This window comes from Rhinatrema bivittatum, chromosome 13, assembly GCF_901001135.1.
Source record: "Rhinatrema bivittatum chromosome 13, aRhiBiv1.1, whole genome shotgun sequence".
Classification (NCBI taxonomy): Eukaryota; Metazoa; Chordata; class Amphibia; order Gymnophiona; family Rhinatrematidae; genus Rhinatrema; species Rhinatrema bivittatum.
Genome location: NC_042627.1, coordinates 33085619 through 33157707, shown reverse-complemented (window position 1 = coordinate 33157707; position 72089 = coordinate 33085619). Strand labels below are relative to the sequence as shown.

Below are 72089 nucleotides of genomic sequence, written 5' to 3'. Positions count from 1 at the left end.
GAAGCAGAGTCAGGAACGAGCAGAGGTCGGTGGCTGGTGGCAGGCAGAAGCAGAGTCAGGAACGAGCAGAGGTCGATGGCTGGAGGCAGGCAGAAGCAGAGTCAGGAACAAGCAGAGGTCGGTAGCTGAAGCAGAACAACGGAAGTGCAACTAAGAACTACACACTGTAGCGACCCTCATTGCAAGGCAATGAGAGGACTGAGAAACGCCGGTTATATCGGGCTTGGGGAGTGGCGTGGCCAGCTCAGGCGGGGTCAGGCTTCCGGTGAGCGTACGTCCATAACGCGCGTCCCCGCGTGCGCGCGGGGCGGCAGTGAGACGGCCCAGCAATGGCGGACGCCCTGAATACTCAGCAGAGCCGCGGAGGCGGCGTTCCCGGCCTCGGAGGTGAGCCCTGATTACAGCTAGTAAGGGGGAAGCAGTGGAGACCGCAACATGCATATAGGAAAAAATAACCCATGCTATAGTTACACAATGTTAGGTTCCATATTAGGTGCTACCACCCAAGAAAGAGATCTAGGCATCATAGTGGATAACACATGGAAATCGTCGGTTGGTGTGCTGCAGCAGTCAAAAAAGCAAACAGAATGTTGGGAATTATTAGAAAGGAATGGTAAATAAAACAGAAAATGTCATAATGCCTCTGTGTCGCTCTATGGTGAGACCGCACCTTGAATACTGAGTACATTTCTGGTCACCGCATCTCAAAAAGACATAATTGCGACGGAGAAGGTACAGAGAAGAGCGACCAAAATGATAGTTAATGGAACAGCTCCCCTATGAGGAAAGATTAAAGAAGTTAGGACTTTTTAGCTTGGAGAAGAGACGGCTGAGGGGGGATATGATAGAGGTGTTTAAAATCATGAGAGGTCTAGAACAGGTAGATGTGAATCGGTTATTTACTCTTTCGGATAATAGAAAGACTAGGGGGCACTCCATGAAGTTAGCATGTGGCACATTTAAAACTAATTGGAGAAAGTTCTTTTTCACTCAACGCACAAACTCTGGAATTTGTTGACAGAAGATGTGGTTAGTGTAGTTAGTATAGCTGTGTTTAAAAAAGGATTGGATAAGTTCTTGGAAGAGAAGTCCATTACCTACTATTAATTAAGTTGACTTAGAAAATAGCCACTGCTATTACTAGCAACAGTAACATGGAATATACTTAGTTTTTGGGTACTTGCCAGGTTCTTAAAGCCTGGATTGGCCACTGTTGGAAACAGGATGCTGGGCTTGATGGACCCTTGGTCTGACCCTGTATGGCATGTTCTTATGTTCTTATGGCCTTCCACAACAGCTACTCTCCAACCTGCCTCTTTTCTCAATAGTTACTGCTACTCCTTTGTATAATGCTGATTGAATAAGTTGTTTTTCCATTTGTCTGAAAATTACTGTAATTACGTTTCCAGGCAATTAACAGAATTCTGATAAATGATGCAGACATGCCCATCAGCTAGAGTATAGTACAGGCAGACTGTGGATGACCCTATGCTAAAGTAAAAGAAGAAACAGGAGAAGGTCAACAGTTTGCTGTCCACAATTCTGTGCTGTTCACAAGTAGTGTTTAATAAAGGGTAAGCAAATAAACCCAGGCTTACAGGAGCAAAAAATTAGCAGACCCTCAACATGGACCGTGTCTCAAGAACTGCATCAGGAGGGACCAAGTAATATCTAAAATTAGAAATGGGACGTAATAAAGACCAATGACGTCTTATGATGTTACTGATAGTACAGCAGGCAGGGGAGAAAGGAAGTACACAGATAAAGGTATCAGAATCATCAGAGTAAGATCTGAGAAAAAGAAAATGCTGATTAATAAAAAGAGCAAATGTGAACACGCGTTTAACAAATTTATATGGATAGTCTCGGGAGAGAAAATTGGTGAACGGAGCTCACCTGGGTAAGAAAATTATCTCAAGGAGAGCAGATTCTGTGAAGTCTAAAAAATGCCAACTGGAATGTTATCTCTGAGGAAATGAGGGTGACAACTATGATAAGAGAGAAGCGTTTTTGTATCAATATTTTTTTATAGCGAAGTATGAAAACCATCAGAAGAAAGAGAAACAATGTCAAGAAATGATACTTGATGAAAGTCAAAATATGCAGAAAATTTAAGATTCACATTGTGGGTGTTCAGCCCAGCCACAAAAGAAAAATGTTGTCTATGTAACGGTGCCAGCAAAGAATAAAGGGAAAGAAAGAGGAAGGATAAAGATAGATACATTCAAAATTGGATACATAGAGACATGTAATGTCGGGAGCTATAGTGGCCCCCATTGCAGTACTTTTTATTTGTTGGACAAAATGGCCACTGAAAGAAAAAAAAGTTCTTAGTTATAGTTAAAGCAATGCACGTAAGAGAGACCAAAAAATGAGTGAGAACCCAAAGGTGGTCCTGGCAATGTAGCAAAGCCTCTTGGACAATTTCAATTGCTTCAGATTGAGGAATGTTAAAATAAGGGATTTAATATCCAAAGTGACTAAGCAAATAGAGGTACAAGGGAGAATGACCTGTTGGAGAAGGGATAAAAAGTGGCTAGGGTTGCAAACATAAGAAGGAGCTAAAGGTATAAGAGGTTTAAGAAAACAATGAACAAAGCGAGAAAGGGGTTCAAGAAGAGAGCCAAGGCCAGAAACAATAGGTTTACCAGGTGGATTAATGAGGGTTTTATGAATCTTAGGAAGAATGTAGAAGATTGGAATATGAGGAAAAGATTCAAGGAGAAAATCTGCTTCACCTGGAGTAATGTACTGGGAGGTAAGGGCCTCTTCAACTAACAAGGAAATGGAAGTATGGAGTGAAGGAGTAGGATCAGATGATAGGGGAATGAGGTACAAACAGTCAGATAATTGGCTCTCCACTTCTGAAACATAGGCATGGCCGTCAAGGATGACAAGACCACTTCCTTTATCAGCAGGTTTGATAATGATTGAAGGGTCAGATTGAAAAAAAGAGAGCAAGACGATCAGTTTTAAAAAAAATGTAAAAAGAGGAATGGTGGGAGTCGAAAGAATCCATGTCAAAGAGAACCAAGTGTTCAAAAGAAAAAAGAAGGTCAATTGGGCCAGGAGGGACCTATGTAGATTTCCTACTAATAATAGAGGAACCAGACGAGGAGTTAGAAGAGGAAAAGAACAGTTTGATAAAAGAGGACAAAAAAGGGAGGGAACAAAAGAGAGACCTTGTTGAAGTACAGCTAGCTCAGAAGGGGAAAGGGAACGTGATGAGAGACTGACAATCTGAGAAGAAATTTGTTACGTCCATAGATCCTTCGGTTCTTGATGGTGATGTGATCGTGTCATTCTGGTAGAGCATGGTGGGTCTCTGTCTCAAGGATGGCTGGATGAGCATAATGTGCTCAGCTGCGGGTTGGGACATGAAGAAGTAGAGATAGAAGAACCAGTAGATGTGGAAATGGAGGGTGGTGCTGCTTGATTTTCATCCCCAGATGAGTTGTCAGAAGAAAAAGAAGAGGAGGCTGTTGCATCCATCAGGCTCAGATGACTTCGCCCGACATGCCTCACCTTTCTCTCAGCTTTCTCCACCAGCCTCAGGAGTGTGGCATCTGCAGCATCTCCCTGCCGCACCCTCCGGCTTCCCCAGAGCGGCTCTGGTGTGGTGTTCGGCCATCTTGACCCGAGGCCTCCTAGGGTGCACGCACATGCGTGTCCCTACCTAAGTAGCAGTGTTGGCGCGAACCTCGGGGACATCCCCCTCGAGTGACGTCACTGCTTCCGCATATTTAAGGTTGCCCATTTGCTGACTCTCGCCGAGTTGGCAAGGATCAGAATGCCCCGGTCTGAAGCTACTCTGTCACTTCTATCCACTGGAAGCTATCTCTACCCTTCAGGGTTCCTAACCTGGGTACCCGCTCCTCGAGGGCCCTCTGCTTATTTACAGGTGCCTATCCGCTTACAGGTACTCGCTCCTCGAGCACCTGTGTGTCTTTCCTGGTGCCTGCTCCATTCTTCAACCTGCTGGAAATCCATCTATCAGCAACAGGGAGTGAGTACAACTTCTACCAGTCTGTCTCATCAAACTCCTCGCTACCTCTCTGCATCAGGCCCTACACCACCATTGTGGAATGGGTCTCCTCTGCCAAGGACCACGAACTGCTAACACCTATTCTCTCTACTCTACTATAGGAGTGTGTTTAACATCTGACAGTCTGTCTCTCCTACAGTGCCTTATTGGACGCCTGCATCGGGGCCTTACACCACCATTGTGGAACGGGTCTCCTTCGCCAAGGAGTACAGACTGCTACCAGCTAACCTGCTCTCTACTGCCACCTCTGGTGGTCATCCTAGCTGTACAATAAAAGAAACTATCTCTGTGTTTGTGCTATTGAGTCTAGCCTGGTGCATCAGTCTCCCTACGGGGCTCCTCCCCATAGGAGATAACATCACTGTTGCCCTTGAGAATCCACCAAACACCTCGATATCATAACAGATTGTTAACTCCATGGATTCGGCTCAGCTCACTGCGTTACAAGCCATTCCGGACCTGGCCCAGTGTTATAATTAGTGAGGTTTGGGTGGGCCCTTGAACACTGTGTCAGCTGACCATGCCCACAGGCAGCAGTCCTGTGAGGGGCCACAGGTCAGGCTCAGCTGAGGACACACAAACACAGAGATTGATCTTTTATTAAACAATGTGGTGTATGCACCAGAGGTGGCAGTGGTGAGTAGTTGAAGTAGCTCACTGAGCTAGTATCCCTCAGGCACTGGAACATCGACTCCTCTGGTAGCAGTACTTTAGTGGAAAGAACTGAGTTTAATGAGTACAGTGGAGTATGCACAAGCCCCAATATGGAGAACCCCAGGATAGGGAGAGCAGGTCCTTGAGGAGTGAGTACCTGATCCCTGAGAGCTGAGAGGCTTGAAGGTGATGCACTCACACAGCGGTTCCACGTAGAAGATGGCACCAGGGCTGGAACGGAGGCAGGCCCTCGAGGAGCGAGTACCTGTTCCAGGGAACAGCTCTGAGGTGAAGATGGTAGTACTCACTGGTGTTGAAGATAGCGAATCCTTCCAGGCAGAAAAGAAGGTAGGAGCAGGCAGCGAGTCAGGGAACATGGGCCCTCGAGGAGCGAGGAGCGAGGTTTCCTGATAGTGGCCTGAAAAGCAAGTGAGGCCCCCGAGGAGCAGGTACCCCATTAGCGTTAAGAGTCCAATAGTAGATTGGAGACAGAGTAGCTGGGTATAGAGAGCGAATCACATCTGTAAGGATTTCTCGACTTTGCTATCTCAAAGGCTAGCAAGCAAAGTAGGCTTTAAATATCCGGGCAGCGTGATGTCATCACAGGGGGACGCCCCTGAGGTTCGCGCCAAGTAGGAAATAAGAGTGAGGGCCACGCAGCATGTGCACCCTAAGGTACAGACGGAGCATGGCGGGAGGCAGCGCCCAAGCCGGTCCAGGGACGCCGGAGAGGACGGCAGGCAGATGCCACGGCAGTGAGGCGTCCATCAACAGCAAGAGGAAGTGCAAGGAAAGAAAGGTAGGCGGAGTGAAGCCATCGGAAAGGGACGGTTGCAACACCCAGCGAATTACTGAACAACAGAGCATGCTGGAAAGCTTGATTGTGGCCTTTAATCTACTGCACTCACAGATGAACGCTTCTACTACCTCAGGTAAAGAAGAAGAAAGACCGTCAGAGGTCACGATAAAAACTGTTGTACCCCTTTCCGCTCCTATTCGCTCCTCTGGAGAGGCCTGGAAATGTAGGGGATTTCTCAATCAATGCTGTATGCATTTTGCACTTCAGCCTAACAATTTTACCACAGTCTACACCAAGACAACACACATTCTGTAGTATCTGGACGGAAGAGCAGTAACTTGGGCTTCTCCGCTGCGAGAGCATGTTGACCCTATTTTGAAGGATCTTACTGGATTTTTGGAACTGTTTAAATCCGTAATCGATGATCCTGCCAGATACACAGTTACAAGATCTGCATTGGTCCATTTACAGCAAGGTAATAAGCCCTTGCCTGACTTCGCCATTGAGTTTAAGATGTTGGCTTCAGAGTTGAACTGGGACTCGAGATGCCTGAAGACCATTTTCTTTGAAGGCCTGCACTCCCGATTGAAAGATGAATTGGCGGCTTGAGAAATGCCTGAGACCTTAGAGGACCCGATGAAGTTAACTGCAAGAATTTATAAGCGGCTTCGGGACAAGGTTCAAGAGGTTAAAGGTTCCAAGAGGCCTAGCCAAGGAGCGATCCGAGTCAAGACTCCAACCAAGCCTATTCTGTCTAAAGTGGTGTCGGGTGAAGAGGAACCTATGCAACTAGGCTGTGGTCACCTGACTTCGAAGGAGAGAAGAACGCGAAGATTAGGCCTTTGCATGTATTGTGGCCAAGCCGGCCATGCAGTACAAACATGCCCTATCTGTCTGGGAAAATGGGCAGACCTAAGTCCTGTGGAAGGACTCTTCTTAGGTCTAACTGCTCCTTCTCCTCCACTCTCTCTACCAGTCTCCTTGATTAACGGACCACTTAAATTCCAGACTCTTGCCCTCGTGGACTCCGGGGCAGGAAGGAATTATATCCTGAGACGCCTAGTGGAACACCTTCGTATCCCCCACTATGACTATGAAGTCACCACTTCTGTTATCCTCTATTCATGGGGAGCCCTTACTGGGTGAAGTAACTCTACAAATGGAACCAGGCAGCTTAAGGACTGAAGCTCTTCATACGGAATCCATTTCCTTCTTCGTGCTCAAGAAAGCTATGCATTCCTTAGTCATTGGGTTACCATGGCTGCAAGAGCACATGCCTCAATTCAACTGGACTACACTGGAGCTGTCATGCTGGGGCCCAGATTGCCATGGCAAGTGTTTGAAGGAAGCCTCACCATTGCCCTGTATGCCTACAATTCCGTTGATGCCTGGGTTACCACCGCAATATGTGTCGTTTCAAGACATATTTTCTAAGGAAGTTGCTGACATACGTCCTCCACATCGATCTTATGACTGCATGATAACTTGAAACCAAACACTGAACCACCTAAGGGAAGAGTATACCCCCTCTCAGTGGTGGAAAATAAAGCAATGAAAGAATACATTCAAGAGAATCTACAAAAAGGTTTCATAAGGGCATCCAAGTCCCCTGTGGGAGCAGGATTTTTCTTTGTAGGGAAGAAGGACGGAACCCTATATCCATGCATTGATTATCGTGATCTAAACGAGATCACGGTCAAAGACCGCTACCCCTTACCACTCATATCCGAGCTGTTTGATGACCGTTTACAAGGGGCTAAGATTTTCTCCAAGCTGGATCTTAAAGGAGTGCATAACCTTATCCGCATTCGTTCAGGAGACGAATGGAAGAATGGAAGTTCCTACATAGCCTGGTTCAGCTGCAACAGTTCTCACAGCAAAGAAGGGGGCAGGGAAATGTTCTTCTCCAGCTCCAACCCAAAACTGTCCCTCAGAGTCTGCTCTCCTCAGCCTCTCTCTTATTCTGTGTCCCAACAGCTTCCCCTGCAGGCTTCCATGGTCTCTCTCCAAAACAGCTGAGCTCTGGATCTTTTTTGTCCCCATGAAATCATGCTTTGCCAACCAGTTCAGTGGGACAAGTTAAAAATAAAACAGGAAGTGCAGATTCCATTGGCTCTGCTGCCTACTTCCAAGCTTGATTGGCACAATGCAGAATAGCAGAGAACCCAAAGGCTGAACTTGCTTGCTGTCTTTCAATAGTTCACTTTCAGCCTGAAGATTTAACTCCATAATTGCAGGGCTGCAGCAATCTTAGTACTGTCTACTAATTTCAACAAACAAATCACAGTACTTCTGCTTTTGAAGCAAGGCACATACATCATCAACAATTAAGTAATCTCAAATAAAAAAACTACTTTCCCACTAACAGTCATCACTTAACCAGTTAACTGTTCATATTGCAAAACCTGAACATGGGTTAAAGTCCAGAGAGAGGTTAAGGGTGGATCAGTAATTTACACTGACTTCATGATCTCTCACATGCTCCCTCATTCTCCCTGTTGCAAACCCACCAGTTGCAGCAGCCTCCTTCTTCAGGCCTGCATGAGCCTATGGGACTTCTCTTCCTTCTTTTGCCAATGCGAGATGATGGAACTCCTTCTTCTTACGCCTATGTGGGCTCATGGGATCTCCTCTTCCAAGGCCATTTCAGCAGCAACACTGCATCCAGAGTTTTCTGGTGTGTGCCCAAAGTCCTGGCAATTCCTTTAGAATTCTGGAGTCTGATCAAAAGCCAGAGTGTTCCCAGGTATGATGCTTAGTGCAGGGCTTATTTAATTAATATATACATTCTACTTTTCACCTTCGTGTCTGTCCCTAATAACCCTGCCTTTGGTTCTACTCTAAGGGATTGCTATCAAGTTTTGGAGTCCATCACTAAGGATTTCCCACCCATGGGTGCTGGGATTGGTCCACCTCAGGCCCTTGGGACCTGGTTTCTGAGCATGAGCAGCAGGAGTGGTTCTATAATGAGGTAGAGAAGGTGGGAGTGACAGAAAGTTGCCACTTCCCTCAAAAAAAAAATCCTTATAGTGGCTGCCTCACTGGGCCTTTAGACTTCTAATGCCAGTGTCACACACACATTCTCCCACCATTCACAAGTCTCCCATATCCCCAGGGGGCAGATGCTGGAGAAGGGTGGGATAGGGTGTGAAGGAGTAGCCTACTGGTTAGACCAGCAAGCTGTAAACTAGGGAAGCCACTGCTACACCTTGTGACCTTGGGTAAGTCTCTTTGTCCTGCATTGCCTCAGCTACAAACTATTGTGAGCCCTTTGGGGACAGGAAGATATCTACAGTACCTGAATAATCAAAGTTGAAGGACCTGAAAAGCAGAACAGAAATAAAACTAAATGTGGCAGACCCTCCCAGTCTGGCCACTAGATGCCACTATCCCTATACTTAGAACATACTTAGATAGGAGTCACCTATAACCTTCAGGCCCAACCATCAGGAGGCCCAACCATCTATAATCTTCAGGCCCAATCATCAGGAGGCTTTGGATTGGTTGACTCAGTGTTATTTAGCCCAGTCTTACTCATGGGTTTCAGTTAGAGAGAGCAGATGTAGAGTAAACATTTATTTTTCTACACTCTGGTAGGGCTTCCCGGCCTTGCCCAAAGGACGTTTCTTTTAGAAGATGTACCTCATCGTGCACTCCCTGCCAGAGGGTCCATCTTATAATTTAGGGTGAGATAGACTTTTAAGCCTGATACCCTTTGGGGCCAGGGGCTCTCTTCATTGGACCAAAAACCTGTGAGCCTACTGTACTGGGTGGGCTCGGATGGCCACAGGATCTTAGAGTCGCTGGTTTGACTCAATACAGCCCCCACTCCGACATCAGAGGCATCCACCTCGACAATAAAGGGATGTGTAGGATTCGGGTGATGGAGACATGGCTTGCTGGAAAAAGCGTCCTTTAGCTTTTGAAAAGCGGTCACAGCCTCAGTAGGCCAGTTGGCAACATTTGCACCTTTCTTTGTCAGAGCTGTTAAAGGCACAGTTAGTGAAGAGTCGTTTTTGATGAAGATCCTATAGTAATTTGTAAATCCCAGGAACCTTCTGAGAGCTTTTAGACCAGTAGGTTGGGACCATTTCTGAATTCTCTCCAGCTTTTTTGGAACCCCCTTGTTAGACACAGTGTACCCTAGAAACGGTACAGACTCCTTGTGGAATTCACATTTGGACAGTTTAGCATACAGGTGGTTCTCCCGCAGTCTTTGTAACACTCTCTTGACATCCATGATGTGGGTGTTCAGATCCTGAGAAAAGATCAATATATCATCCATATAGACAACGACACATTGGTAGAGTAGGTCGCGTAGATGTCGTTCATGATGTTCTGGATGACAGCTGGGGCGTTGCATAAGCCGAAGGGCATCACCAAATACTCAAAGTATCCATCCCTGGTATTGAAAGCAAGCACCAGCGATGGATCCTGCTGCGAGAGACAGTTAGGGCAGAGAAGCTCTCCAGATTAAGACTTAAGGTTTTTTTTTTTTGGAACTTAAGAGTAGTGGGGAGGTTTTTGGATCCCCGTTCCTCACCAGGATTTCGGTGCTGGTCCCCAGATTCTTCCACAAGAGAAATCACCTGGATTAACAGCTATGGAAAATGAACAACTGAACCAAAGGAAGAAAGTACAAGAGAAGGAGATCTCATATGAATTTCCACTCAAGAAATCAGGACAGGCTGGGTGCCCATGGGAAAGAAGATCTCTAAAGGTGGCATTTTTACAGTTAAAAGGGAACCCTCTCAGTAGGATTCCACAGGACAGCTGCTGGGAGACTATGCACTAGGGATGTGAATCGTTTTTCAACGATTAAAATTATCGTCCGATAATGTTAATATCGTCTTAAATCGTTATAGAACACGATACAATAGAAATTCTAACGATTTATCGTTAAAAATCGTTAAATCGTGTTAGTGCGCACTAACGGGAGTTAGTGCGCACTAACTCCCCGTTAGTGCGCACTAACTCGATTTAGTGCGCACTAACTGAAAATGATACAAATAAACACTTTCCAGGTCACTGAAGGTCAGTTAGGAATGAATATGTGTTCCTATTGGCTGGCTGCCCTCTTATCTATTGATGTTACCAAGGTTACCACTGAGGTGATGGTTGGGGGGATGGGAAATGGAACTGGAAACTAACGAACACCAACAGAAAATGAAACAAAGTGTTCACACTTCCCAGGTCAATAAAGGTCACTTAGGAATGAATATGTATGTATGTATTCCTATTGGCTGGCTGTGCTCTTATCTATTGATGTTACCAAGGCTAACACTGAGGTAATGGTTGGGGGGATGTGAAATGGAAACAGTTGGAAGCTTGACAAAAAAAGTAATGTAATGATCAGCACTCACGTGACTAGAACTTGTTTGTTTATTATTTTTGTTAGCAGGCACCTGAAATGCTAGTGCATGTTGAATTTGCCAATCACTGTGCATTTTAGAAAGGTGGTCCTGGCTGGAACTGTACACAGTTCAAATATATGTAATTGATTGTTGGTAAGTGTATTTTTTAAGTAGCCACACTGGCACAAGTATGTTTACTTTTCCTCCTACTTAACTCACTAGCTCAGCTTTGTAAGAAGGGCTTCTCTGCTTGTGTGTTGTTTTTGTTTGGTGTGAGGAGAGCAGAAACATCAGATCTTTATTCAATCTACTACAGTCAACTCTTACAGTGCCCTATCCCTATTAATACCAGGAGTGTTGTGATCTTCCTGCACACAGTGCCCTAACCCTGATACCAGTCTGAGACAGCTCCCTCCCTGCATTACTAGTGAGAGGCTGGCTTCACAGACAGGGGGGAGCTGCCTGACCCTCACTCCTGACTTCCCCCATGTCCCAGCTAGTGAATGGTGTGTGGGTGAGGGGGGGGGGAGGATGGTGAAGTCTGAGACAGCTCCCTCCCTGCATTACTAGTGAGAGGCTGGCTTCACAGACAGGGGGGAGCTGCCTGACCCTCACTCCTGACTTCCCCCATGTCCCAGCTAGTGAATGGTGTGTGGGTGAGGGGGGGGGGGGAGGAGGATGGTGAAGTCTGAGACAGCTCCCTCCCTGCATTACTAGTGAGAGGCTGGCTTCACAGACAGGGGGGAGCTGCCTGACCCTCAGTCCTGACTTCCCCCATGTCCCAGCTAGTGAATGGTGTGTGGGTGAGGGGGGGGGGGAGGATGGTGAAGTCTGAGACAGCTCCCTCCCTGCATTACTAGTGAGAGGCTGGCTTCACAGACAGGGGGGAGCTGCCTGACCCTCACTCCTGACTTCCCCCATGTCCCAGCTAGTGAATGGTGTGTGGGTGAGGGGGGGGGGGGAGGATGGTGAAGTCTGAGACAGCTCCCTTCCTGCATTACTAGTGAGAGGCTGGCTTCACAGACAGGGGGCAGCTGCCTGACCCTCACTCCTGACTTCCCCCATGTCCCAGCTAGTGAATGGTGTGTGGGTGAGGGGGGGGGGGAGGATGGTGAAGTCTGAGACAGCTCCCTCCCTGCATTACTAGTGAGAGGCTGGCTTCACAGACAGGGGGGAGCTGCCTGACCCTCACTCCTGACTTCCCCCATGTCCCAGCTAGTGAATGGTGTGTGGGTGAGGGGGGGGGGGAGGAGGATGGTGAAGTCTGAGACAGCTCCCTCCCTGCATTACTAGTGAGAGGCTGGCTTCACAGACAGGGGGGAGCTGCCTGACCCTCACTCCTGACTTCCCCATGTCCCAGCTAGTGAATGGTGTGTGGGTGAGGGGGGGGGGGGAGGATGCTGAAGTCTGAGACAGCTCCCTCCCTGCATTACTAGTGAGAGGCTGGCTTCACAGACAGGGGGGAGCTGCCTGACCCTCACTCCTGACTTCCCCCATGTCCCAGCTAGTGAATGGTGTGTGGGTGAGGGGGGGGGGGAGGAGGATGGTGAAGTCTGAGACAGCTCCCTCCCTGCATTACTAGTGAGAGGCTGGCTTCACAGACAGGGGGGAGCTGCCTGACCCTCAGTCCTGACTTCCCCCATGTCCCAGCTAGTGAATGGTGTGTGGGTGAGGGGGGGGGGGGAGGATGGTGAAGTCTGAGACAGCTCCCTCCCTGCATTACTAGTGAGAGGCTGGCTTCACAGACAAGGGGGGAGCTGCCTGACCCTCACTCCTGACTTCCCCCATGTCCCAGCTAGTGAATGGTGTGTGGGTGAGGGTGGGGGGGGGGAGGATGGTGAAGTCTGAGACAGCTCCCTTCTTGCATTACTAGTGAGAGGCTGGCTTCACAGACAGGGGGCAGCTGCCTGACCCTCACTCCTGACTTCCCCCATGTCCCAGCTAGTGAATGGTGTGTGGGTGAGGGGGGGGGAGGATGGTGAAGTCTGAGACAGCTCCCTCCCTGCATTACTAGTGAGAGGCTGGCTTCACAGACAGGGGGGAGCTGCCTGACCCTCACTCCTGACTTCCCCCATGTCCCAGCTAGTGAATGGTGTGTGGGTGAGGGGGGGGGGAGGAGGATGGTGAAGTCTGAGACAGCTCCCTCCCTGCATTACTAGTGAGAGGCTGGCTTCACAGACAGGGGGGAGCTGCCTGACCCTCACTCAAGCAGAGAAGCCCTTCTTACAAAGCTGAGCTAGTGAGTTAAGTAGGAGGAAAAGTAAACATACTTGTGCCAGTGTGGCTACTTAAAAAATACACTTACCAACAATCAATTACATATATTTGAACTGTGTACAGTTCCAGCCAGGACCACCTTTCTAAAATGCACAGTGATTGGCAAATTCAACATGCACGTGTCTGCTAACAAAAATAATAAACAAAGAAGTTCTAGTCACGTGAGTGCTGATCATCACATGTCAAGCTTCCAACTGTTTCCATTTCACATCCCCCCAACCGTTACCTCAGTGGTAACCTTGGTAACATCAATAGATAAGAGCACAGCCAGCCAATAGGAATACATATTCATTCCTAAGTGACCTTTACTGACCTGGGAAGTGTGAACACTTTGTTTCATTTTCTGCTGGTGTTCATGAGTTTCCAGTTCCATTTCCCATCCCCCCAACCATCACCTCAGTGGTAACCTTGGTAACATCAATAGATAAGAGGGCTGCCAGCCAATAGGAACACATATTCATTCCTAACTGACCTTCAGTGACCTGGAAAGTGTCTATTTGTATCATTTTGAGTTAGTGCGCACTAACTCGAGTTAGTGCGCACTAACGGGGAGTTAGTGCGCACTAACTCAAGTTAGTGCGCACTAATCGGAAAAAACGATTTTTAATGATTTTTCAACGAAATAATCGTGCCAAACACGATTTTCTTCTCCTGCCACACGATTTCTATCATTAAGACGATATGGAAAACGATTCACATCTCTACTATGCACTTTTAAATTCACCATGGGCTCTTCACAGAGGTCTGTAATAAGGACACCTACCTACACCGAAAGGAAACCCTGTATTACAGGCAGATGTACATCATCATTTTGGATAAACTTTATTTTGACTTTAGGAATCAGTAAACTTTATTTTAACACCCAGTCCTGGTCCTGTCTGAGTTCTTACAGCCTCTAACTCATGAGAAGCGCTTGAAGTACAGAACACACACTGGTGACCTTCTTTTATCGTCTGGGGCATAAGTGAGAGCTTCCCCCCGTAAAAAGGATTCCCCCCAGGGATTAAGAGTCAGAGTGGGAGTGAATGGTTAACCAGAGCAGCCCCAGAAGACATAAATAAGATTGTGTGCCCTTGGGACTTAAAACACCCCACTAAGGATTACATAAATAAATAAAATAGGGTTCACAGGAGTGTGGCAAGATTGCCAGCTGCCCAGAAAGAGTGCCAGTGATAATATATCTGCCACTCCTTCGGGAACCCCGAGTCCTGACTCCCCTTCCCCAGCATTACAGGAAGCAGGCTCGCTATTGGAGAGCCCAGGTAAGCTCTCCTACCTACTATAGTGGGACATTTGAGATGATTTGGCCCTGTCAGTGCCCTCCTTATTTTGAGGGGCACAGTCTGAGCAAAGAGAATCTGAAGTGTGGGTTTGTGTTTTGAAAAAAGAGTGGGTTCTGTGTTTGGTCTGCTCCCTTTCTGGAGGAGCTCCCACCCCTGCCGATGAGGAGTGGGACGAGGTTGCTGGGCTTTGCACCCAGACAAGGCAGAGCCTCAGCTGCCTGTCGCTCTCTTTTCTCTATGCCCTAGGAAAGTGGGGTTAGCAGTGTCCCACACGTAGGAACTGCTTTTGGAGCACAGTTGTTGTGGGGTTTGCACCTGTGAGAGGAGGGAGATCTTTCCCACTCTTGGAGAAGTGTTTTCTTTTTTTTTTCTTCCCCCCACCCCACTGGGATAAGATTCTGAACCCTGACTCGGAAGCTGAAGAAAAGGAACTTCCATCACACTGAGTTTTCATTACCCTTTCTGTTTTGATGTTTTTGTTATTTTTTGACCGTTCCTATTTTTTTTAAGGTACATTAAATTTTGCTTTGATCATCCCTCCAAGCCTTCATTTATTTTTCCATTGTGAGATCCAGCTATCTGAGAGCAATTTCCATGAATACTCTGGGAAAGGTTGACTGACTGGTGAGACTGAAAGTGGCTTTCCCATCCCCTTACACCATGTGGCCCAGGAGGTTAACCCTTCCCCCCCATTAGACACAAACCCATAACCCGGGGCAAAAGGGCTGGCAACTGTACAACTGGACTTAGCACTGGCACTGAGTGTGGCCCAAGCAAAATTCAGCAAACAATTTTTTTTCCATAGACAAAGAATGGGAGAAAATATTTAGTAAAGGGACCCCCTACCTTTGTACCTGAGGCAATGAAGGGTGAAGTAACATGCCCAAGGTCACAAGGAACGGCTGTGAGAGCTGATCTCTGGCTTCCCTGTTTTGCAGCTCTCTGCTCTAACCATTAGGCTGCTCCTCCACACCCAACAGCCAGTGTTGAGGGATGGGGCCAAAGAACAGTTTTAGAAACCGATGCTTTACTCAAGTGCTACACAGCAGAGAGGGTCCCCACAGTTGGGGAGCAGTGGACCTGCACAAGGTGGGGAGTCCTTCTCTGATGATGACTCAGCCAGTTGGCTAGCAGTGCCATTTTGATAATATGGCCTCACAGAAGGAGCCACGCAGTTTACAGTGGTGGCAGTGGCAGTGTGGCATCTTCCCCCAGATCTGGCATCCTGGGATTCTGCCCTTCTTGCCTGAGCCTTCCAATGGCCCTATAAAACTTTATTTAGGTATGTGGTAGTGGATTTTCCTTCTCTTGAAGATAAGAGCAGATTAGATAACTATCGGAAAAAACTTATATACAACAGCCTTATGTCAGGGAGTCAAAATTGAGATCCGAATAAGCTCTGACTTTCTACAATTCCTTAATTTGTTATGAATGTTGTGCATAATATAGTCATAATTTTTAATTTTGTATCAACTTTATGCTCATATATGTAAACCCCACCCCCCTCGAAGGGGTACATGGAAATCAGGGGGGTCACATAGCTCTAGGACACTTCTTCTATATCGCGGACGTCTCCTCGTCTTCAACAAACTGTACAGTACGACAGCCACTGGGAGTGCCGGGTTCATCTGGCAGGGGTGGGGGATGAACCTCCTGGGCCCCTGGTGCTGTTGTGGGCACAGTCCTGCTTGTCTCAGTCACCCCACATTTCTCTTGCACTGGTTAAGACATTTGCACTCTCAACCCAGGCATCTGCTAGGGGATATGGCTTGTATGGAATCACGGAGTCCCAAAAATGGTGTTCAAATAAAAGGTAACTTAGTGTTTGAAAAGTAGGATTCAAGCCAGTATGGTGAAAATTAAATATAACATCTGAAAAATCATAATCAAAAAAAGCAAGAGTTTCTTTATTCATGGCTCATCCTCAAGTTGTTGTTCTTGCAACAGAACCAGTGTCCAGCTCAAAAATACCTTCCCCCTGGAGGGAAGGGTAATCTTCTGTTGCAGCCAACATAGCCGAAGAGCTGTAATGAAAATAACCCCTTGCTTCGGGGGAAAAACCCCTCCAAAACAGATATTGTGTGTCTCAAAAATCACCACAATTCTCACTCGTAGTTGTAAACTGAGAGCCAAGGAGAAAAAAACCCCCAAACAGGAACCCATCCTTTCAAGATACCAGGGGTTTGCCCTTCTCTCAAGTAACTGGCCCAAAATGTCAAAAAGGCAACAACTTCCAAAATCACTCTTCCAAACTCCTTGCTCCAAAAACGTTCACTCTCCTTGGGCATAATCCAGCAGGTAAGCAGAAAGAGCCCTCTGGTCAACTCTTTGAAAGAAGGAAAATGCCTCGTGCACAGGCTCAGGGAGAAATTGATATCACTGAGCCTTGGCTGACAAAAAGCAAGGGGAGGACCCCAAAATGCAAAACCCCTACATTTCAGGTATTCTTTCAGAGCAGAAGCGAGGCCCTGATGGATTATGTAGTAGTACATATGTAAAACAAAGCAGGACAGACTACAAATCCTATGATGCTGTGAGGCAGGAATTTAAAAAGGAGGCCCAAAATCCTACAAGTGATTCAGTAGCATCTAGCACATATTTTTTATTCTCCAAAACCTGAAAGTAAATATAACTTTTTATTAAGGATCCTATCTAAAGCATAAAACAATAGTGAATAACCTATCCTGGTTTGTCTAAAGGATGTATACATATCTCTTAGGTTTTGCCTGCAGGCTTTTAAAGTAGTTGCAACTTGACAAGTGCTATTATAGAGTCATCAGTCTTCAGGTTAACCAGTCACAAAAGGAAATAATTAACCCAGAGTACTCAGAAACACCTTCGGGCCGATACAGTAAAAAATGCAGGAGAGCGGGCAAGCGCCCGCTCTCCCGGCACGCACACAGGCCACTCTCCTGTGCGCGCGATACAGTAGATAGATTTATTTAAATTAGGCCCAACTGTAAAAAGAGGCGCTAGGGACACTAGCGCATCCCTAGCGCCTTTTTTCGGACAGGAGCGGTGGCTGTCAGTGGATTTGACAACCAACGCTCAATTTTGCCGGCGTCGGTTCTCGAGCCCGCTGATAGCCATGGGTTCGGAAACTGGACGCAGGCAAAATTGAGCATCCGGTTTTCAACCCGCGAGCCGCAGGCCTATTTCAATTTTTTTTTTTTTTTTACTTTTTAAAATTTTTGGGACCTCCAACTTAATATTGCCATGATATTGAGTTGGAGGGTGCACAGAAAAGCAGTTTTTACTGCTTTTCTGTGCACTTTCCCGGTGCCCGGAGAAATTAGCGCCTACCTTTGGGTAGGCGCTAATTTCTGAAAGTAAAATGTGCTGCTTGACTGCACATTTTACTTACTGAATCATGTGGGAATACCTAATAGGGCCAACAACATGCATTTGCATGTTGCGGGCACTATTAGGTTCGGGGGGGGGGGGGGGGGGTTTGAATGCGCATTTTGGACGCGCTATTACCCCTTACTGAATAAGGCGTAAAGCTAGCACGTCGAAAACGCGCGTCCAATTGCTGGCTAGCACTGCGCTCCATCGGCCTGCTTGAAAGTAAAAAAAAGAAAGAAAGAAAAGCACAAGGGGCTGATCATTGTCAAAGATAAGTTAAACTTTAAGATAATCAATGAAACAAAATATATTCTGTGGCTGGCTGTGTAGACCTGTTGGAAAATAGTTGGAAGTGAGGTATGCAAAATTCAGTCTTCTTGGAAGATGGACAAAACAACTGCAATTTATCCATTAATTCTTATAAGGAAGCTTGGCTGGTTCTCACTAGAAAATAATGCAACAGAGCTTTGTTCTTTGCATAGGCGCACAATAAAGGAGGAGTACATAGCTAGTTACTTGAGTATAAATCAATTGTAGACAGGGCCACAATGAAAACCTAAAATAGATTTAGCTAATACAGTGGCCAAATTACCCAGCTCTAGGAGGGAGATTTTATGTCCGTCCTGGATTTCCAAGAACTCCATCCTGGTGTATTCTGGGATGTACAATGCTGATTTTGAAAAGCAAATTACCCTGATGTACATTCAAAACTCAGGACTGGGCAAAAAAATATCCCTCCTGGAAGTTAACTTGGCAGGGCTGAGGTAAATTTTGGAAAAGCGGCCCACTTAAATCTGCCTGATTCCTCTGGTTCCCTTTCCCTTCCCCTCTGTAACTTCTCCTATCTTCCTCAGCTCTGCTTGTCCTCCTGTTTCTTGCTCCTTTCTGCAGCTTCTTCTCCCAGCAGCCACAATGTCAGCATTTCTCCTACACAATCAGGAGCCAGATTTAAGTTTATGGTGTCCATAGGCAGAGGGCCGGGGTTGAGGTTTGCTCCCCAGAAATAAGAGAAGCAGCAGGAGATTCCCAGTTTTTGGGTGCCTTCAGAGGTTTGCACCTTTGGCACGCGCCTAGGTTGCCTGTGCTTAGCTGTGGCCTTGCAAATCCTTCTCAACTTTTCCCTCTCTTTCCCTAACCTTCCCCCTTTTTGCTCTCTTTTGAGAAATGCCTTGCAGTACTCTTAAAGAATGAATGCTAGAAGGAGATTTATGGAGTAACAATTAGCCTGCAGTGTTAATCCTTATTGTGAAGATGGCATATTGTCATCACCCTAGCTGGGGGCGACATTGGGAACATGTGCCAGCTGAATCTCCTGTGAGAGTCAGACTTGAAAACTTGGGTTCATTTGGTCTTTTATCTCCTGTGTGGGAGTAGCCTTTAGAAGAAGCTTTCATGTGAGCGGAGCTCGCTAGCTCTATTTGTATATTTATGTCCAATGTCTTGAGAGAAAGCATGCACAACTGGAGAATTTTCAGATGCCTTAACTGTGTGACTTCTGTCATGGACCCTGCCCGCGGGTCCCCCCGCAAGCAGGCACTGCTCTCCTCTCTGCTGCTCCCGCTTCCCAGTGTGGCTAGACGCCGCTATTGGGCCTTCTGGTGCGGCCGGAGCCGCGGACTTTCCTGCTTCTGAGGCCCGGAAGCCGCCCCTTGTGCCTGCTCTTCACCGCGACCGAGCCGCGGACTCTATTTCCTTTTGCGGCCCGGAAGCTGCGCTTCATGTCCCTCTTCATGGCCGGAGCCACCCCTGACGTCCACAACATCTTCGCGGCCGGAGGCTGCAAGCCCCGGCCTGGATTAGCGGCTGGAGCTGCCCCCGGGGCCTCCTGCAGTGGCTGGAGCCGTTGCCGTCATCGGGGCCTGCTTCACAGGCCCAGCCCTGCGTCTGCGTCTGAACGTCTGTGCAGGCCGCTGCCCACGGTCCTGCACAGCCCTGCTTCCTTCTAACTAGGTGCATGGCCGCGCCTCTCTTCTGAATTTAAAGGGCCAGACACAGGAAGTGTGCTGGCCCCACCTATGGACTGATTTCCTGTGCTAGCCCTATAAAAGGGCAGTCTTCACATTATGTCTTCACCTTGCATTGGAGTTACTTCACTCTGGAGGCTCCTGCCTGCCAGAGCTCCGTCAGGTCTTCTTCGTGGAGCTCCTCATCGTTTCGCCTTCTCGTCATGTCATGTCTTAATGCCTGAGGTCCTCGTCCAGGTGTTTCGTCTCCTGGTGTTTCGCCTCCTGGTGTCCTGCCCTTCTTGGGGTTCGCTTCAGCACTCCTGAGCCTTCTGGTCCTGTCAGGCCTTGCTCCCTCGGACGACGTCTTTCCCGAGCGTGGATTGGCCTGCAGGTGGAATTCGTTCCTGTACTCCTGAGCCGTCATGTCCTGCCAGCCTTGTGGTGCTTCGGACGACATCTGGCTCCGCCGTTGGAGTCCCACCTCGACTGGATTCTTCCCTGCGCTCATCCCACTCTCCAAGTGGTCCGTGACCAGCCTCCTCGGGCTGTGTAGGGCGCGCAGTAGGACAGGGTGGTCCGCGACCAGCCCATTGGGTCCGCCCGTGAAGGTGGGCTGAGTAGGGCGCCCTGAGAGACAGTGCCAATGTCCTCCTGCCCAGCTTCTCATCTTGCCTGGACTTCGTCAAGTTCCTCGTCATGTCTCTGATGTCGTCGCATTGACCCTGGTCCGGGATGCCGTCGCATCGACCCTGATCCGTGATGTCTTCGCATCAGCCCTGGTGTCATGTCTTCATCAATCCTGGTGTCATGTCTTCATCAACCCTCATCTGTGATGCCGTTGCATGTCTTCATGTCAAGGCCCGTCTGCCCTCATCCTCAGGCCAGGCCTGCTGCTCCATGCCAATCCAAGCAGCAGGTCTGAAAGGGCTCAGAATGGTCGGAGGACCATTCACATTCCAACATCATGTTGTTGGCCTTGGGAGCTTGCAGGCCTGGCAGACGGTCTTACCGTCATGCTGGAACACGCCATCAACCCTTGGTTCTGCCCTGGATCCATCTGGGGTCGGGCTGAGGCCCAAGGGCACACTAAAACACCCTCACGTAACAACTTCTATATGAAAGGTCCGGAATGGTAAGTCGCAGAGAGGCCAATATTCCAAAAAAGCTGAGGACCTAAATTTTATTTTCAAAGTTTTGGTGCCTGGGTTTGCTGAAGTTAGGTGCTAACACTGGAAATCAACACTAACGTCATTCTTCCAACCTGGAGGGTCTTGATGACCTGTGTGAACTGGTAGACTAATTGGTAACACTGGTAATTTTATTGCCATGTGTATAATATAAAATCTCCTGACTTACATGCTTAAAACCCAATTTACAGGGGATAAATGCATGTAAATTAGGCAAGCAAAATCTCCATACACATATTTTTAAAGTTAGATGTAAAAATACATGGGAATGAGAGGCAAGATGGCGGCATAGATGCAGGTCGTGGACGGAGCTCTCTTAGCATGTTTTGAATTTTGAATTATTCTCTGTGCGAAATGCCGCCAAAGCACAAGGGAAAGGTCAGGGTTTTTCCCTCACTATCCCTGCCTTCACCTATACAGCAAGAGATAGTACGTTACATGTTCTCACCTGCACTGAAACTACCGGGAACCAAGGAAGCTGGTGATTCAGACCATTTGGGAGGACGGCCTGGATCCACAGAGGAGGCTTCACTGAGTCTAAATCTTGGATTGCCACCGGCGCAGAGAGCGAACAAGGAGCGCACGGGAAACACCACAGTGGAGGTTACCACATCCGGTTCAGGGATGCCGACTCAAGCAGATGGCACGGAAGAGCTTGCAGCAGAGACAGCCGACCAGGGACAGGTGGAGGAGCAAGAGACCCAGCTCTCTTGGATACCATGACCGGAGGAGTAGACCAGGCTGTCGGTGGTGAGCTCCCTGCTCACCACCGACAAGTTACGCTAGAACTCTTGTGGGACTTAATGGGGGTAATGGCTACTAATGTAAAGGGCCTGGAGAAAAAATGGATTCTGTTAGTGGGAGAAACCAACAGGATATTCTGGTAATACAGAAATCTATTAAAAATTCGGAGGAGAGAATTAAAACCCTAGAAGAAATGGAAAAAAGGAACTTGGAATTTCATGCGGCAGTGGTGAAAGATAGAGAATTATTATTAAGGCGTATTGAGACTTTTGAGAATAATTCTAAACGTTTAAACCTATGTTTTCTTAACTTCCCTAGAGTTGCTGGGGATGTACCGATGGAAACTCTTCAAAAATTTCTTAAGGAAATACTGGGTTTTTCTGAAACAGATTTGCCTGTAATAAGTTTCTGTTATTTTCTGCCTAAGTGAAATTCTAATCTAAATATAACTGAGTTACCTTTTCAGGGGAATCTTACACATTTTTTAGAAAATACTGATAATCAAGTAATAGACTGGGGCACTCTATTAGTTTCCTTTGTAAATTTCCTAGACCTAAATAAGGTCATGAAAAAATATTTCTCTAAGTATCCCATCTCTTTTCATGATAAACTGGTTAAGATTTTCCCAGATCTTGCTTTAGCTACGCAATTATGGAGACAAGGGTTTTTAGCTTTTCGACAAGATATTATTTCTTTTGGCTTTTCATTTGTGTTGCGGTTTACCTGCAAATGCTTAATTGAAAAACAACAGGATACTTTTGTTTTCTTTATGCCCGAACATTTGAAAAGTTTCATAGAGCAAAGAAGAATCGTCACTTCGTCCCCAGCTTCTAGCTAAAATAATATAACAGTGCAGTTAGTACTATGTTAAGCCTTTTCTGTACATTTTGTGAAATTACATAGCAATCTCCCCTGGGTTTTCATGCCTCTATTATTTCTTATTATTGCAAGTACTTAGTTACTATTGATTATATAAAGTAAATGCAGTAATGATAATGAATGTGATGAGTTGAATATATTTCTATAAGAAACGATTGTGTAATTTCAGGTCTGCTTATTTTATGATATTATTGCTTTTGTGTAATAAATGAAAATCAATAAAATAAATAATTTAAAAAAATATATGGGAATAGCAGTTGTGCATCACTTATCTGATTAAATTCTAATTTATTCAGCTAAGTAGTGGCTTTGCCAGATAAGTTATGAAAGTGGCATTTATCCAGATAAGTTCTGATTTATCCAGCTATGAAGCAGCAAAGCGCCACTTATCTGGCTAAATCAGATAGCTGGATAAGTTTAAAAAGCACTATTTATCAGGCTATCTGACTTAGCTGGATAAATTGGAACTTGTCTGGATAAGTGCAATATGTATTCTCGTAGGATTTTTTTTACATGCACACGCATGTTGCAAGGCACATTTGCACATATTTTATAATCTGCATATTTCATATACATACAGGTTATAAAATACAGGAGTAGATTTTCAAACATCCATCTACACACACATATGTGGGCACCCACAGCTGTTTGAAAGTTATCCTCCCAATGTTTATAATCATAGACATCTGAACAACGTGAGCCGCAGTAGCCATGCCCCCACTAAAATCTGACACATAAACAGAGAATGGTGATGCACCAGCCATCAAAGGTAAATCATCAATCAGATAGAGGAAGGGATAAACAGTTTAAAATATCCACCACATTTTAGAAGATTGTAGATATTTATTAAAGTAATTCTTATGAAGTGTAGGCAGAGCCGCCAAAACTTTAATACAGTCATAGGTCCCCAGACATGGATCATGTTTCATAATAGAATATCGGCTTACCCGAACTCCAATTGTCTTACACAAGTCAAATTTAGCTATCTAAATCTATAAAAAGAAAACAAAGGTAAAATATCAGGTGGAATTAACATTGGTAAGATAGAGAACAACTAAAGCTAGAAAGTAAGTGCGAAAAGGCTTAGCTTACCATTACTGTAAAGGCTTACAGCTTAGGAGACATATCGGAACAGTAACTTCTGCTTCAGAATACACAATTGATATATATTCAAACAGCAAATGGAGCAAAAAAGGTGGTCATGTGACATACCCTATCAGTCAAGCAACAGTAATTTAAAAGGAACCGCCCATATAATGACATATGCGAGCAAAAACCCAGAATTTCATGTAATACTCTGATAATCCATTGTCTGAGTAAAGGCCACCTAAGTATGGCATGGGCAGCATTGATGTGCAGGAGGTCAGAGGCGGGGCAAGTGGTACCATGTCACAATTACATAACCGCTATGAGAGTATGCCAAAAAAAGAGTGACTAGTAAATATTCAGGTTGACTCCCTGTGGGGATACGATATCCAAAATATGGATCCATCTCTGCTCACATTGTATTAAGCAGCAGGAAAAGTCGCCCCTCCCCCCCTTGGGGGGGAAGGGATGACAGACTTCAACCACAAAAAAAACATAGGTCTTTGATGGTGTGTTGAGCATCTTGCTAGTATTTAACGAGTGGTGAATTTTCTCTTTATAGCCATAAATAGGAACAGTTTTCAGAGATTTATGTCCGGATACCAAGTGAGGTTTTCTCGACATATAACTAAGAACAAGGGCATATAATAATGTAACCAATCCTTGTGGTGGAACAATCCTAGTAGAAATGATTTATTTGATACCGGGTGTGTGAAGGTTAGAGAGTGCTGTCAGGTCTTACATCGGCAAAACAGTGCATGCCTGACATAAGGGGAGACTGAACGAGATGTCTCACTTAGGTCAGAGCAGACTAACAAATCATGCAAATTTCAACCACGTTTAAGGGCACAATGTAGGTGTTTTTGGAACACAGGATGGGGGCAAGTAAATCACACTTTATTTCCCCCTTAGATTGTAAGCCCTCTGGGGATAGGGAAATACCTACAGCACCTGAATATAATCCACTTTGAAGCACTGAAAAAGTGCGAAAAGAGGAATATTAATATAAATAAATAAATAAAAATAAAATATAGGTGTATATTTTTAATATAGGTAGAAAAAGCTTGCTTGTTCAATGCATTGAAAGTGAGTATTTGTACACAAGTGGGTAGAGAGATGCATATTTTATAACACGCATGTAATCTGATATGCATGGGTTTTGAAATACTATCATAATTCTGTGCATGATCGTCTAAGCCTATATATGTTGCTGTGTACAGTTGCTTGAAAATTATCCTCCCTATGTGCAAAACACATAAGATTATGTGCACAAATCATGTATTCCATGCATAAAGCATTTTTGTGCACACTAACAGGCCGATACAGTACTGTTAACCCGCATTTGAACGCACGTTTTCAACACGCTAGCTTTACCCCTTATTCAGTAAATGGTAATAGCGCATCGAAAACGTGCGTCCAACCCCCCCAAAACTAATAGCGCCCGCAACATGCAAATGCATGTTGATGGCCCTATTAGCTATTCCTGCGTGATACAGAAAGTAAAATGTGCAGGCAAGCCGCACATTTTACTTTCAGAAATTAATGCCTGCCCAAAGGCTGGCATTAATTTCTGCTTGCGCCGGGGAAGTGCACAGAAAAGCAGTAAAAACTATTTTTCTGTATACCCTCCGACTTAAAATCATGGCGATAGTAAGTCGGAGGCCCCAGAAGAAAAAAAAAAAGTAAAAATTAGAAAAAAAAAAAAAAAAAATCGGCCCGCGGGTCAGAAGTTGGACGCTCAATTATGCCGGTGTCCATTTTCCGAACCCATGGCTGTCAGTGGGTTTGAGAACGAATGACGGCAAAATTGAGCGTCGGCTGTCAAACCCGCTGAGAGCCGCTGCTCCTGTCAAAAAGGAGGCGCTAGGGATGCGCTAGTGTCCCTAGCGCCTCCTTTTACTGCGGGCCCTAATTTGCATAGGCCACCCTCCTGAATCGCGCGCCCAGGAGAGTGGCCTGAGCGCGCACCGGGAGAGCGGGCGCTCGCCAGCTCTCCCGCGCGTTTCTCTGAATCGGCCTGTAAGTTATACTTCCTAGGTGGAAGACATGATTTGTGCACATAAACTATGAGTTATGTGCAGAAATCATGTTTTGCTGTGCGTTAATCCTTTTCTTTGTGCACATTTTCTAGTTTGTGTGCTTTTTTTTTTTTAGCTCCCAATGCATCTGGAGTTAAAAAACAATAGCTTGTGCATTAAGAAACTGTGCACTGAATTTCAGCACACAGTTTTAATGTTTAGCTTTTTGCATCATCCCCTGAGCATAAGAATATAAGAACATGCCATACTGGGTCAGACCAAGGGTCCATCAAGCCCAGCATCCTGTTTCCAACAAAGTTTATTATGTAGTGTTATTAATTAGAGCAATATTTAATTTCACAGAATTCAGTTATTTTTATTGCATATTTCAGTTATTTACAGAATTATATCTTCAGAGCTTTTTCTAGTAATTCAGAATATGTATGCTATGAGTTCCTTCTGACTGTCAAATAAAAAAAAATCCCGAATGACACATCCAAGTATTGGATGGTATGAACACAGATTCATATCTTAATCATCTGTTAAAGTAAGTTTTGTAATCACAATAAACAATCTCCTTCGGCCTCCGTGGAATGTGTATTTTCTAAGTGATTCAGAATGTCTGCATTTATAGATAGTAAGAGAAAATGTTTCTACCTTTAATTTGCTGCCTGTTTTTCACCTAGTTTTCACCCAGTGAAGTCTTGGGTTTATTGGTCTGCTTGTTTAGTTTCCCTCTGCCCTTACCCTGCTGTATGCCTCCCTCTTCCAGTTCTGTTATAAACCAGTATCTATACTTGGCATTCCAAATAATAAAAAAATTACCCTAAACACTGCTAGAGTTGGTGAGCATGTACGCATAATCTACCAGAATTCTGTTACTTAAACAGAAAATGTAAATGACAATAGCTTTCAAACAAATGGATAGGGTAAAACATTGTTACAATATGAAAGGGAGTCTTGTGCATAGTAAGGTAAATCCAGCAATTGGAGAGAAACAAATCTGCACCTGAATTAAGAAAACTCTAGAGAAAACCTTTTATTAAGGGAATTTAAAATCCTTACCTGAAAAAACTGTCACAAACCCGATTAGTAGTGGACCTTTGGCTTCCTTTTGCAGCGCTCTGTCTATGGAGAGCAGACAGCACTAATTAAGCCAGGCAGACCTCATTCCTTCCCAGCTGCAGGTCAGCAGCAGCTGACTTGCTCCTCTGCAAAACATCTAAGACAGCCTGTGTTTTTTCTAATATAAAGTTACACACACCAGAACCAGAGACCCAGGCCCAGAAAAGCTTCAGTTTGTTACCAAACAAAAGTGAGGAATTAAAGGGCAATTTGGTGAGGTTAGCCTTGGAGGTTGCAGCAGCCAACCAACTTCTCAACCACAACTGCTGCCTGGCTGCTACTATCAAAGCCACCCCTCTGGCTGAAGTGTGGACCAAATCAAAGCCTGCCTCTGCCAAGAAGGCAGAAGCTGGTTCCATAACTGCCCTGGAGATTACCCCAGAGTTATCAGTGTCAGGAGGCCCCCCCCAAGCTGGCCAAAAGTTCCTTTTGGGTCGAACGAGGGTCCCGGAGCGAACCTGCGGGGAATCACATGACGCCGCGTCACTCCGACGTGGCGCCGACGTCACGTGCTCCTCGCAAAGGAGTTCAGAAATGGCAGAAATGGCGTCCTGACTCCTCGCTGGACCACCAGGGAGTTGTGGTAAGTCTTTGGGGGGGGGATTAAGGAAGGTGAGGGGTTTAAATTTTTATTTTGGATCAACAATCGCGATTTCCAACGTATTCAACATAGCTATGTTGAATAAGTTGGAAATCCGATCGTTTTCGCCTCATCACTTTTTTAAGTTAAAAAAAAAAAAAGCGTTTTACATTTAAGTTCAAAACGAATGCACACCCCTAATCCCTACTACCTATGAAAGGGCAGTACTGCAAAGACTGCACCAAGATGTACAACACAAATATACCTCCTGTTGGGAAAACACAATGAACAAGACTGCTACAGACCTCTATGCACTAGCAGAATACTTCAGCTTGCCTCAATCACGCCAAATACAGAATAGTTGGCTACAAACTAAAATTACCTCCTCACATCCAAACAGTCAGCCTCCAGCACATTCAGTGTGGGATCTATTCATTTAATATTTAGGTACTTGTGACTTGGAATTGGCCATTGTTGGACACAGGAAGCTGGGCTTGATGGACCCTTGGTCTGACCCAGTATGGCATATCTTATGTTCTTAACAATGATCCGCTTGGAGATTGCACACACAAGTGCATCCACCTTGGGAAAACTTAAGAGCTCTCTTACCCCTGGATCTAGAGGGGTATGGGCCTTCCAAAATCTGACTCCCTTTGAAACTAGTCTCTGGGGTGCCCCACTCAAGATTAATTAATTCTTGAATGGCTTCCATCATGGGGAAAAAACTAGTAGCTTTATGCAAGGAAACCAATATGGGATTTCTCTTTTGCTCAGACACTGAATCTGCCCCAGGAACTCCAAGCATTTTCAAGGTCTGGGAATCAGAGCTGGCCTATGAAAGATCCACAACATAGTTCTATATGGTTCTAATCCAAGGGGAAGTTCACCATCCTCAAGAGAGGCAGGATTGGCTGCCACTCTAAGAGTGCTCTGGCGCCCAAAAAAGATCCTGGCAAGGTTTCCACCTGCGCCTCTGCTCTAGGAGCATAGGACAGGGCTGAGGACAGTGCCTGAAGAAAGGATTACAAACCCTGGAAAAAATTCTACCCATGAAAAAGTAGAAGCATCCAGACCGGGAGGTACCTGAGGTGTTCTTATTGAGCTGCCTTCCCCTGCTGAGGAACCAAAATCATGAGCCCCACCTGAATCGTATTTACCTAAATTTACATCCGGCTTAGAAGAACCGGGCTTGGTGAAATCAGAGAAAGACAAGTCTTCCTGAACCTCCAAACAGTGTTGGCACAAATTAGCAGGCATTCCTGGCTGAGATGCCTTATTCAATAAACATACACACGGTTAATGCGACTCCAACAATGCTCTAAGCTTCAACGGCAAGAGGAAATGTGGAAAAAGATTTGCATTCACAAAAAGCAGGGAGTAGCTTGCTTGTTACGGCAGTTACTACCCCAAACCAAATAAGCCTGATACTTAGCTTTCAATACATACCCAGCATAGCTCTCTGCTTCAACGGCAGGGGAGAAAGACCGATGCTTCACGCATACCCAGCATAGCTCTCTGCTTCAACGGCAGGGGAGAAAGACCGACACTTCAGGCATACCCAGCATAGCTCTCTGCTTCAATGGCAGGAGAGAAAGACCGATACTTCACGCATATCCAGCATAGCTCTCTGCTTCAACGGCAGGGGAGAAAGACCGATGAGTCACGCATATCCAGCATTAGGGATGTGAATCAGGCTTCGGACGATTGAAAATATCGTACGATATTTTCAAAATCATCAGAAATCAGGGGCTCCCCCAAAACGATAGGAAAACCCCATGATATTGTTCGTGGGGTTTCTCTTATCGTTTTGGGGGAGGGCGGGACAGGGGCCGGCCAATGGCACAGGGTATCTGTGCCATTGGCCGGCCCCTGTCACATGGTAGGAGCACTGGATGGTCCGCACCATTTTTAAAGATGGCGCCGGCCATCCAGTGCTCCCTCCATGTGACAGGGGGCCGGCCAATGGCACGGATACCCTGTCACATGGTAAGGGCAAAGGCCATCGGCGCCATTTTTATTAGTGGCAGCCGATGGCCCAAGAGCAGGAGATCGCTCCTGGGACTCCCACTGGACCACCAGGTACCTGTAAAATGTTTTTTGGGGGTCGGGAGGGTGGGAGAAGCTAAGGGCTTAGTTTTAAAGGGTCGGGGTAGGTTTTTTGTTTATTGGCTCGAGCACAGCCGATAAACAAAACCGCGATTGGGCCGGACGAAAAAAAAAACACGATGTGAATCGGAACCGGAATCCAAACCGATTCCGGTTCCGATTCACATCTCTATCCAGCATAGCTCTCTCCTTCAATGGCAAGGGGAATGAAGAAAAGTGGATCTATATACAGACAACAACTAACAAGGACTGAATTACATAGTCTGGGTAAACAAATAAGCATGGGAGTAGCTTGCTTATTGCGGCGGTTACTACCCCTAACTAATTAAGATAGATATTCACTTAGATGCAGTTCCAACACTGCTCTCTACATTAATGGTGGGGGTGGAAGGGAAATAGAACCAAAAGGTTACTAAGAGCCAAGACTAACAGAAGTATGAGAAAAAAAAATAAAAAGTGCAAAGCTTACTGGGCAGACTGGATGAGCCATTTGGTCTTCTTCTGCCGTCATTTCTATGTTTCTATGTTTCTATATGACAAGTAGGGATGTGAATTGGGCTTCGGACGATTGAAAATATCAGATGATATTTTCAAAATCGTCAGAAATCGGGGGCTCCCCTGAAACAATAGGAAAATCCCACGATATTGTTCATGGGGGTTCTCTTATCGTTTTGGGGAGGGCGGGAAAAACAGCACACAAAAATAACCCCTAAACCCACCCCGACCCTTTAAAACTAATCCCTTAGCTTCCCCCACCCTCTCGACCCCCCGAAAAACATTTTACAGGTACCTGGTGGTCCAGTGGGGGTCCCGGGAGCGATCTCGGCTGCCACTAATCAAAATGGCGCCGATGGCCCTTTGCCCTTACCATGTGACAGGGTATCAGTGCCATTGGCTGGCCCCTGTCACATGGTAGGAGCACTGGATGGCCCACACCATTTTTAAAGATGGCGCTGGCCATCCAGTGCTCCCTCAGCCTTACCTGGCTGAGCACAGAGACAATCTCCGGCTGTGGGAGAAGAGGGTATGTGCCGACACCACCGCGCTTGGCTTCCTAGATCCACTGCCTTTCAGCTGCTCAAGCAACTAAGTCCACACTGGCGAAACCAGCTACCGGACCAAGGCACACATCTGAGGGACCACGGACATCATCTCAGGGATTTTCAATGGGGGGAAGGACCATTTAGTATCACTGCAGGAGAGCAGGACAAATTTTTTCCTTAATTTTCCTTTACTTTAAAATGAAGCAGTCCCCAGTGGGGAGATGCACATCCACCATCTGCTGGAGATGGAGAATACTGGAAGGCTGATGTAACTGCAAGGATATATATACTGTGATGTCAGTTTGTTCCATCTTCATCTGCTGGTAGGAATGCATAACCCAACCAGTTCTCACCATACACCGAAAAGAAAAATTGTGTTAGTGAATGACAAAAGGATTCTAGACCATTGTCAGTTTGGAAACCATTTTTTCCAAAGTTTTATGCATTTTCATAGTATGATATTTTGAAAAATATTTGTTATCAACTGAATTACCCCAAAAAATCCACCCCATTTTTACCATTACATCTACTATCATATCCAACATGAAAAATAAATGTTAAAGAAAATGGAGTTCAGGTATATGGTACTGTCACATTCATGTATCAAATATCTTTAACCTACAGGTGGTATGCTACGTTTGGCAGTCCATGGGCTGCTCCCACAAACCACTGCAGTCAGCTCTCTGGCCAGTCTATGCTAGCTTTCGATGTGTCGCAACCCAACTCCGGCAGCTCCCCATGCAGTGAGATGCTGCTGGCAAACTGTCAGGTCTATCCAGTAAAGTGCGGCCGCGTTTTCCCCGCTCCTAACCCGCGTTTACTCACTTTCCGGCCGCGTTAGCACTTCCTGCGATCCCCAATCCCCTTTAACCTACTCCTACCACGTCCTAAAATCCCCGGGCAACCCTTCCGCACATGGCATGTATATTGCATGTAAACGAGCGAATTAGCTATTCCCTACCATCCAGTAACGCGCGCCCCGACTATCCCTTTTTTACCCTGCCGTTTTGCCGCGCGTTTAACCTGCTAACTTACCGCCTACCCCTACCCCTGCGTTAGAGGCAGGGTAGGCGGCAAACTTTCCCCCAGCCCCCGCTCTCCTGCCCTGGGTGCCGGTCTCCGGGGCAGCCCCAGTCCTCTCCCCTCCTCCCGAAGCAAAAAAAAAAAAAGCGAAAAATAAAATAGCAAGAGAGAGAGGGGAGAGGACGGGCAATCCTACGCTCGGGATTGCCAGTCCTCCCTCCCCTCCTCCCGAGGCAGGCGCGAAAAGCAGCCTTGCTCCGGGAGGAGGGGGGAGAGGACTGGCAGTATAAAGCGACTTACTTTTTGCAGCCCCCCATCCGGACATTGACGAAAACGACCGCGGCTCCCCTCTCCTGCCTCCAGCTGCTCAGGAAGATGGACGTCATGTCTTGAGCGGCCATCAGCAGAAACGGATCGCGGCTCCCCTCCCCTGCCTCCCGGCGAAGATGGACGCTTGCACGGGGGAAAGCGGCCCCTGTGCGTGCAATTGGCCGCTCAAGACGTGAAGTCACATGCCGTGACGCCAAACGTCGTGACGTCACGTCTTGAGCGGCCAATTGCACGCACAGGGGCCGCTTTCCCCCGTGCAGGCGTCCATCTTCGCCGGGAGCAGCGATCCGTTTCTGCTGATGGCCGCTCAAGACGTGACGTCCATCTTCGCGGGCAGCTGGAGGCAGGGGAGCCGCGGTCATCCTCGCCGATGTCCGTCTCCTCCGGAGGGCTGCAAAAAAAGTAAGTCGCTTGGTCACTTCACACTGCCAGTCCTCTCTCCCCTCCTCCCGAAGCAAGGCTGCTTTTCGCACCTTGCCTCGGGAGGAGGGGAGAGGGACTGGCAATCCCGAGCGTAGGATTGCCCGTCCTCTCTCCCCTCTCTCTCTTGCAACTTTTTTTTTCGCTTTTGTTGCTTTGGGAGGAGGGGAGAGAGGGTTGACAATCCCGAGTATTGGAGAACTGTCCACTTCCTGGTACCTGTCATTTCAAATGTCATTTGAAATGACATTTGAAATGACAGATACCAGCGTGTCCGTGAAGTGTTAGGCCTGCGCACCCAGGTTACTGTATAGGCGCTGTATAGCGCCCTATACAGTAAAACGGGTTGCGCGGGCCTAACGCTTCACAGACGCTTCTTAGACGCAGCTTGCATTAGCAAGCTATTTACATACAGGATCGAGCGGTAGGTGAGCTGCACTGTGCATGCGGCAACCGCGGGTGCGCTGGGCACTAACGCCGCTCTTCCTACCGCTCGTTACTGGATTGACCTGTGTGTGGTAGAATGCTACTAGTCACTACCAGCCATGCTTCCCCTTAGGCATGCACACCTAACGTAATCCTATTTAGGGGGCCAGTGGCAGGAAAAGCTCTGTGGTGCCTTCTGATCATCTCACACAGCTAGCCCTATAAAGGGCACTTTCTGTTAGGGATGTGCAGAAGGAAAAAATTTGTTTCAATTCTGTTTTTGTTTCACCAGGACCCAAATTCGTTGCATTCATTTTATAGGGGGAAAACCAATTCGTTGATTAGTTTTATTCATTTTCCGATTTCCCATTAAAGTCAATGGGGGAAGTATTTGCAGCCTATTTTTGGCTGCAGAATTGGAGTTTTCTTATCAATTTTGATGAAACGTCTGGGGAGCAATCATCAGAACGAGAAAAGAGCTCCAAGGTACTTAGACTGTGGCAAAGTGGCACCAAAGTGGCATGAATAGCCTAAGGCACTTTAAAGGGGCAAAGGGGTACTAGGAGTGGCAAGAGTGCTTTAAAAGAGGTGCAAAGCAGCAGCGAGTGTGTCAAAAACACATCACAGCTTCAAAAGTGAGCACCAATAACAGATGCATGAACCCTTGAAGGCAGCATGACAGGCAAAGTGGCAAGACAAGTGGCATCAACATCCTACAGCACAATGAAGGGGGAACATAGCAAGCAGAAAGACCAGCACCAACACACTGAGGACCCATGATAGTGGCAAGAATATCACAAGGAGTTGAGTGAGTCATCTGGTATATGGCAGCAAGGCAGAGTGGCAGAAAGCTGATGGGGCAAGACAGGCTGGCAGAGCGGAGGTAGTCAGGTCCCTGTGGTTTAGATAGGGGCAAGACAGGCTGGCACCGGGGAGAGTTCCCTTTCCTTTGCGTAGGAAAGGGTTCCCTAGAATGGGTTTGCTCCTAGAGTGGGGTGTTTCCATTGGTGTCTAGTGAGCTCTTGCTGGTCTTTTAAAATCTGGTGGAGTTAGCAGATATACAAACGAGCATTTTCAAGGTCGAGGCGGAGGAGGGTGCCATATGAACAGCGGTTCAACAGGTACTAAAGATAGGCTGGCCGGCTACCCCGGGGAGAGTTCCCTTTCCTTTGAGCAGGAAAGGGCTCCCCGGAATGGGTTGGCCCCTAGAGTGGAGCACAAGCCTTCAAAGCATGGCGATGTGGAGCAGGGTGCCATGTGAACAGCGGTTCAACATGGGTAAACAGGTACTAAGAGATATGCCAGCTACACTGGGGAGAATTCCCTTTCCTTTGAGCAGGAAAGAGCTCCTGGATGAACAGGCACAGCATTAGAGGTCAAACCCTTGTAGGGACGTAAGGCCTGGATGGACAAGCACAGTATTCGAGGATAGAGGTCAAGCCTTGTAGAGATGTAAAGCCTGGACGGACAGGCAGGCACAGCATTCGAGGATAGAGGTCAAGCCCATGTAGGGACGTAAGGCCTGGACAGACAGGCATAGCATTAGAGGTCAAGCCCTTTTAGGGACATAAGGCCTTGATGGACAGTCAGTGGCACAGCATTCGAGGATAGAGGTCAATCCCTTTTAGGAACATAAGGCCTGGACAAACAGGTAGGCACAGCATTCGAGGATAGAAGTCAAGCCCTCAGAGCGACATAAAGCCTGGATGGACAGGCAGGCACAGCATTTGAGGATAGAGGTCAAGCCTTTGTAGGGACATAAAGCCTGGACGTACAGGCAGGCACAGCATTAGAGGATAGAGGTCAAGCGCTTGTAGGGATGTAAGGCCTGGATGGACAGGCAGTGGCACAGCATTCGAGGATAGAGGTCAAGCCCTCATAGGGACATAAAGCCTGGACAGACAGGTAGGCACAGCATTCGAGGATAGAGGTCAAGCCTCGTAGGGACGTAAAGCCTGGACGGACAGGCAGGCACAGCATCCATCCATATTGCTCACCTGTTCTTGTCTCTTACCTGGCCCCCCCCCCCACACACATCCCTCTTCTCCACCCTCAGATAGATACGTGGTTTGACCTTGGCCTGGATCTCAGATACGCATGACTGCAGCCTGCCTCTGACCATTGCCTGGACCTTGAATTCAACTAACCACTGCCTGCTTCTGACCATTGCCTGGATCTTAGATACAAATGACCACTGTCTGCCTCTGAGCATTGCATGGACCTTGGATATGACTGATTGCCACCTGCCTACAACCCAGCTTACCATGGGTCTTCAGCAGAGACCCCAGCTGTGCTGCTGACTCCAGCACCCATAGGGTCAACCCAGAGGGAATGTGGGCTGGTATAGGTAAAGATCCTGACTGGTCTCTGCTTCACTTGGGTCTGCCTGCCGATGGTGGAAACTTGCAGGGCTCCTCCCTGCAGGTAAAGCCAATCCTGCCTCAGCCCAAGGGTCCACAGATACAACGTGGTAAATATAGTGTAGTATCCAGCTCTTAAGTCCAGTTTAATCTCTACTGTCTCCACTCACATGGAACCTCAACCTGGACACAGGATCCTGGGAACAAGTCTCCCGCATGCTGTACCTGGAAGAAAACACATGACCAAATAACACAGAAAGGGGCCAATGCAATAATTATGTGCAGAAAGCAGGTGCTGAACAATCAGTGCCCGCTTTTTTAACATGATCCCAGCTCAAGTTTCCAGAATATTTTTTCACCTTTCTAGTGAAGGGGTCATCTTCTGACTCTTCTATCGGTTTGATGGAATGGGGACCTTGAGGATATCATTGGGCTCTATAACAAGGATATTCAGACAGAGAGCCTCTTCAATGGGCTCCTGAATAAATTTAGTGCTGCCACTTTAAGAGAAGCTCCAAATAGTTGCTGCTGCTGCTGGTCATATTACGAGCTGCCTCTTTAAAAGGAAAACATTTGAGTAAGTACCTGCTCCTTAGCACAAAAGTAGGGCTTGTTTCCCTAGCAAGTCTGAGTCCTGAGTTGCAGTCTTTCTTCTTTTAAATCCGACTCCTGACTGCTTCACTTCAGCAGCTCCAAGAATGAATCTCTGGAACTAGCAGACAGATGCTCCTCCAACTCGGCAGAAACAGTGAAACAGCAGTACAGGTGAGAAATGCTGGCTTCAATTCTCTCAGCAGCAGTGCTGCTATTACCAACTGATAAAATTTTGCAGTCCTAGCTTTCTCCTGCTTCCACAGTAGATGATTTCTTGATGCTTTGGGGGTTTATTTTATTTGTGGGTTGAGCATGCTCTGGGCTACAGAAAACCCCACAGTTCTCTTTCTCCTGCTGCAGTTGGTCTCATTATCTCAGCAGATGGGAAATTTTGTTTTGTATAGTAGTGGAGCAGATTCTGCCCACTTGCAGGGGATCAGTTAAATGCAGGGAGGAAAAGGCAGCAGAAATTATGACGCGCAGACCCGGCACAGATGCCTCGGGCTATTTCCCCCCCCCCGATGTCACCCTGAGTTAAAGAAATTATTACTCGTACAAAATTAAGTGGATGAAGAAGGTCCCATCTTTATTGTTATTAACAGATTAATCAACCCTTGTGCGAGACAAATACACTCCCGGCACCAAACCGGTGCCCCTCTGGGCTGCCAACCGTGTTTCCTAGCAAGGCAGCCCCTTTTGCTCGGCCCTCCGCGTGATTTCCAAGCAGGGGGGCCCCACCCGGGACGACAAGGTCACCTACCGGCTCATTCACCCGCATAAATATCTGCGACGATGTAATCGATGTACATTATTAACATAACTCCAACTAACATAACTTTACTAACTGCGCCATATAAACATAAGAGTAAATTTAAAAGAACAAGAAGCACTTGACTTCATCGATGCTAACATGCAGAGGCGTTAACCTCGCCTTCGGTAGAGTGGGTGGGAAATGCGCCAGCCAGGGAGGGGAGAAGGGCCAGCAAGCGTGTGCTGGTCATTTAAATCATGCCGGCAATGTCATTACTGCGCGTCCATTCCCGGCCCATGACATCACTGCGCGATCGTGTGCGGAGGGGGTTAGGGGTTGAGTGTGCATCGCGTGTCGCTCTTCCCCTCCCCTCCGGCACGTCCTCCATTGCAAGGTCGGGAGGGGTCGGGTTTCCAAGCCTGGGCCGTCACGCGGCCCTGGGACTTCTCTGTAGTGGTAAGTTAAGGTCAGGGCAGTCCCCAGCAGCAAGCCACATCATCTCTGAATAGTCAGGCAGACAAAACTCCATGGCAAACAAATAGAAACTTTATTCCCACTTCACTGAGCAAAGAGGAAGAAACGTTTCCTAATGCAATGGAAAGATTCTTTTTTCAAAAAACAAGAAGGGAGCACTACTGCATGCAAACCAATCAAATAACGCAAGCAAATGTGCAGAAAATTATTCAATGTCCACACATCATTTTAAGTGAAAGAATTATATTTTTGTGATGGCAACTCCACAGGACGTTCAAAAATATAATTCTTTCACTTAAAATGATGTGTGGACATTGAATAATTTTCTGCACATTTGCTTGCTTTATTTGAAAGATTCTTTTTTCCACATATTTTATCCCATTTTTTGTTTGTTATAATTAACTGATAAATTTACAGTAAAAATAAACTAAACTGAAAATGAAGGTCCTAAATATAGTCAATATAACCAAGAGTTCATCCTATCATGAAGAGTCATGCAGAAAATATCTACATATAAGCAACTGAGACTTATGAAATTCTCAGAAATCTTTTTCCTTTTATTTTTTTTTTTTTTTTACCAGGGTATTAGGAAACTGCTAGGATTTAATCCATATTTTAGTTATTTCTTAAGTGTTGCTGTATTGTGTTAATCCTTCAACAACATTGAACAACATTTTGGGATAGTGTTTCTTTTGTGAGGTCAGGAAGGTTTCTGGAAAAAGAGATCAGGTAGCATTATATATTCTGGGGTCTGGGCACAAGTGAGATGATCACTGCAGGCTACTGCTTTCTGTTTCACAGTTTTTGAAATTTGGTAGAAATTACTTTGTGCAGAGGGAGCAAAAAGGGGACAGCATAGAAAACTTTCTATGACCAAAGCTCAATGCAGTAGCAACATTAATCACTTTTGCAGTGCTTAATCTTTTTTTTATAGCCCATAGGTAAATCATTAGCATACAGTGTTAACATGAGATAATTTATTGCAATGAAATAGATATTTCAGTATAGTTTACGATTCTATTGACTGGCAGTTCTGTTTCCTTTTTCTGTATGCAGAATTGAAACAGGCAACACAGTTCTACACTGGACGACACTGCCAAGCAGAGCCAAAAAAAGTCATTTTGTCTGCTCCAGAACAAAGCTGAGGGAATCTGACTTTCTCCAGGTGAAGTCAGACATTTGTATATGGATGACCTGTACTGAAGCTAGCTCACCATTCTTTATTCTAAAATTCTGTAACAAAGAGTAAAAATAATTCATCATCCATGGAACAAAAAGGTTCAAATGGTTCTTTATAATTGCTGCTTTATAGTGCTGTAGAAGACTGAACATTTTGGTTGGATATTCTAAGAGAAAGCTTATGCTCCCTTGTCTGACTTCATTGCCTTGTGATATAGATATGATCACAGTTATAGGGAGAACAGTGCTAAATGGTGGAAGATATTGCTGAAGAAAGTTACCAGCAACTTGTAGTTTGCCAAAAAGGTCTTATTTTCCTAATCTTGGTATGATGATGACTGCAGTACCTAGACCCATGTGGTTTCCAGTGTTCCAGTGCAATATATAAGGAGTGGATTAGAGTAAAATTACCTACAATAAATACAAAACAAAAACTGATAAACCATCTGCATTTAAAAATGATTTGGAGCCAACTTTGCAGGAAATGGCCTCTCCATTTTTTGTATTTTGGACTCCTTTTGTTTTCTGTCGCAATGCTAAAATATATTTTTCAACGCAGTGATCAGGTTGAATTACAAAATAAAGAAAATAATCTACGGAGTAGCTACAATAAAACTCAGTTCTTCACTGCAATGCAATTACCTTCCAGAGGTGAGATTAATTGCTCCAAAATTATAAAAGGAGATCAGCAAGAAGTGAAAAGGGCACTTTTGCACCAATCAAATGCTAAGAATAAGAGGTTGCCTGCAAATGAAATGGACTACTTGAAGTTTACTAAAGATTGTAACCTTTACAAGAAAATCAGGAGGTTTATTCCTATTCCACTCAGTAAAGAGGAAGAGAATTTTCCCATCGCATATTCCATGGTCATCCATGAACAAATTGAAATGTTTGAAAGACTTTTAAGAGCAATTTATAACCCTCAGAATATATACTGTGTCCACGTGGATGAAAAATCTCCTGAGAGTTATAAAGAGGCTGTGAGAGCCATTATTTCCTGTTTTGAAAATGTATTTTTGGCATCTAAACTAGAAAAAGTAGTTTACACATCCTGGTTTAGGCTTAAAGCTGATCTGAACTGCATGGAAGATCTGCTAAAAAGTAAAGTGCCCTGGAGATATCTTTTAAACACTTGTGGCACCGACTTACCAATAAAGACTAATGCTGAGATAGTCAGAGCCCTGAAGGTACTGAATGGCAAAAACAGTCTGGAGTCTGAAAAGCCACCAAAACATAAAACAGTCCGCTGGCAGTTTTCTTATAAAACAGATACAACTATTCAGAGAACTAATATTATGAAAGGTCCACCACCAATCAGTTCTCCAGTGTTTACTGGAAGTGCTTACTTTGTGGTCACAAGAGAATTTGTGACATATGTCTTAGAAAATCCTGACGTGCAGAAACTAATAGAATGGATAAAGGATACCCTCATACCAGAAGAACAACTGTGGGCAACAATAAATCGAATGCCCAGAGTACCTGGATCTTCTCCATACCATGATAAGTATGAACTCTCAGACATGAATGCAATTGCAAGGTTGATGAAATGGGATGGACTTGATGGAAATGTAGATAAAGGGGCTGCTTATCCTTCGTGCACAGGTATTTTTCGTCGGTCAATCTGTATTAATGGAGCTGGAGATCTCCACTGGATGCTCCAGCAGCATCATCTGTTTGCCAATAAGTTTGATCCTACTGTGGATGATTACGCCATTCAGTGCCTGGAGGAGTATCTGAGACACAAAGCTCTTTATGAAAAAGAACCGTAATACTTTTTCCATCGTTTGCAATTATAAAAAGGAAATGCTATATTAGCAGCAGTATAGCCTACTGGTTAGAGCAGCAGGCTGAAGGTTTGAATTCTGCTTCTCTCACAGATGTGCCTTTTGACCTTGGGCAAGTCACTTCATCCTCCATTCCCTCAGGTACAACTTAGATTGTAAATCCACTTGGATAGGGAAGTATCTAGGAGTACCTGAATTGTAACTTGCCTTGAGCTTGGAATTAGGAAAAGCAGGTAATGAAATCTAAAATCCAATTAAAGTTCAGGTTGCTTTTTCTTGATTATAATAACTTAATAGGTATAAGCTTTTTCATGTGGCGTTTTTAAAAATATACTACTAAAATTTAGAAGCAGAAGAAAGAACTGAATTAATCACATTAGGGTGGAAGAAAGCTGAATAATATCCAGTATCAGGAAAGACTAATTTCCTATGCACAGCTTTTTTGTCTGGCTCCTGCCCAGCATCACATTTTCATTACATGATCCTCATTATCCCTTAGCAAATTTCATAGCCGAATGCTCTTAGACCTTCTGTAACAGGGATGGCCAACTCCAGTCCTCAAGACCCACAAACAGACCTCATGCATATTCATTGTGAATATCCTGAGAACCTGACCTGTTTGTGGCATTGTGGACCACAGTTGGATACCCCTATAAGGTAAAACTTTTTTTTTCTATGAATATTCTGCAATAAGCTGGGTAATAATTTGGTTTTTGAAAATCTAATTGAGATTGACAGAACCAAATTCACTCCCATTATCCATGTGTGAGAACATTTGTGCAAGGAGAAGTTTATTAAGCAAGGTGAACTTTAAGGGGATACATTTCAAAGCCATTTACTTGCATAAATCTTGGTTTTATGCACCTAAATGACTTACATATTTGGCCAGGCTCTGATTATATAAAAGTGATCGTGTAACCCAGTTTCACAAGTACATTTATACAAACTAAGCAGAGGTGTCCAACGGGTGGAGTTGGCACTTGCATGCATATTTTGTAAATTTAGAAAGTAGAGGGGAAATATTCAGTCACTGGCTGGATTGCAAAGTTAGCCAGAGAAAGTTATCTGGCTAACTTTGGAGGGATATTCAATGGTGCTGCTGCACTACTGAACGTAGCCGACTATCTTTAGGACTATTCTATGGCAGGACTAGAATTAGTCAGATAAATATGAGAAAACTCCTTGATGAATCAGGCCCTTAGCCGGCTATCTTAACTCTGCCCCAGAATGCCCCCAGAACTCCTCTATGTAATCCAGCTAAATTTTATCTGGATAATTGAGTTTAGCCAGATAAGGAAGGTGGGGGGAATTGAAACCTAGCTGGATAAATTGTGAGTTAAATAAATATTGACCCCTATAGATGTAAAGGTACATGCATAAGTTATGTCTTCCAAAGAGGAGTTTAAATTTATTTGAGCGAACCTCTGCATAAAATCTGGGCTTTACGTGCATCGCTGGGCCTTGAGCGTGCTGAGCAAATTTTTGAAGGGGCCTGGCCACGCACCTAAAACCCGGTATGTGTACAAGGGCAGAGCTGCCTGGAAAGGATGGGTAGAGCTGTGTTCTGTATGGGGCAGAGGGCGGGCTGGGACAGCAGCATTGAATGTTGTTCCGAAGACTGGCGCGCGCAACTTACTTCAGGTCGGGCCCTGAAGTAAGTTGTAAAACAAAGAAAAAATCCCTAAAAAGGTAGTGTTAGGGGATGGGGAGGAGAAGGGAAGAGGGAGGGGGGGAGGAAACTGGGAAAGGCCAGAATGCATTGCTGCACATTTGCACATGGATTATAAAATCCGGCATATCTGTTTGCGCTGCCCATGCATTTTATAACATGCACGCTGTGGTGCACATGTTATAAAATCGGCACGTCCATTGTGCATGCCGGGTAGCACGTGCACATAGATGCGCACGTGCACATTATAAAATCTACCCCAAAGTTTATTATATCTCCTCTCAGAATCAACTGTCTGGTGTTTAAAAAGGTGGTATTGATTTACTGGTTTCTTCTATAGATTAGATGAATCAGTGTTACTCAAATTCTCAAGAAGATATAGCAGCTAGAAAGACTCTGGGGCTGATGCAATACAGTGCGCTCAGCCGAGTACACTGTTTAACTGGCAGTGGAAGCGAGTTGTTTAGGCGCTGCCTAATCCCCTTATGCAATAAAAGGATTAGCACCTCCACAATGGGTGTCCAATGTGGGGCAAAACTAATAGTGTCATCATATGCAAATGCATGTGAATTAGGCTATTAGCTATTCACTCTGAATGCAAAAAAAGTCTAAGACGCACATTTTTTGCGCTCCGAAAAGTACATCCTCCTACTTACATAAGAACATAAGAAAATGCCATACTGGGTCAGACCAAGGGTCCATCAAGCCCAGCATCCTGTTTCCAACAGTGGCCAATCCAGGCCATAAGAACCTGGCAAGTACCCAAAAACTAAGTCTATTCCATGTAACCATTGCTAATGGCAGTGGCTATTCTCTAAGTGAACTTAATAGCAGGTAATGGACTTCTCCTCCAAGAACTTATCCAATCCTTTTTTAAACACAGCTATACTAACTGCACTAACCACATCCTCTGGCAACAAATTCCAGAGTTTAATTGTGCGTTGAGTAAAAAAGAACTTTCTCCGATTAGTTTTAAATGTGCCCCATGCTAACTTCATGGAGTGCCCCCTAGTCTTTCTACTATCCGAAAGAGTAAATAACCGATTTACATCTACCCGTTCTAGACCTCTCATGATTTTAAACACCTTTATCATATCCCCCCTCAGTCATCTCTTCTCCAAGCTGAAAAGTCCTAACCTCTTTAGTCTTTCCTCATAGGGGAGTTGTTCCATTCCCCTTATCATTTTGGTAACCCTTCTCTGTACCTTCTCCATCGCAATTATATCTTTTTTGAGATGCGGCGACCAGAATTGTACACAATATTCAAGGTGCGGTCTCACCATGGAGCGATACAGAGGCATTATGACATTTTCGGTTTTATTCACCATTCTCTTTCTAATAATTCCCAACGTTTGCTTTTTTGACTGCCGCAGCACACTGTACCGACAATTTCAATGTGTTATCCACTATGACACCTAGATCTCTTTCTTGGGTTGTAGCACCTAATATGGAACCCAACATTGTGTAATTATAGCATGGGTTATTTTTCCCTATATGCATCACCTTGCACTTATCCACAACTTAACAACTTAACAACAACATTGTTGCAATATTAAATAGGAGAACAAATCTTTAAAAAAACTAAAAAATAAAAAAAAAGCGCCCGTGTTCAGGTTTAGTAAATGGACAATTAACAAGCGCTCATTTCCTGAAGCCCTGGCTGTGCGCAAATTAGGAAAATGGACGCCGATAAATTTGGCAGCTGTTTCCTAACTGACAGAACACTGACAGCTCATGGGCTCCCATTCTCAAGGAGGCGCTAGGGGCATGCAAGTGACCCTAGCACCTTCTGGCTAATGTGACCCCTAATTTAAATATTGCATGGCACTCCCAGGATGGTTACCTGGGGGTCCTTTCACCTTTGTTTTGAAAATGGATAGGAATTTGGTTTTGAAACTTTTCTTTAGGGATCAATCTTTCCTCCTTAGACAGGAAAGTGAGTGTTTTTCCAGATCTTTACAGAGGAAATCTTTTTTGCAGTTAAGATCTCAAGTTTTGGGTTTGGGGGTCATCTTTTTCTTTTTTTATGTATCTGAAAAAGTGTAGTGATATACCAAGGGAACAAGTTTATTTTCTATGATCCTATGTAGTTGACAAGGTTTCTTGATAAAGCTGTACTTAGGGCTTTTCTTAATCTATTCATATATGATTGGAGATAATCCGATGTCAATTTTGAATATTGCCAATCCTGTCTTCTGTCCCTCCATTTATGGACTTGACATTATCTTATGATATTATTACAATATAGATTATATTTCCTTTTTTTTGCTATTTTACTGTTCATTTTGTATACTGCAATATGGTGGTTATACGTATGAAAATTCTAAATAAAAAATTTAAAAAAAAATGAATCTAATCAATTCTTTGATTGGGTGGCGAGAGAGTTAGATCAGGGAGAGCACTTGATTCAGTGTCCTAAGATTTCAGCAAGAGTTTTGACATGGTTCTGCATAAACAATTTAAAAACAGAGTGCCCTAGAAATGGGCCCTAACGTGATTGATTGGGTTTGAAACTGAGTGGGAGGCGACAAAAGATAATGGTAAATGGAGGGGATTTTCAGAGGTGTGCCTCAAGGATTGGTCTTCATTCCAGTTCTCTTCAACACTTACATCAGCGATATTGTGTATGGGCTGTTGGAGAAAGGTTTGCCTTTTTGCAAATGATACCAAAATCTTTAACAGGGTAGACACCCTGCAGGCTGTGGAATACATAAAGATGGATCTAGTGAAGTCTGATGAATGGTCTAGCTTTTGGCAATTAAAATTTAATGTTAAAAATGCAGCGCTATACATTTGATTGCAAAAACCGAAGGAAGCAGTACAATATAGAGTGTTCTTCTTTGTACAAAAACATGCACAGACTCTGTGAGTGATCATATCTGATATCTGTTAGGGTGGCCTACAAGGTATCGGTGACAATGCACCTGTAAAAGATAGGTAAGAACAAAAGAACAAGAAATTGCCATGCTGGGTCAGACCAAGGGTCCATCAAGCCCAGCATCCTGTTTCCAACAGAGGCCAGACCAAGCCACAAGAACCTGGCAATTACCCAAACACTAAGAAGATCCCATGCTACAGATGCAATTAATAGCAGTGGCTATTCCCTAAGGGGCGGATTTTAAAAGCCCTGCGCGCGTAAATCCTTCCGGATTTACGCACGCGGGGCCCTCGCGCGCCGGTGCGCCTATTTTGCATAAGCCGCCGGCGCGCGTAAAGCCCCGGGACGCGCGTAAGTCCCGGGGCTTTCGAAAAGGGGCGGGAGGGGGCGTGTCCGGGGGCGTTCGCGAAACGACGCGGCATTTCGGGGGCGTGCCGCGGCGTTTCGGGGGCGGGCCCGGGGGTGTGGTGCCGGCCCGGGGGCGTGGTCGAGGCCTCCGGACCATCCCCCGGGACTGGAGGACGGAGCGGGGCTGCCGGCCGACACGCGCAAAGTTACGCCTGCTTTCAGCGGCATAGATTTTAAAAAATAGCATGATCGCAGCCCTATCTAAACCCCCCCCACCTTTATCCATGGATTTACGCCTACCGGAGGCAGACGTAAATCCACACACGCCAGCGGGCTGCTGGCATGCCAAGACCCGACCCGGGGGCTGTTCCGGAGGGTGCGGCCACACCCCCGGAATGCCCCGGGCCAGTGCCACGCCCCCAGGCCCGCCCCCAAACGCCGCGTCACGCCCCTCGAAACGCCGTGTCATTTGGTGACGCCCCCGACACGCCCCTTTTTAAAACCCCCGGGACTTACGCACGTCCCGGGGCTCTGCACGCGCCAGCGGCCTATGCAAAATAGGCACGCCGGCGCGCGAGGGCCCTGCTCGCGTAAATCCGGCCAGATTTACGCGGGCAGGGCATTTAAAATCTGCCCGAGCAGGCATAACTTTGCCGACAAAGGTAGGGGGGGGTTAGATAGGGCCGGGGTTGTGGGTTAGGTAGGGGAAGGGAGGGGAAGGTGGAGGGAGGGCGAAGGAAAGTTCCCTCCGAGGCCGCTCCGAAATCGGAGCGGCCTCGGAGGGAACAGGCAGCGAGCGCTGGGCTCGGCGTGTGCAGGTTGCACAAATTTGCACCCCCTTGCATGCGCCGACCCCAGATTTTATAAGATACGTGCGGCTACGCGCGTATCTTATAAAATCCAGCGTACTTTTGTTCGCGCCTGGTGCGCGCAGGGCCGGCGGAAGCACTAGGCGAACTAGGCGATCGCCTAGGGCGCTGAGCATTAGGGGGCGCCGAGCCGCTGACGGCCAATGGCCGCCGGTGGACGTCATCCCAATGGCAGATACACACAGCAAGAAGATCGCAGGGCCGTGGTACAGTCGCGTCTAAACATGCTGGTGCTCCTCCTCCTTCCTGCCCGCGCGGCCCCGGAAGAAAAATGTTGCCGGAGCCGCGCGGGCAGGAAGGAGGAGGAGCATCAGCCAATGCAGGAACTTCTCCTCCTTCCTGCCCGCGCGGCCCCGGAAGAAAAATGTTGCCGGAGCCGCGCGGGCAGGAAGGAGGAGGAGGAGCATCAGCCAATGCAGGAACTTCTCCTCCTTCCTGCCCGCGCGGCCCCGGAAGAAAAATGTTGCCGGAGCCGCGCGGGCAGGAAAGAGGAGGAGCATCAGCCGCGTGCCGGAAGGAGGAGGAGCATCTGCCACGTTCAGAAGAGGATCAGCGCGGCTCGAGAAGACCGGGGCCGCTGCAGAGCCCATCCTGCAGTGGCCCGTGAAGAGGCGGCCCAGAGGTGAGAGAGAGAGACTGAGGGTTTGTACAGTGTGTATGTGTGCGTGTATGAGATGAGTTGAGAGACTGTGTGTGTGTGTGGGAGTGAAGACCTGAATGTTTGCAGAGACAGCATGGGAGAGCCTTTGTGTGTGTGAGAGACAGCATGCGGTAGTGAGAGCCTGTGCTTGAGCAAGACAGCATGTGGGAGTGAGAGAGAGCCTGTGTGTGTGTGTGTGTGTGTGTGTGTGTGTGTGAGTCAGCATGTGACAGTGAGAGCCCGTGTGTAGGAATGATTGTATGAGAGAGAGCATGTGACAGTGAGAGCCTGTGCTTGAGCAGGACAGCATGTGGGAGTGAGAGAGAGCCTGTGTGTGTGAGTCAGCATGTGACAGTGAGAGCCTGTGTGTAGGAATGATTGTATGAGAGAGAGCATGTGACAGTGAGAACCTGTGCTTGAGCAAGACAGCATGTGGGAGTGAGAGTTAGACAGCATGTGCAAGAGAGAGACTGTGTATAAATGATTGTATGAGGGACAGCATGTGAGAATGAGTGCCTGTGTATGTGAGAGAGAGAAAGCATGTGAGAATGAGAACCTGACCGTGTGTTTGAGGGAAGCAGACAGATGGAGAGAAAATAAATATGTTATAAAAGGAATTGGCAAAAAAATAAGAAAGGGAAGGTGGAAAAAAAAAAAGCCTGTGACCAACCGATTAGAAAACTAAGATCAGACAGCAAATGTAAAAAGAAATAAATTACTTTTTACTGATTGGAACATGTAATCTTTGGGAATGTGCAAGAGTAGCACTTTCTCTATGCGGATCTCACAATGTACGAGATCAGCATAGAGGAACTGGAAGCCCATGGGGCCTGCACAGAGGAGGCAGCAGAATGGGCTTCAGTGCCAATAGCAGCAATCAGCACCTCCGCAATAGCCATACAGCGGCAGTGACAGTGGCAGCAGAAGAATGAGAGAGGCTCTGAGGTTGCTGGCAAAAGAAAGAGAGGGGGTCTCTGCCTTTAGTGTGTGCATGTGTATGAATGGGAGTCTGCCTGGGGGTGTATGTGTGTGAATGCATGGGTGCCTGCCTGAGGGTGTGTCTGTGAATGAGAATGTATGGGTGTCTTCCTGGGGTTTGTATGTGTGAGAATAGGTGCCTGCCTGTTTGTGGTGTATGGGTGTGTGTGAGAATAAATTGGTGCCTGCCTGGGGGTCTGTGTGTGTGAGAATGAATGTGTGCATGCCTGGGGGATGGGGAGGGAGTGGTGTGAAAATGAATGGGAGCCTGCCTGGGGTTCAGTGTGAGAATGACTAGGAGCTTGCCTGTGTGTGTGTGTGTGTGAGAACGAGTGGGAGCTTGCCTGGGAGTGTGTGTTTGTGTGTATGTGAGGGAGCCAGTGAGAGTGAGAGCATGAGTGTGTATGAGAAAATCCAGGGGAGTAAGAGTTTGTGTGGGGGTGTGTGTGGAGGGGGAGAGAGTGCCTTAGAGCCTGAGTGTGTCAGTGTCTGTGAGAGCGAGAGGTTATGGTTGGGTATAAGAGCATGAATGTGTATGTATGTGACAGTGTATGTGTGAGAGAGAATGGACATGTGAGTATGTGTGAGAGAGAGAGGATAACCTCCTAATCCTCGACAATATCAGGGTGACTGGAAATCAAGAGCTCCCATGTATGGACAGCAGGGGCTTTTTAAAATCCTTATTAATTTTAATTATTGTGTGTTATTTGATATATGTACTGTTTTGAAATATTTTATTGGTGTTTGGGAAATTGTAAAAAATGTATATGATTTTAATTAATAGAAATTCTATTTATCAGTAGTTTTAAAATATTTTATTAGTATGGTTTTACTATTATAACTGATGCTTTGTTTCTAGATTTTATTTGTTTTATGAGGAATGGTTGTTCTGTTTTTCCATTATTAATACACAGAGTCTGGCTTCTTGGGGTTTCCATTCCAGTTTTTGTCTAATTTGTGCTCCTTTATTTTGTATTCTGTATTTGGTGAGGGTCTGTCTCTGCTCTGTGTGTGTGACCACGATGAGAGATTCTGCTAGCATGTAGTGTCTGTATAGGGATCTATAGCAATCGGGTTTGTTTTGTTTCCTCAGTAGGTGGTGTATTGTTATCCCAGGACCCAGTGTAATATTTACCCTTGCTTTTTCACAGGTAGGGTTATTATTGTTTGAATCCTTGGTGTTATTACTGTTATGTTATGATGGGATTGCAGTATAGATTTTGGGTGTCTCTTTTGCGGTGCTTTATGTTAGTTCACAATGTGTCTGGCAGTGGAAGGTGTTTGTGCTGCTGTTACTGTGAGGTGACACCAGAATTTGAAAATATCTTTTAGTATGATGAGCTGTAAGGGAAACATCCAAGCTCCATTGTTTGGGGGAATTTCAGTGGATGCACAGAGATACAGAACTGGAGGTGCAGGATTTGTATTGACATTCTGTCCCTTCCTATATATTCCAGACTTCATTCTCATAATCATATAGAATTAGTTGAATGAGGCTATCAAATAATTTTATAGTAGTTTTACTAGAAGTGTGAAACTGGCCAGCTTTTTAAAATAATGCAGAGGACCCTTTGGACTTTTTTTAACAACACTTTTTTTTATAACCAATTTTATAGAGGTGGGTGTGATGAAGAAATGTCATTTTGGCTCCCCCCCCACCCAAAACAAATTCTTCTGTCTAGAGATGCCACTGATTTTCTGTGGCACACAAATGCATTGGCCCCTGGGCGCTGGAGACCCTTGGTGCGCCACTGGGTGCGAGCCATATGCGGCCGCAAGTGGTGGCAAAGAGGAGTGGAGATTTGGCGGGCCGCAAGCAGTGCCCAATCTGCTCGCGACCCAGAAAACCCCAGTCAGCGGGCGTGATTGAGAATGAGGTAGGAGTCGGGGCCGAGACCGGGGGGGGGGGGCGCAAGGAAGAAGGCTCGCCTAGGGCGCCAAATCCCCTTGCACCGGCCCTGGGTGCGCGAACAAAAGTACGCGACCCGCGTAATTTTTAAAGATCTACCCCTAAGTAAACTTGATTAATAGCAGTTAAGTTCTTGGAGGAGAAGTCCATTATCCAAACCTTTTTTGAACCCAGCTACACTAACTGCACTGATCACATCCTCTGGCAACAAATTCCAGAGCTTTATTCTGCATTGAGTGAAAAAGAATTTTCTCCGATTAGTCTTAAATGTGCTACTTGCTAACTTCATGGAATGCCCCTTAGTCCTTCTATTATTCGAAAGTATAAATAATCGATTCACATCTACTTGTTCAAGACCTCTCATGATCTTAAAGACCTCTATCATATCCCCCCTCAGCCGTCTCTTCTCCAAGCTGAACAGCCCTAACCTCTTCAGCCTTTCCTCATAGGGGAGCTGTTCCATCCACTTTATCATTTTGGTTGCCCTTCTCTGTACCTTCTCCATCACAACTATATCTTTTTTGAGATGCAGCGACCAGAATTGTACACAGTATTCAAGGTGCGGTCTCACCATGGAGCGATACAGAGGCATTATGACATTTTTCGTTTTATTAACTATTCCCTTCCTAATAATTCCTAACATTCTGTTTGCTTTTTTGACTGCTACAGCACACTGAGATGACAATTTTAAAGTATTATCCATTATGATGCCTAGATCTTTTTCCTGGGTTGTAGCTCCTAATATGGAACCTAACATTGTGTAACAACAGCAAGGGATAATTTTTCCCTATATGCAACACCTTCCACTTGTCCACCTTAAATTTAATCTTCCATTTGCATGCCCAATCTTCCAGTCTTGCAAGATCCTCCTGTAATATATCACAATCCGCTTGTGATTTAACTACTCTGAATAATTTTGTATCATCCGCAAATTTGATAACCTCACTCATCGTATTCCTTTCCAGATCATTTATATATATATATTGAAAAGCACCAGTGCAAGTACAGATCCATGAGGCACTCCACTATTTACCCTTTTCCACTGAGAAAATTGACCATTTAATCCTACTCTCTGTTTCCTGTCTTTTAACCAGTTTATAATCCACGAAAGGACATCGCCTCCTATCCCATGACTTTTTAGTTTTCGTAGAAGCCTCTCATGAGGGACTTTGTCAAATGCCTTCTGAAAATCTAAATATACTACATCTACCGTTTCACCTTTATCCACATGATTATTAACACCTTCAAAAAAATGAAGCAGATTTGTTAGGCAAGACTTCCGTTGGGTAAATCCATGTTGACTGTGTTCCATTAAACCATGTCTTTCTACATGCTCTACGATTTTGATCTTGAGAATAGTTTGTTTCCACTATTTTTCCCGGCATTGAAGTCAGGCTCACTGGTCTATAGTTACCCAGATCACCCCTGGAGCCTTTTTTAAATATTGGGGTTACATTGGCCACCCTCCAGTCTTCAGGTACAATGGATGATTTTAATGATAGCTTACAAATTTTAACTAATAGATCAGAAATGTCATTTTTTAGTTCCTTCAGTACCCTAGGATGCATACCATCTGGTCCAGTGATTTGCTACTCTTTAGTTTGTCAATCTGGCCTACTACATCTTCCAGGTTCACAGTGATTTTGTTCAGTTCGTCTGACTCATCACCCCTGAAAACCATCTCCGGAACTGCTTTCTCCCCAACATCCTCATTAGTAAACACGGAAGCAAAGAATTCATTTAGTCTTTCTGCAATGACCTTATCTTCCCTAAGATCTCCTTTAACCCCTCTGTCATCAAATGGTCCAACCGACTCCCTCACAGCTTTCTTGCTTTGGATATATTTAAAAAAGGTTTTTATTATGAGTTTTTGCCTCTATGGCCAACTTCATTTCAAATTCTCTCTTCGCCTGTCTTATCAATGTTTTACACTTAACTTGATAATGCTTATGTTTTATCCTATTTTCTTCAGATGGATCCTTCTTCCAATATTTGAAGGATTTTTTTTTGCTAAAATAGCCTCTTTCACCTCACCTTTTAACCATGACGGTAATCATTTTGCCTTCCTTCCACCTTTCTTAATGTGTGGAATACATATGGACTGCATCTCTAGGATTGTATTTTTAAACAATGTCCATGCCTGTTGAACACTTTTAATCTTTGCAGCTGCACCTTTCATTTCTAACTATTTTCCTCATTTTGTCAAAGTTTCCCTTTTGAAAGTTTAGTGTTAGAGCTGCAAATTTGCTTATTGACCCCCTTCCAGTTATTAGTTTAAATTTGATCATGTTATGATCACTGTTTCCAAGTGGCCCCACCACCGTTACCTCTCTCATCAAATCCTGTGTTCCACTAAGAATTAAATCTAAAATAGCTCCCTCTCTTGTTGGCTCCTGAACCAACTGTTCCATGAAGCAGTCATTTATTACATCTAGGAACTTTATGTTTCTAGCAAGTTCTGATGTTACATTTACCCAGTCAATATTGGGGTAATTGAAACCTCCCATTGTTATTGCACTGCCGATTGATTAGCTTCCCTGATTTCTCTAAGCATTTCATCATCTGTCTGACCATTTTGTCCGGTGGACGGTAGTATACTCCTATCATTATACTCTTACCCAACACACATGGGATTTCTACCCATACAGATTCTACTGAGCATTTAGTCTCTTGTATGATCTTTATCCTTTTGGACTCTATACCCTCCTGGACATAAAGTGCCACTATTTTCCATACCAAGTTGATCCTCCCTATCATTGAGATATAATTTGTACCCTGATATAGCACTGTCCCATTGGTTATCCTCCTTCCACCAAGTTTCTGTGATGCCAATTTATTTATTTATTTATTTAGCGTTTTTCTATACCGGCATTCATGATTAGAAACCACATCATGCCGGTTTACATAAAACAAGGGGTGAGAACAAGAAACGAAAAACAAGTGCAAGGAGAACAAAAGTTACATTACAACAGGGTCTTAAAACTGGGAAGAGAAATTAGAATAAGAGAGACGAACGGAAGAGATTAAAATATTTACATTATTTACATTATGATATGAAATCTGTTGTATAGTTTGCTAATATAGTTTGTTGTATAGTTGCCAATTATGTCAATCTCATCATTTGCTGCTGAACTCTAACTCTCCCATCTTATTTCTTAGACTTCTGGCATTGGCATACAGATTTCAAAGTGTGTTTTTTGTTTGTACTAGCAACCTGCTTTTCAGTTGTTAGGGATAATTCAGAAATCATTAGCTTCTGTGATTTTTTACATATTGGCACATGGACTATGTTTGCTTTTAATGGAACTTCTCTGTTTGGATGCCCTTAATCTCCTGTTTCATTAGTATCCTTCAAGGATACATTTCTCCGAACCATGCACTGCTGAGTGACTGTCGACTTTCCCCCTTGTTCTAGTTTAAAAGCTGCTCTATCTCCTTTTTGAAAGTTAGGCAATGTTAGTGTGAAGAGGCAGCCAGGAAATAGGCCACATATGTCGTCATGCATATCTTTCTATATTATGATTATTAGGGCCTCTGGATAATCATTTCAGCACATCTGCACATGTGTACTCTGGAATGCATACAGAGACTAGTAGATAGTGGGTGAGGGTGGGCCTAGCAGGAAAAACAAATGCAGGGTGGGAGTCACCACAGGAGGTAATTGCATGCTTCAGTGGTTTAGGTTGCTTAGAGCTTCCTTATATACCAGTCAGGATGTGATGTCAGCAGCCGGTATCTCCACGAAATCCCAGCTGTAGGACCTATATAAAGTAGGGATGTGCATTCATTTAGGACAAATTTGGAAATTTCAACAAAATTGCCTAATTCGTCCTGGTTTGGGGACCCCGAAACCCGAACAAATGTTTCCCGAAATTCTGGGAAAAATTCATTTTCGGGTTAGCACGTGCTAAATCTTTAGAGTTAGCATGCGCTAACGCCTGTTAGTGCGCGCTAACCCAAAATTTGGGTCCCCCTGAATTTCAAAGGCCCGAACTGCGGGAAATATGATATTTCTCGGGGTAGGCTGAAAACGAAGCCCGAACCAAAAGGTTCTGGCTTTGCATCTCCCTAACATAAAGGGCCCAGGTTTGCAGGAAGTTTAGATGTAACATAGTGTAGGGTGCTACACTGGAGGTGCATAGAGGTAAAGGGCAATGCCTATTTCTTTTTAGTGTTCTTGGAGAGAGCGCCTGGAATAGGACCACAGATAATTGCCACAAATATTGTGGAAATGGAAGGGAGGTAGACAATTTTCAGAAGATTGTGTTCTAGAGGAGCTAGCAAAACAAAAAGTAGATAAAGCAATGGGGACGGTATTGTATCAGTCATGGTGCCAAAACTACTAGCCTTGTTCTTAGCCAGTATTAGAGGGGACAGCAGGCAGAGAAGTGCAGGGAAACAAATCCTATGAAACTTGAAACACCAGCCAACAGCTGTTCATTGATCAAGGGAGTGGGGGGGGGGGAGGGGAAGGAGGGACAAGTGCAGAGAGTGTGCAAGAGACAGGCACAGAGAATGAGAAATAAGACACAGGAGAGAGGATAAAGTGCAGATGCAATGAGAAAAGTGTCCAGAGTCCTGCACTCCCTCACACCCCTATTACAGATAACCCACCAACACATCTCTACTGCCATTGTACACCATTCATCCCCTACTTACCAACACACAACACAGAAACTTTCTTCTAGCACCTCTTCACACACTCCCAGTTACCTGCAACCCTCCACAGTCACTCAGATATAGTACTGCTAAGTGATTTTCAACATTCACCCCATTGATACCACCACCCCCTCATCCCCCTTGCACTACTGAGATCACCACCCTCCATGCACCCCACAAAACCGCAAACTCTGTCACACCACTCACCCACTGCAACCTCAATCACCTCTCCCACCACTACTGCCCACAATGCCTCACAAGTCCACATATAAAAGTCAACCTCACTACCATAGAAATCCAGTCACAACACTCACAGTGCCTCAAAAACTAATTTTTTCTAGCTACTCACCCCCTCACGCTACTAAAACTTTCCCTCACACACAATGTCATTTGCAGTCCCCCTGCACAAACTAATCTCAGCTATCAACTGGATGCACACCACCGAAAAACCTGTCCAACCCTCACTATCCCCCATGACACACTAATGACATGCCCCACTGCAACCTGTCAGAACACTCAACCCATCCATACGGACATATTCTGTCACAGCAGAGAATGTGGAGAATGTAAAGAAGTGAAGAGTTCCTACTCGCACACTCAGTCACTTCTGACATTCCCTCCACGCCCAATTACCCTCCAGCTATAGTACAAGTCCAGGCACTCCCCAACACACCCATCTTCTTGGTTAGTCTCCAACTTGCACATACCAGTCCCTCGCACCACTGCCAATAACACATTACCCCCCCCCCCCCAGCATTCCCTCCCCTCCTACACACGTACTTGGGGGCAGGTGGAGGAGGAGAGTGGTGGAGAAGCAAAGTAAAGAGTATGTGGGGAAAGTTCCCTTGCAGACACCCAGATCACCCCCTCCTGACATGCACATGACATGACTTTAGCATCCCACCAAAACAATCCAGTGATCATTATATGGAGACCACATCGTTTTGACTCCCCCCCCCCCCTTTCCCAGGTGAATGACTGTGCCACCTGGCCTGGGTCGCTCTGTAGCGCAGAGGTTCTCAACTGGTGTATCGTGACACACCAGTGTGTTGCCAAGCACCGTCAGGAGTGTTGCGGCTCCCGGGGTCCCACTGCCCCGCTTGTGCTTCCCTTCTTTCCAGGGGCAGAGCCGAAGAATGGAGAGATGCTAAGCGCTACTGCCGGAGGCCAGGCCAGCGGTTCATGAGTGAGAGCTTGTGTGTGTGTGTGTGGTACAATGGGTGCATGAGTGGCAGTGTGTATGTGTGTGTGTGTGTGGTTGTAAGTGACTGTTATGGTTTTGAGGTGTTTAGTGGATTCTTAGGTGCTGCAGTGATAGCCACTCCCACGGGAGGAGCTCTGCGGGGAACTGCAGTACCGGGCTAGACTCAGATGCACAAACACAGAGAGAGTTTTTATTGTACAGCTTGTAGAGTTCACCAGAGGTGGCAGTAGTGAGTAGATTCCTGCAGCAGCAGTCTTGGGTCCTCGGCTGAGGAGAACCGTCCCACAATGGTGGTGTAGGGAGCTCTGATGCAGGTTTACAATGAGGAGCTGTAGGTGAGACAGACTGGTAGATGTTAGATTACTCACACTCTTGTAGCTGTATTGGTAGAGTTCCCTGCAGGTAGAAGTAATGGTAGCAGGCACCAAGGTAGACAACTCAGGCCCTCGAGGAGTGAGTACCTGTAAACTGGATAGGCACCTGGAAATAAGCATAGGGCCCCCGAGGAGCAGGTACCCAAGTTAGTAGAACCCCGGAGGGTGGAGAGAGCTTCCAGCAGCAGCAAGAAGCAGCAGAGCAGCTTAGACCGGACAAATCCAATCCTTGCTAACTCAGTCAGTCAGCAAATGGGCAACCTAAATACCCGGATGATGTGATGTCACTCGAGGGGGACGCCCCCGAGGTTCGCGCCATTGCTGGAATAAAGACGTGGGTGATGCGTGCGCACGCACCCTAGGAGGCCCCCAGGTGAATCATGGCGGAATGTGTTGCCATAGTCGTTCCAGGGACTCTGGGGAGTGCGGCAAGCAGATGCGGCGATCGCCATTTTCCCGAGGCTGGTGGAGAAAGCAAAAATTGAGGAGAGGCAAGTGGGACGAAGCCATCTGAGTCCGATGGACACAACAGTACCCCCCTTCAAAGGACCTCCTCCAGACCCCCTACTGGTCTTGATTTCTGAGGATGCGATCGGTGATACTGGTTCAGCATCTCTTAGTCCATGATATTAGCCATAGGTTCCAATGAGTTAATTTCTGGTCCATAGCCCTCCATGACAGGTTTTCCTAAACTCTGCCTCTCTTCCTTACATCAAGTATTGCATCGACTTTGTACTCGATGTCCTCTTCTGTGTCCACAGGAGGGGGATCTGGTGTCTTGGTACTGAATTTGTTGAGAATGAGCGGTTTCAATAGAGAGACGTGAAACGCGTTATGGATCTTCATTGCTGGGGGAAATCTGAGACTGTAGGAGAGGTTGCCTAGATGTCAGAGGATGGGAAAAGGTCCGACATAGCGTGGAGTGAAGCAAGCTGATGGTAGCTTGAGTCTAAGGTGTTTTGTAGACAGCCAGACTTTATCATCAGGCTTGAAGTCAGGAGCCTTACAGTGATGAGCGTCATATCCCTTTTTAGCTCGTATTCCAGCTTTAATGAGCATCTCCTTGGTCTTCTTCCAAAGTTGTTGAATCTCATTGGCAGTAGCTTGAGCTGCCGGGTATGACACTAACAGCGGAAGTGGCAAAGGTGGTGAAGGTAGTCGTCCATATATCACTTCGAAAGGTGTTGATCCAGTAGATGTTGCTGGATGGGAGTTGATGGAAAACTCGGCCCATGATAACAGTTCAGCCCAGTCATTCTGACGGAGGAACTGCTTGAGGGTACGGTTCATCCTCTCAGTTTGGCCATTTGAATGAGGATGGTAAAGATGAAGTGATATCAAACTTCTTGCACAAAGCCTTCCAGAATTTGGCTGTGAATTGTACACCTCTATCTAAGATGATGTGTTTAGGCATTCCGTGCAGGTGGAAAATGTGGCTGATGAAAAGCTTTGCAAGTTCACTAGCAGTTGGTAAGCCAGGAAGCATCACAAAGTGAGCCATCTTTGAGAAATGATCCACTGTTACCCAGATGGTATTGTTGACTCCAAAGAGTGGTAAGTCCACCATGAAGTCCATGGCGATGTGAATCCAGGGCTCGTCTGGTACTGGCAATGGTTGAAGCTGGCCCCAAGAACATCCAGGCGGAGGTTTCTGTCTGGCACAGTTGGCACAGGCCACTACATAAGCAAAAGTGTCCTCTTTCATAGACGGCCACCAGTAGTATTTCTGTAGCTTCACCAGAGTTCTCCGTTGACTGGGATGTCCAGCCACTAGAGTCATGAGCCCATGCTAGTAGTTTCTTCCGGAGGCTTTTAGGTACAATAGACTTGCCCGAAGGCACGGGGTGAGAAGCAGATAGAATGACTCTCTCTGCGTCAATGATATGTTGCAGAGCATCAGGTACGTCTTCAGATACGAAGGAGCGAGATAAGGCATCCGCTCTGATGTTTTTATCTCCAGGTCGGTACTTCAAGACAGAATCAAACCTGTTAAAGAACAGGGACCATCTCGCTTGTCTATGGTTGAGACACTGGGCATGGCAAAGGTATTCTAGGTTTTTATGATCTGTAAAAACTGTGATCTGATGTTGAGCACCTTCAAGCCGGGGTCGCCATTCCTCGAATGCCATCTTTATCGCCAGTAGTTCTTTATCTCCAATTCCGTAATTCCTTTCTGCCGGCGTGAAGCATCTGGAGAAGAAGGAACATGGATGCAGGATCTTGGAGTCACTGGTCTGACTTAGCACAGCCCCTATGCCAACATCTGAGGCATCAACCTCCACGATGAAGGGGCGTGTGGGATCCGGCTGATGGAGACAAGGCTTACTAGAGAAGGTGTCCTTCAGCTTTTGAAATGTGGTGACAGCCACTATAGACCAATTGGCAACATTGGCACCTTTCTTTGTCAGAGCTGATAATGGCACAGTTAGTGAAGAGTAGGGATGTGAATTGGGTGCCCGATCGGTCCCGCTTTCGGGTTTGCCTGGCCATGGGAAAATCTCATTTTCCAGCGGATCCCTATTTTTTTTTTTAGTGAAAAATCATTTTTCGGGTTAGCGCACGCTAACAAAAATAGCAGAAAGTAACAAAAAAGAACAAAAATAAATGGTTTTTTGTTAGCGCGCGTGATCATTTCTTTTTTTACCCGATATATTAACGAATTTAGAAATATTGTACAATATTTCAATTCGTTAGAAAAACAATTCACATCCCTAGTGAAAAGTAATTCTTAATGAAGGTTCTGTAGTAATTAGTGAATCCAAGAAATCGTCTAAGAGCTTTTAGACAGTGGATTGAGTCCATTTCTGAATACTCTCAAGCTTTTGTGGATTGGATAAGTTCTAGGAGGAGAAGTCCATTACCTGCTATTAAGTTCACTAGGGGCTGGATTTTAAATGCCCTGCGCGTGTAAATCCGGCCGGATTTACATGCACAGGGCCCTCGCGCACCGGCGCACCTATTTTGCATAGGCCGCCAGCGAGCGCACAGCCCCGGGACGCGTGTAAGTCCCGGGGCTTCGTAAAAGGGGCGGGGAGGGGGTGTGTCCAGGGCGGGACCGGGGTCAGGGGGCGGTTCAAGGCGGAACCTGGGGCGTGGCGCCGGCCCAGGGGCGTGGTTGAGGCCTCCGGACCAGCCCCCGGGTCGGGTGATGGCGCGCCAGCAGCCCGCTGGCGCGCGCAGATTTACGCCTGCTGAAAGCAGGCGTAAATCTGGCAACAAAGGTAGGGGGGGTTTAGATAGGGCCGGGGGGGTGGGTTAGGGAAGGGAAGGGAGGGGAAGGTGGGGGGAGGGCGAAGGAAAGTTCCCTCCGAGGCCGCTCCGATTTCGGAGCGGCCTCGGAGGGAACAGGCAACGCGCGCCGGGCTCGGTGCACGCAGGTTGCACAAATGTGCACCCCCTTGCGCGCGCCGACCCCGGATTTTATAAGCTACGCGCGTAGCCGCGCGTAGCTTATAAAATCCAGCGTACTTTTGTTCGAGCCTGGTGCGCGAAAAAAAGTACACCCTCACGCAAATTTATAAAATCTACCCCTTAGAGAATAGCCACTGCCATTAGCAATGGTAACATGGAATTGACTTAGTTTTTGGGTACTTGCCAGGTTCTTATGGCCTGGATTGGCCACTGTTGGAAACAGGATGCTGGGCTTGATGAACCCTTGGCTTGACCCAGTATGGAATTTTCTTATGTTCTTATGTTCATCTGGAACTCCTTGTTAGATACTATGTACCCTAAGAAAAGTACAGACTCTTTGTGTAATTCGCATTTGGACAGATTTGTATATAGACTGTTCTCCCGCAGTCTCTGTAAAACCTTCTTGACATCTTCCTTGTGGGTATTCAGGTCTTGAGAGAATATCAAGATGTCGTCTAGGTATACAATGACACATTGGTAGAGTAGGTCATGCAGAATGTCATCATCATGTTTTGGAAGACAGCCGGGGCATTGTACAAGCTGAAGGGCATCACCAAATACTCAATGTATCCGTCCCTGGTATTAAAAGCTGTCTTCCATTCGTCTCCTGAATGAATACGAACAAGGTTATATGCTCCTTTAAGATCAAGCTTGGAGAATATTTTGGCTCCTTGTAGTCTGTCAAATAGCTCTGAGATGAGTGGTAAGGGATAGTGGTCTTTGACCGTGATCTCGTTTAGACAATGATAATCAATGCATGGACGTAAGGTTACGTCCTTCTTCCCCACAAAGAAAATGTCTGCCCCAGCAGGAGACTTATATGGCCTTATGAAACCCTTTTGAAGATTTTCTTGGATGAATTCAGACATCGCTTTATTTTCTACCACAGAGAGAGGGTAGACCCTTCCCTTGGGTGGTTCAGTGTTCGGTTTCAAGTTGATAGCGCAATCATATGATCTGTGTGGAGGCAATACATCAGCAGCTTCTTTAGAAAATATATCTTGATAAGATGCATATTGAGGCGGCAACCTGGGCAACAACGGGGTCATTGGCATGCAGGGTATTGGAAAGACTTCCTTCAGGCACTCGCCGTGACAATCTGGACCCCAACATGAAAGTTCCAGAGAAGCCCAGTTGAATTGAGGCATGTGCTTTTGCAGCCACGGCAACCCAAGTACTAGGGGGTGCATAGCCTTCTCTAGCACAAAGAAGGAAATAGTCTCTGTTTGAAGAGCGCCTATCCTTAAACTTACTGGTTCAGTAAGTAGGGTTACTTCACCCAGTAAAGGCTCTCCATGGATAGAGGATGGCAGAAGCGGAGACGTCCTGGTAGTGGAGGGGATCCGCAGATGTTCCACTAGACGTTTTAGTATAAAGTTTTCTCCTGCCCTGGAGTCCACTAGGGCAAGAGTCTGGTATTCAAGCAGTCTGCATATCAAGGAGACTGGAAGAGAGAGTGGAGAGGGTGCAGTTAATCCTAAGAAGAGTCCTCCCACAGGACTTAGGTCTGCCAGTTTCCTAGACAGATAGGGCATGTTTGTACAGCATGGCCAGCTTGTCCACAGTACATGCTGTTGGCGATTTGCTGCTCGAGTTAGCAATCTGATATGGAGAAGATGCTTGATGGGAGGAGCAATCAGATAGGAGGCTCCTGGAGAGGGAGGAGTCAGCAATCTTGTAGTGTCTCAGATATCGTCTTGCTAAGGAATAGCAATCTGTAATGAATTTGATATAGTTGTGGGTGGATCCCTGGGCCGATAGCAGATGACCACGCTCCCGGGAGAATACCCTGAGAGGGACCACCGGCTAGGCTAGAGTATGGAGACAGACAGACATTAGTTCTTTTATTAAACAGGTTATTAGAAACTACCAGAGGTGGCAGTAGTGAGCTGATATGCCCGGCAGGGCTGTAGTCCCTCAGGTACTGGAACAACGATCCCAGGATGGCTGAGCTGTTGAGAAACTGTAGAAAGTGAGTAGGTAGAGTAGGCAGAGTTCATGAAAAGAACTAGATGACCAAACTCACGTAAGGTCTCAAGTAAGCTCAGGAGCTGGAAAGGAATAGGCCTTCGAGGAGCGAGTACCTGGTTCCAGGGAAAGCTCTGAGAGAGTGATGGTAACTCACATTTGTTTGTAGCAGTGACAGCTTCCAGGCAGTAGAGAATCTTCAGAGTGTTCAGGAACATGAGCCCTCGAGGAGCGAATACCGGTTCCTATCTGTAATCTGAAAATAAAGAAAAGAGCGAGGCCCCCGAGGAGCGGGTACCTCTGGTAAGCCCGAGGAGGCAGAGTAGCTTGGGAGGTGTAGCCGAAGCAATCCCCTTACCCTTGCTAACTCGGTTTGTTAGTGTTTTCAAAGACCTTTAAATATTGGAAGCAGATGATGTCATCTCAGGGGGATGCCCCCATGGTTCGCGTCCTTGCTGGTACAAGAGTCGGGACGCGACCCGCGCGCCCTAGGCATCAGGACAAGATGGTGGCGTTGCAGCATCTTGCCAGTCTGGGGACGCCGGAGAGAGACAGCATGGAGACGCCGTGGTAGCTAGCCATCCATCAGACCCAGAGGGAGTCGCCACAGAGGTAAAGAGGGCAGAGTGAGGGCAGCGATGGACGCAACACATGCAGAGGTCCAATCTTTTTCGTGTTCTTCTCTCTTTAGAAGTCAGGTGACTGTGGTCTAGTTACATTGGTTCTTCCTCCCCAGCAACAGGATTAGACTGAATAGGCTTAGATATGGTTTTGACTCGGGTTTCTCCCTGACTAGGTCTCCTGGAACTCTTGACCTCTTTAACCTTATCCCGAATTGGTGATCAATCCTTGTGGCCAACTTCATCAGGTCCTTCAAGGTCTCAGGCATTTCTCGAGCAGCCAGTTCGTCTTTTAGCCGGGAGTTCAGGCCTTCAAAGAAGAGGGTCTTCAGGCATCTCGAGTCCCAATTTAACTCTGAAGCCATAGTCTTGAATTCTATGGTGAAGTCTGGTAAAGGTTTATTACCTTGCTTCAGATGAACCAATGTACATCCTGTTGTCGTATACCGGGCAGAGTCATCAGATACAGATTTGAACAGTTCCAAAAACCCGGTAAGAACCTTTAGGATGGAATCATCGCGCTCCCATAGCGGAGAAACCCAAGTCAGAGCTCTTCCATCCAGATAAGACAGGTTATATGTGGTCTTGGCATAAGCTGTGGGAAAATGATTAGGATGCAGGGCAAAAGGGAGGTGACTGGTGTGTGTTTGTGGTGGGGGGGGGGGGGGGAGAGACAGACTGGTCAGGGAAGTGACTAGTGTGTGGGAGAGACAGAGACTGGTCAGGGAGGTGACTGGTGTGTGTGTGAGGAAGAGATACTAGTTAGGGAGGTTACTGGTCTGAGTGAGACAGACTGGTTGTGGGCCCTAAGGAAGAGGACTGTGAGGACAGAGCTTCAGCAGCCACTGCTGCTTCTGGTGAGTGTTATTGGCCTGCAAGGGAAAGAAGTAGGAGAGTTGCTGGAGAGGGTAAATAAAGGTGGCTTTTAAAGTTTATTTTTCTTGATTGACTGCCATTTTAATTATTGGGTATTATGTGATGTGTCTGCTGTTTTGAAATATTTTATTGATATTTGGATAATGTTTAATAATTTTTATGAGCGTTTAATTATTGGATGTTATTCTGTTCATCACCTGTTTTGTAACATTTTATTAGTATAGTTTTACAATTATTTCTGGGTGGGGATCTATCTATAGCAGCTTGGCTTACTCTGTTTTCCTAATAGGAGGTGTATGAGTGTTTAGGGCCTGGTTAAATATTTGTAGTGGTAAATTACTGTCTTTTCATAAAGATGGGTATTGTGCCTGCCGCTAAAGAGAGTTTGTTTTGCTTTTACTGAGATGTCATCAGAACCAGAATATCTTTTTTTGTATGATGAGTTCTACGGGTAATGCCCTAGTTCTGCTCTGCACCCATTTTTGGGGATCGAGAGGGTTCCTGAGGATGCAGAATGTATATTTACATTTTGCCCCTTGACGGTCACATGTTCAGTGTGTCACGCATGTGAGAACCATCTATCAGGTGTGTCCCGGCCGAAAAAAGATTGAGAACCACTGCTCTAGAATGTTATAGGAGTGTGGGAATCATCTGGTTCCAGTAATGTGTGTTTATGTTTGTGAGTGCTGCACTGGTAGGTTACCCTCATGCCTTCTTCTTTTAGGGTTGTCACTGCTGCTCATTGAAGGTTACCCCAGAGCTTTCTGTTTAAGTTTGCAACTGCTGCTTTGTGCAGTTAACCCTCATGCCAAAATATTACACCAAAATGAGCACTTGTCATCTCTGTTCTTCATTCCTTTCTCCAGTCACTAAGGAGGGATTCCCAAAGCTTCACCCCCAGCTCCAGTTGGTGCTCTTTTCTTGGCCCATAATATAAAGGAATGACTCACATTCCACACCCTTCTTTGTCCCACACCATTTTCATTAATGTTCACATTCTGTCCTCTTTCCTGCTGTAATAAAAGAATACAGTTATTGCTCGTATTGTTTGAAAGAGCCCTGCGCTTATGGCCTTTCCTGAATGTCTAATTCCACTGCCCTGTGTGCTCAATAACATCTCTTTCTCCCATTGCTCTCTTATGGAGTCTTTTGAAAAGTAATTAAGACTTTGTTTTTAAACAAGCATCTATCCCATACCCAAATGGTGCTGCCTCCCCCCACCTTCCTGACCTTTTCTATGTTTCCAAGGACATCAGGGATTTGGTCATCAGGGGTTGCTCATCAGGGGTTTGGTCAGTTCAAACTGCAAAAGAGCCAGTATACTTGCTAGCCCTGTCCTAGTCCCCTGCCCTCCCCCTCCTCTCCCTGCTCACCTCTGCCCAGGACTACACTCCCGGATAGCAGCCCTGGCCACATAGCCCATGTCCCCTACAGAGGCTGGGCCTTCTCAATCTTTGTCCCTCCATCCTGGAATAAAAATGGGATTTACTAGATTAATCGTCAACACGGTTCACTACCTTTTCTACTTAATAATTACCTGATAACTCAGAAGGACAAATCACCATAGCATAAACTCTTAAAAAGGTAAGTAACTGACCTCAGAGAACAGAGAGATTATAGATACAATGAGGAAAATATAAGAGAGAAAACAGCAGAAGTCATTTATTCAAAACAGTCAGTGCTGCAAAACCCTTCACTCCCAATAGGAAACCCGGCTGGTTGGTTGTTAAATTGTTAAAAAAAAAAACCCCAAAACCAAGAACGTTATTCTCCAGAATATTGCAAGGATAAAATTGCTCAAATTAATTTTGTACAACACTATTCATTGGGGGCCTCTCAGATGCAATTATCTTAAAGGCTATGGTCAATGACATGAGCTGACTAAATCCTTGTAGAACTCAGATGGGCAGCAGAATTCATATCTCTGGGGAATAAAATAGTCAGTAGATGTTTAGGTTTCTGACTAATCTTTGAGCGGCTGGAACTGTTTCATTTTTTTGGCCATAAAGTTTAACAAGAAACCAGCTGGCACACAAACTCACTGTATCCTGGATGAAAGATTTACATAAACCCAAGGTTTCTTCTTGCAGGTGGCAATACTGCATCTGTTCCTACACAGCCTGGTTCAGCTGCAACAGTTCTCACAGCAAAGAAGGGGGCAGGGAAATGTTCTTCTCCAGTGTGAGAAATGACTTTAAATGTTGCCATCTCAGTAATTAAGCCAGATATTAAAAATCTTTTTCTTTAAAATGACCTTTAAACATTGCTAAAGAAAACTTTCCTTTCCAAATGCCTTTTGCCCAGAATATGCCTGGAGAGCAGTTAAGGGCCTCTTCCGGACAAAGTATAAAGTGAAGGCATGAGGTTAGAAGTAACCCCCCTTCTCCCTTTAAAGTTCTGCTTCTGTGCAAATTGGCTTCTTGCAAGATAAGATATTGTAGCCCTGCCATTTAGCATGTATAAAGACCTGCCAGACACTGATAAGCATCAGGGGATGGAGGTAAGGGGCCCCCTCCCAGTTGCAAAGGAAGAGATAACTAAAAGGGGTGGAATAAGCAAGAAGGTGCTATCAGTGTGGTCAAAAAGGGGGAAGTAAAACCTGGGCTTCAGCCAGCAAAAAAGAGTATAAATTCCTTGTTGAAATTCTGTGGGGTTGTGCCTACTATATGTATGCCACCCCATTTGCAAGTGGTCATATAAAGATCTTCTATAATGATTTCACTGAATTGTGCTCGCTAATAAATAACTATTCCCAGAGAAGGGAGTTGTTTGATTTTTGTTTCCCACATCCAGCACCAATCTGAAACTGTCCCTCAGGGTCTGCTCCCCTCAGCCTCTCCCCTATTCTGTGTCCCAACAGCTTCTCCTGCAGGCTTCCATGGTCTCTCTCCAGCTGAGTTCTGGATCTTTTTTGACCCCATGAGAACATGCTTTGCCAACCAGTTCAGTGGGACAAGTTAAAAATAAAACAGGAAGTGCAGATTCCATTGTCTCTGCTGCCTACTTCCAAGCTTGACTGGCACAATGCAGGCTGAACATGCTTTCTGTCTTTCAATAGGTCACTTTCAGCCTGAAGATTTAACCCCGTAATTGCAGGGCTGCAGCTATCTTAGTACTATTTACTAATTTCAACAAACAAACCACAGTACCTCTGCTTTTGAATGCCAGGCACATACATCATCAACAATTAGGTAATCTCAAATCCAAAAAATACTTTCCCACTAACAATCATCACTTAACCAGTTAACTGTTCATATTGCAAAACCTGAGCATGGATTAAAGTCCAGAGAGAGGTTAAGGGTGGATCAGTAATTTACACCGACTTCATGATCTCTCACAAGCTCCCTCATTCTCCCTGTTGCAAACCCACCAGTTGCAGCAGCCTCCTTCTTCAGGCCTGCATGGGCCTTTGGGACTTCTCTTCCTTCTTTTGCCAATGCGAGATGATGGAACTCCTTCTTCTTACAGCCTTTGTGGGCTCATGGGATCTCTTCTTCCAAGGCCACTTCAGCAGCAACACTGCATCCAGAGTTTTCTGGTGTGTGCCCAAAGACCTGGCAATTCCTTTAGAATTCTGGAGTCTGGTCAAAAGCCAGAGCATTCCCAGGTATGATGCTTAGTACAGGGCTTATTTAATTAATATATATTCCACCTTTCACGTTTGTGTCCATCCCTAATAACCTTGCCTTTGGTTCTATGCTAAGGGATAGCTATCAAGTTTTGGAGTCCATCACTAAGGATTTCCCACCCATGGGTGCTGGGATTGGTCCACCTCAGGCCCTTTGGACCTGGTTTCTGTAATGAGGTAGGGTGAGGTGGCCACTTAAGGTGGGAGCTACAGAAAGTTGATCCTTCCCTAAAAAAAACCCTTACAATGGCCGCCTCACTAGGCCTTTAGAATTCTAATGCCAGTGTGGTTCCCACACTCCTAGGAATGTGTCACACGCACAGCCTCCCACCATTCACAAATCTCCCATATCCCCAGGGGGCAGATGCTGGAGAAGGGTGGGATAGGGTGTGAAGGAGTAACCTACTGGTTAGACCAGCAAGCTGTAAACCAGGGAAACCACTGCTACACCTTGTGACCTTGGGTAAGTCTCTTTGCCCTTCATTGCCTCAGGTACAAACTATTGTGAGCCATTTGGGGACAGGGAGATATCTACAGTACCTGAATAATCAACTTTGAAGGGCCTGAAAAGCAGAGCAGAAATAAAACTAAATGTGGCAGACCCTCCCAGTCTGGCCACTAGATGCCACTAACCCTATACTTAGAACATACTTAGATGGGAGTCATCTATTACCTTCTGACCCAACCACCAGGAGGCTTTGGATCGGGTGACTCTGTGTTATTTAGCCCAGCCATTTTAAGACTCATGGGGTTCAGTTAGAGAGAGCTCCCGCCCCCCCCCCCCCCCCTCCCCGTAAAAAGGATTCCTCCCCAGGGATTAAGAGTCAGAGTGGGAGTGAATGATTAGCTGGAGCAGCCCTAGAAGATATAAATAAGATTGTGTGCCCTTGGGACTTAAAACACCCCACTAAGGATTACACAAATAAGTAAAATAGTGTTCACAGGAGTGTGGCAAGATTACCAGCTGCCCAGAAAGAGTGCCAGTGATAATATATTGTTACGACTGTCGCTGCCCGATGTCTCCACTCTGCCCACCTTACATTTTTTGTGACTCCTCCTGTGGTTGATGGACGTCTGGCTGCCGCGGCGTCTGCCTGCCGTCCTCTCCGGTGTCCCCGGTCCGGCATGGGCGCTGCATCCCACCATGTTGTCCAGGTACCATAGGGTGCGCGCGTCGTGTGACCCTGCTTCTTATTCTGTCTTTGGCGTGAACCTCAGGAGCGTCCCCCTGTGATGACATCATGCATCCCGGATACAAAAGCCTACACTTTTTGCTAGCTAATCGAGTTAGCAAGGGATCTCCTTACGGATGAGATTTGCTCTCCGTACCTAGCTACTCTGCCTCTCCAACTTTTGGACTTTATCCTAACGGGGTACCCGCTCCTCGGGGGCTTCACTCATTTCTTTCAGGTCGCTATCAGGAACCGGTACTCGCTCCTCGAGGACCCATGTTCCCTGACTTGCTGCCTGAACTTCTCGCTTCTGCTTGGAAGAAACCACTGCCTACATCATCAGTGAGTTACCAACTTTATTTCCTCAGAGCTGTTCCCTGGAACCAGGTACTTGCTTCTCAAGGGCCTGCCTCAAGCTTCTGTGTCACCTTCCGGGAGAAACTGCTGTGTGAGTAACTTTACCAACGAGGCTCTATACCAGAACTCTGTGTATGCTCCACTGTACTCACTATCTCCGTTTTCTCCACTACAGCACAGTCATAGAGGGAATCGCTGTTCCAGTATCCTGAGGAACTCTAAGCCCAGCCAGGCTTCATCTCTACTCACTACTGCCACCTCTGGTGGCTTCTCAACTCTGTCTAATAAAAGATATAACTCTGTGTTGTGTGTCCCAAAGCTGAGCCTGACCTGTAGCCCCTCATGGGACTCTCCCCGTGGACGTGGTCAGCTGGGTCCACCCAATACCTTACAAACAATAACAGATTGCTAACTCCATGGATCCGGCACAGCTCAATGCCCTGCAGGCCATTCCGGGCCTGGCCCTGCGCATTTCTGAACAGCAAGAAGCATTGGAGAAACTCACTTCAGTGTTCCATCAGCTGCACGCACAGAAGACCCAAGGTGCTACTTCCAGTAATGAAGGTCAGTTACCTGAAGTAACTTTAAAGACTACTGTACCGCTGGCTGCTCCAGTTCGTTTCTCGGGAGAGATCCAGAGAACCAGGGGCTTTCTAAACCAGTGCTGCATGCATTTTGCATTACAGCCGTCTCACTTCCCCATAGCTTTTGCCAAGACTACTTACATTCTATCTTATCTTGATGGAAGGGCCTTGTCTTGGGCCTCTACACTGTGGGAATGCAAGGATCCTATTTTGCAGGATATTGACGGATTTTTGGACTTATTTAAATCCGTTTTTGACAACTCTGCCCGAGTGACCATGGCCAATTCTGCACTGGTGGACCTGAAGCAAGGCAACCGACCACTGGCTGATTTTGCGATAGAGTTCAAGACTCTTGCTACAGAACTCTGCTGGGACCCCAAATGCCTAAAAACTCTCTTCTTCAGATGCCTGGATAATCGCTTGAAAGACGAGCTGGCCGCTCGTGAAACACCTGACTCACTGGATGAACTAGTGGCTTTGGCTACTAGAATTGATTACCGGCTTCGTGATAAGGTGAAAGAACTCCGGCCTAATAGAGGACCAGGTCAGAAGGAGGCTAGTGCTAAACCTGCACCTCGGATGGTTCCAGTAATTCCTGTTGCCAGTGGAGATGAACCAATGCAACTTGGTCGCAGCCATTTGACTTCTAAAGAGAGAAGACTTCAGAAGAGGCATGGTCTGTGTATGTATTGTGGACAGGCTGGTTACGATGTCCCAACATGCCCAATTTGTCTGGGAAACGGACTGGCCTACGTCCTGCAGGAGGACTGTTCTTAGGCCTTACTACGCCCTCTCCTCCACTCTCTCTCCCAGTCTCCTTGATCTGCGGACCGTTTGAGTTTCAAACTCTTGCCCTGGTGGATTCAGGGGCAGGAGGCAACTTTATTCTTTGACGCCTAGTGGAACATTTGAGGATTCCCCTCATCACTTTGAAGGTTCCACTACTCCTATCTTCCATCCATGGGGAGCCCTTACCGTGACTTGCCAAACCGAACCGGTAACTCTTCGCACTGGAGTTCTCCATACAGAGTCAATTCCCTTCTTTGTGTTAGAGAAGGCCATGCACCCTATCGCCCTGGTTGCAGTCGCACCAACCCCAATATGACTGGGCTTCCTTGGAACTCTCCCGCTGGGGCCCAGGTTGTCATGGAAAGTGCCTTAAGGAGATTGCTCCTGTCATCCTCATGCCTACAACTCCAGCGATGCCGGGACTGCCGCCTCAATTTCCATCTTTTAGTGATGTGCTTTCCAAAGAAGCTGCTGGATTTCTTCCTCCGCATAGGTCCTATGACTGTGCCATAAGACTGAAATCCAATACTGAATCTCCTAAAGGACGTGTCTATCCACTCTCAGTGATTGAGAACAAGGCTATGTCTGAATACATCGAGGAGAATTTACAGAAGGGGTTTATTAGACCATCGAAGTCTCCAGCCGGGGCAGGCTTCTTCTTTGTGGGGAAGAAGGACGGTACCTTACATCCTTGTATCGATTACTGAGGTCTGAACGAGATCACGATTAAAGACCGCTACTCCCTGCCTTTAATCTCAGAGCTGTTTGACCGGCTTCAGGGGGCCAAAATATTCTCAAAACTTGACCTGAATGGGGTCTACAACTTAGTTCACATTCGCAGTGGTGACGAATGGAAAACAGCCTTCAACACTCGAGATGGCCATTTTGAGTACTTAGTAATGCCCTTCGGCCTGTGCAATGCACCCGCTGTATTTCAGAACATGATGAACGACATCTTGCGAGACCTGTTGTACAAGAGTGTCATGGTATACCTGGATGATATCCTGATATTTTCTCAGGATTTGCCCACTCATCTAGAGGATATCAAGCAAGTACTTCGCCGACTCCGTGAACACCGGCTCTACGCCAAACTATCCAAGTGCGAGTTTCATAAAGACTCTGTGCCTTTTCTTGGCTATATATCATGTCTAAAGATGGCTTCCAGATGGACCCTCAAAAACTAGAGAGTATTAAGAATTGTTCCCAACCTACCAGCCTGAAGGCCCTGAGATGATTTTTGTGGTTTACCAACTATTATAGAAGCTTTATAAAGAACTACTCTTTAATAGTGCCCTTGACCGCAATGACCTGCAAGGGTGCCAACGCTTCAAAATGGTCTGCAGAGGCCATTTCCGCTTTTGAGAAATTAAAGACTGCCTTTTCACGGAACCATGCTTGCATCATCCTGACCCCATAAGCCATTCATCGTAGAAGTTAACACTTCAGATGTCGGTGTGGGGGGCTGTATTGAGCCAAACTGGAGACTCAAAATCCCTACATCCCTGCTCTTTCTTCTCACGACGTTTCTCCCTGGAAGAGAAGAACTATGGGATCGGAGATGAAGAGCTCTTGGCTATTAAGCTAGCATTCGAGGAGTGGAGGCCTTGGCTCGAAGGCACTCAATATCAAATAACCATATTCACAGACCATAAAAATCTAGAGTATCTTCGCCATGTGCAATGTCTTAACCACAGACAAGCTAGATGGTCCTTATTCTTCAATTGCTTTGACTTTGTGCTTAAATATCACCCTGGAGACAGAAATATCAAAGTCGATGCTTTGTCATGCTCCTTTCTCTCAGAGGATGTGCCTGAAGAACCTCAGCACATAATTGACCTGAAGAAAGTCATCTTGGCGACTACACATTCTGTGCCCGCTGGTAAGACCATCGTGCCTAAACACCTCAGGAAGAATTTGCTCTTTTGGGTGCACGATTCCAAGCTGGCTGGCCATCCTGGTCAACGCCGCACCCTTGCAAGATCCAGAAGTTCTATTGGTGGCCTACTATCAAAAAAGATACACTATCCTACGTGGCATCTTGTACCAACTGTGCCAAACACAAACCTGCTTCTGGCCAACCGTGGGGATTGCTGCAACTTCTGCCAGCTCTGGAACAGCCCTCGTCACACATCACTACTGACTTTATAGTCGATTTACCCCTTTCTGGAGGAATGAATACCATCTGGGTAACAGTCAATCGCTTCAGCAAGATGGCCCATTTCGTGGTGCTGCCTGGCTTACCTTCAGCCTTGGAGCTTGCGAAGCTCTTCATATCGCACATTTTTCGCCTTCACGGCCTACCAAAACACATGGTCTCAGACGAGGATCTCAATTCACGGCAAGATTCTGGAGGGCCTTATGCAAGCTATTTGACATCTCTCTAGACTACACTTCAGCCTATCATCCGCAATCAAATGGCCAAACAGAATGGATGAATAGAACCTTAAAACAGTTCATTCGAGCCTACGTGAGTTGACATCAGAATAACTGGGCTGAACTGTTAACCTGGGCTGAATTCACCATCAATTCTCATCCAGCAACATCAACTGGATCAACACCTTTTGAAGTGGTATATGTTACGCTTGGGCAATGGTCCGGTGTCATGAACACCACCCAAAAGGGTGGCTCCAGGTGGAGAGAGACAGGGATGGCAAGAAGGTCTCTGATGATGGCTGTTAATATGAGGAGCAGGGTACTGGCTGGGACAAGTCCAAGTCCAAGCTGGGTCAAGGCAGGCGGCAGGCGGCAGGCAAACAGCGTTAAAGTTCAGGCTGGGTCAGGGCAGGCAGCAGGCAAACAGTGTCAGGGTCCAGACTGGGTCAGGGCAGGCGGCAGGCAAACAATGTCAGAGTCCAGGCTGGGTCAGGGCAGGCGGCAGGCAACAGTGTCAAGGTCCAGGCTGGGTCAGGGCAGGCGGCAGGCAAGCAGAGTCAGAGTTCAGGCTGGGTCAAGGTACCTAGTAGCAAGGCAGGGCGCCCAAAGGCCACACACACACGGCAGGACAGAAGGCCCGAAGGCGACACACACACGGCAAGGTAGAGGGCCCGAAGGCCACGCACACACACGGCAGGGCTGAGGGCCCGAAGGCCACGCACACACACAGCAGGGCTGAGGGCCCGAAGGCCACACACTCACAGCAGGGCAGAGGGCCTGAAGGCCACAAACTCACGGCAGGGCAGAGGCCTGAAAGCCGCACGCACAGTAAGGCAAGGCAGGCAGAGCAGAAGGCCCGAAGGCCACACGCACAGCAAGGCAAGGCAGGGCAGAGCAGAAGGCCCGAAGGCCACTCACAGCAAGGCAAGGCAGAAGGCCTGAAGGCCATACCCACAGCAAAGCAAGGAAGG

At 46.2% G+C, this 72089-nt stretch overlaps 1 protein-coding gene across 1 annotated transcript; it reads left to right on the top strand.

Annotated features, from left to right (window-relative positions):
- The first annotated feature begins 35600 nt into the window (after positions 1–35600).
- On the top strand, positions 35601–42152 carry LOC115075366 (beta-1,3-galactosyl-O-glycosyl-glycoprotein beta-1,6-N-acetylglucosaminyltransferase 3-like). The gene is made up of 2 exons (XM_029575685.1): positions 35601–35795; positions 37906–42152. Exon 2 carries the CDS (start codon positions 38487–38489, stop codon positions 39795–39797), a length of 1311 nt encoding a protein of 436 aa, XP_029431545.1. The 5' UTR covers positions 35601–35795; positions 37906–38486; the 3' UTR covers positions 39798–42152.
- Positions 42153–72089: the final 29937 nt, after the last annotated feature.

Excerpts from the sequence above, each read along its gene's own strand:
- LOC115075366 (XM_029575685.1), top strand. The coding sequence starts at position 38,487 with ATGATTTGGAGCCAACTTTGCAGGAAATGGCCTCTCCATTTTTTGTAT.